The following is a 72,089-nucleotide window of genomic DNA, read 5'->3' as shown; positions in this document are numbered from 1 at the left end:
TTTCAACGTTCACTAGCATCGGTCAAATGTAGCCGATTCAACTTGCCAATACTTGCCGATACATATGCTACAAGGTAACCAAAGAGCCGATGCTTGCCAAACCAACTTACCGATAAAACGACTACACCCTTGTTCTTATTGTTTCTATCAATTCAAACTAAAGAATAAAGAAGACTGTATTAGATATGTGACAAGCAAATATTATTGTTTGTAAAATATTAATTCTCTTAAATATTAGCTTAAATATCCTTTAAACTATACAAATATGACAAGTGGATTTCACTTAATTTTTTTTTAAATCCTATCCCTTGGAATTTTATATATCATTAATAATGATCCTATAAATTAAAAAGATTTTTAAAATAATGAATTAAGGGGTTAAACTTCAATAAGTTGCTGTCAAATTTTCATCTGGCTGTCACGACTCACGACTAGTAGACGAGACAACCCATGTCACCTTCCCAAAATCCAGAAGCAATATAATTCTTAACTAAATTAAATAATAAATATTTGAGTAAATTACAATTTTTGTCCCAGTGGTTTGTACCGACTTTTGCGTTTCATCCCTAGGTTCTTGAAATTACGTATTCCATCCCTAGGTTTGGAATTCTGTTAACAACTTTGGTCCACGACCTAAACAGATGTTAAGAATTCATTAATTACACTTTTGGTACAAGGGTATATTTGTCATTTCATCCTTACTTCTTTTTTTTTAATTAAATAATAATACAAACATCATCTTCATCAACAAACACCTAACAACCACCATTATCAACTAACTTATTTCTGAATTATTTTTCCAGATCTTCTATCACTTAATTAAATCAAAATCAAAAACAAAATTTATAATCTTTTTCAACCAAATAGGCAAATATGTATACTATTTGTTTGAGACGCTAACATCCATTTCCCAAAAATGAAACAATCTAAAAATTCAAAACATTCAAACACATTAGACATACACATATACATGAACGGTATAATGGGTTGGTAATAATGGTTCACATGACACAAGAATTTAGGTACCATGGCATCTACCATCATCATCATCTATCATCATTCATCAAATTCTTCATCATCATCATCATCGTTCCACACACACAAATATTTATTTGGGCCAAATTATTTTTTTTCCTTCTGGAAATCTAATCCACACAAATATATCTAACACCAAATCAAATCCACCAAACATATGAATCTATTATTTCGCTATTCACTAAGAACTCTCTTCTTTGATAATGAAACATATATATATATATCTCAGATTTCGCTACTTCCGGCTAGATTCCCACGGTGGTGGATGTTGTGATTGACGGTGGCATGATGGCGGGTTGTGGCGGCTGTACTATGTGGCATGGTTGCAAATATCGGCCGATATATCGGTGATATATCGGATATCAGCCTTCAACTGATACGAATTATGGGTTATCGGCTGAACTTATCGTTTTGATCAAATGTCGGTCAATATCGGTCAAAAAAAGTTGACTTAAAAAAAAAACACGGGTTAAAACAAATAATAGGGTTTGTGACTTTAAAATTAAAAGGTATGAAAAATTTGCTTCGTAACATAGCAATTAATATTGAAAGGTATGTAAACTTATGTACATATATATATATATATTTTAGAATCCTTTACAAATTAGGGTATCCGACACATCCCCGATATATCCGATATATCGCATATCGGGGGTCAGCCGATACGATACCGAAAGCGATATTTACAACCTTGCTATGTGGTTGTCTCTTTTAGGGTTTTCAATTAGGATTTGGATCATATTTGAAGATCATGACCGTAAATTAGCAACATAGGCAAGGATTAATACATGGATTTGTAAAGAATAAAATGTAGGAGAAGATGGGAATCAAATATAAAATCCCGACCAAAAAGGTGTAAAAATTGCCGACTGCTTAAGTGTGTGATAGCCATAGGGATGAGAAAAAAAAAGAAACCTGTGACCCGACCCAGAACCGGCCTGAACCGACTCGCTCGATGGGCTAACGAGCCAGGTCACGGGGAAAGCTTTTGTTGCATTTTCGGGTCACGGGTCGTGCGGGTCGGGTCGGGCCGGGCCGGGTCAAGCCAAAAACCGAAAAAAGGTGAAGGAAACCCGTGACCCGCCCGAACCCGACCCAAACCATCATGGGCCAGGTCACAGTTCCGATTTTCATGTACTTGCGGGTCGTGGGCCGGGCCGAGTTTTCACGAGTCGGGCTGGGTTGGCCATTTGCACATCCCTAGTTGTATAGATATATGTTATGATATATTTCTTTGTGTGTTTATGTTTTTTTCTTTTTTTATAAGGATATATTTCATTTTGGTTTGTATATATTAAAGAGGTATTTTTGATTTGTTATTGATGGTGATAATGGTTGATAATAGAGACTAAGGATGATGGAATTTCAAGAACCGAAAAAAAAATACTAGAGATTGAAATAATTGAGATCTAGGAAGAAAAAGTAAGGATGAAATGACAAAGATATCCTCAGACCGAAAGAATGATTAAAGGATTTTTAACGTCCGTTTGGATCGTGGACCAAAGTTGTTAACAGAGTTCCAAACTTAGGGATGAAAAACGTAATTTCATGAACCTAAGGATGAAACATGAAATTTAGTACAAACCACAGAAACGAAAATTGTAATTTACTCTAAATATATAAATTAATGTTAAATGAAAAAGTAAAAAGTATACCAAATCCACTCGTTTCCTCCATGAAAATATATATCTCACCTGATTCTAACTCTTTAGTTGTATCCACAAAAAATCCCTTTTTCATTCTTCAAAATCATCCCTTCTTTTTCTACTTTCTTCAAATCAATCAATAGTATCCATAGATGCCCATTTATTCCAGTTTCAACCCAATAATAATAATTTTAAAGAATATAATTCCTTTCTAAATGGTTTCACTTCAAGAATCTCATAACTCAAACCCACCGGGTCGGTTCGAAATAACCCGACCCTATTATACACCACCTCCATCATCCGCCGCTTCATCACCATCTAGGTTCCAAAAACATCTTGGTCGGTCCATGAGAACTGTCCGGTCTAATTTCCACCATTCAGATTACACCACCGACAACAGCTGTTCCTCGATAATATCTGAAAACCTTACCGATTCTGTCATCGATGTCCATTTACAACAACTCGCTACGGCTAACAACATCAATGTTAACAAATCATCATCTTCCACTTGTTCATCGGATGATTTAATAGCACTTGGTCTTTCTCAAGTGTTTAGCGATTACTCTACTTATAGCAGCGATATTTCTGGAGAGTTGCAGCGGTTGGCGGGATTGCCTGAAGAAGAAGAAGAAGATTCAAATCAAGAACATAATACCCCTGAAACCAACACTGATTTGTTTCTGCAGCGGGAATGTTTTTCGACAGAAATAATTGAAAACATTTGTACGGAGGATTTACAGCCGACTGTAAAGATGTGTGTTGATAGTCTGAGTTCGAGCTCTGTGACAATGAAAAGATCCGCAGCTGCTAAACTAAGGATGCTAGCGAAGAACAGATCAGATAACAGGGCTTTGATCGGGGAGTCTGGAGCAGTGCCGGCTCTGATTCCGCTGCTTAGGTGTTCCGACCCATGGACGCAAGAACACGCCGTGACGGCTTTACTTAATTTATCTTTACTAGATGAAAATAAGCCATTGATAGCTGGTGCAGGTGCTGTCAAGTCCTTAATATATGTCTTGAAGACAGGGACGGAGGTTTCTAAACAAAATGCCGCGTGTGCGTTACTCAGTTTGGCTATGATTGATGAAAACAAGGTGTCGATTGGGGCGTGCGGGGCCATACCGCCTTTGGTTTCCTTACTGATTAACGGGTCTAACCGAGGGAAGAAAGACGCTTTAACTACGCTGTATAAGTTATGCTCTATGAAGGCGAATAAGAAAAGGGCAGTGAGTGCAGGGGTAGTGAAGCCGTTAGTGGACCTGGTGGTGGCTGCTGGAGAGGCGGAACAAGGGGCGGTTGGGATGGCGGAGAAAGCTATGGTGGTTTTGAGCAGTTTGGCGGGTGTTGAGGAAGGCAAGACTGCGATTGTGGAAGAAGGCGGTATTCCTGCACTTGTTGAAGTAATTGAAGATGGTGCTTCTGTTAAAGGGAAAGAGTTTGCGGTGGTGACTTTTTTGCAGCTGTGTGAAGGGGTTAATGGGGCTAGAAATCGAGGGTTGTTGGTTGGAGAAGGTGTGATTCCGCCGTTGGTGGCTCTTTCGCAGACCGGGACTGCCAGAGCTAAACACAAGGTAAAATCATTCCCTTTTTTGTTATATTTTCACTACTATTCTTTGCTTGTCATTATGGATTATTAGGTTTTCAATTTCAATTTAGTTGTTCACTTGTTCCTAGCACCACTAACCCCAATCACGAGTCCCTCGCAATGTTGTGGACATGTGCTCAAGGCGAAAACTAGCGATTAGTGGTTTCCCTTTCTAAGTGGTCTAAGAGTTTGCTAGGGGATTGTTTCGCTTGTGTAATTGTTTCTATTTTCATTGATATCGATTTCGGAGTTTTGGGATTGTGTTTTATTTCCATGAAAACACAGATAATAACTTTTTTGCCCAACAATTTTTTTTTTATTTTGCATAATTTCTCACAAAGCACAATTTCAAACACGAGCAACTCGTGTCCAAACACAATTGTTTGGGGTCTTCAAGTAATGATTGTTTTTCAATAATCCCTTCTAGTTGTCTAAACACTTTCAAAACATGTTTATTAAGCTTAATAAATCTATTACTACAAGTCAAGTCATTTACGAAGGAGGTTTTTTTGAATTGTCTTTAGGGGTGTTTGGCTAAGCTTATGGTTCATGGCTTATCTAATGGATACATCATATAACAATATGGCTTAAGCTTAATAGCTTATCCATTACTAAAAATCAATAAACTCTTTCTTGAAAGCTCATCTAAACAATTTCAAGAAGCGTATTAGGTTTTATGATACTAGCCGTACTCACGCAATGCAGCGGTAGTGGTTGCAACGGCGGTTTGGTGGTGTCGTCGATGGGTGGTGATGGCGGCAATTATTGGTGGTGGTGGTGGTGTCGAGTAGTGGCGGCCGGTGAAGTTAAAAGTGGTGATGGAAACATTTTAGATGATAGAATAATACCCAAAACCACTTGTTTTAGATCAAGTGGCCACCTGGGCCCTCTTTGGGGGTTCTGGGGAGGGGATGTTGGTTTGGGACCAGGGATCGAATCTCAATTTCCCATGGTTTCGGGCATTTACCTCTTCAGACACGTGCAAACCGTATTATCGCACACTTGGTCTCTAGGGTTGCCTTCGGGTTCCAACATCTAGCATACGACCCGCTTGGATGTCACTACTAGGATTCGAAGCACTAACCAACTAACACGCCGATCTAAAAATAAAAGAATAATACCCACGCAATGTCGCGGTGATGTGTTGGCGGCGGCGAGCGAGGGTGATGGCGGCAGCGGCGAGTGGTGGTGGCAATTGACGTAAGGGTAGGATAGTCATTTCACATTTTTTTGTTATTCTAACTTTTTAACAAGAGTTTATAAGTATAGATAATAATGCAAATAAAGTATTAATTCATTTAAAAAGCCATGACAAGCACCTTTTTATTAAGCTCAACAACTTTTTAGTAGATGAACCTTCTCAAACATCTCCTTAATATCTTATTCCAGAATATGAATGTGAATGATTTATTATAGTATTTAATTTAAATTTAATGTTAAAAAAATAAAGGTGAGGGGTATGGATTGTTGATAAAAAGAGAAAAAAGGTGTTGAAATAAATTGTGGAACAAGAGGTTCCTATGATCTTTGGAATTCTTTTAGAAAGTGACATTCATTCAAAAAAAGGATGAAAATCCTTTTTAGGTATTTATCATTTAACCATCTCGTGGTTCACTTTTAGGTATCTAGCATTCAAAAAAAGGATGAAAATCCACACGTCACTGTTGTTTAGTCGTATACCATCAAATATTTAAAAGTGTTGTACTAGATAATAATATGAACCATGTATTGTAGTGAACTAATAAAATGGTCTATATTTTTTAATTTCTGATGTGGAATCTTTAATGCTGGATGTACAAAGTATAGCTGTAATGTGCAAGGAACAGGGACTACCTACGTAAATGATTTATTCCTTTACAATACGTTTGTTATAATAAAGATCTTTGCTTCTAAATTATGATAACCAAAATCATTTGAAAGCATTGATCATGTCGTCAAAGTAGTTCAACTATATATTTCTTTGACTGAAATTATGTTTTTTTTTTTTGGTTTGGTAAGCTTCTGGAATGACCCTTGCTTTTTGTTTCTTGTTTTTTTCTGGATTATGCTTTTTCTTCCAAAGCTGAAAGCAACTGATGATATTTTAAACTTTATACTTGATGGATGTATTTTTTGAATTGTATACAACTATATCATTATTCTTATGAAAATGCGAGTAACATACTTTATTCAATATATTTTGTATTATACTTTAAACCCTGAAATGAAATTCTTTTATGTTATTATTAAAATAAGAAGAAATAATTTGAATATGTTGCAGGCTGAAAGACTTTTGGGTTACTTGAGAGAACCAAGACAAGAAGCTTCCAGTTCTAGCCCAAAGTAAAATGTTTTGACTTGCTATGAGATGCAAGTAGTATGTGTTTTGCTAGAGTTTGTTGACTGTATATAGGAACTTTTATTATTTTTTTAATTTTATAATGATTTTGTATAGAGTGGTTGACTGGTTGTTAATAAGTATGGGATTCTTATATAAAGAAAAACAACTTTGACCAGTTGTAAGTTAAGACTTAAGAGTAGTGAGAGAAGAAGAAGAAGCTGACTTTAGGTTTTGCTCTGTTTTTTTTGTTTGTGGTTAAACCATGGGCTTGTAGTTTTGTTTGCCTATTATGTTGTTGACTTGGGTTATCATCATTCATATATTTTGGTTGTTTCACCCAATTAGCACAAATATGCTTTTGTATTTGGAGGTCATTCCAAGATTCTTATATGTATATATAACACATATTTCGAATATCTGATTTTGCTGCTTTATGAATTGTTCAAATGTCTGTTGCCTGGTAATGATGATTCTTGGTGATGTTTTGGACACCTCTAATCTATACAAACCATACACATTTTTAGTGAAGTTTAGCTGGGTTGAATCTAGCTTCGAGAAAAAATTATAATGAAAGCAATGATGGGTGGGGGTCCATTCGATGAGCAATTCATTGTGTAAAGTTTGTAGCTTTCCTCCGGCTTCACTGTTTGATGGTCCTACAAAACAATTGCCATCTAATATTGAAAGCCACCAACCAACCCCACACAAAACTGTCTTCATATTTTGTATGTAACGTAATGTAATGATTCATGTATCCCTTGTAGCAAAGACCCAACCATAACAGGTTGGATCTGCAATTCCGGTGTAGGTTCAATGCTAGAATTTGTTAATTATCTTTTGGTTTGCACAATTAGCAAGCTAGCTGTCAAGTAGTTGGTATGTAACTATCTTGGGCTAGCTGTAACGATGCGATGTCCTACTCTATTTATTACTTGAACATTACTCTAGTGTATTATTAAGAAAGTGTTTGGTCAATGGGTTTGCAGTTGTGAGAATGGAAATGGTACCCATTTGGAATTAAAAGTATGACAATCTTATTTTTTGTTCTATCTTCTGCTATTTAGAATGTGTTTGGTTTGTAGCAAGGGTTGATTGGTTCATGATGTTGGGTTTTAAATATAGGTATCAAATTCGTAAAAGTGGATATCCTCAACACCTATCCAAAAAAAGTAAATGTTAGCGACACCAAATTTTGTTAGCTGCAAAAAACCATTGATTCTTTGATGAATTCGTGGTATAAAAAAAAAACCTGTGAGGAAACAATCGTTTATGCCTTAATTTTTTTATTAATGATCGAAAATTAAATACAAAAATGTAAGAGTTACTAAAAACACTTTCTCCGTTTGGACGATCATGGCGAATTTATTTTTCTTTTCTTCATCCTATTTTTTTCGTCCTTGAATTCTTTGTTAATGTGTCCCTCTCATTAGTTCTTCAATTCGTTTAGGGTTGTTGAACTGGTTGAAGTGCATGTTAGAAGAGTTTAGGTTGATTTTTTAGGATTTCCTATGTTGTCGCTTTTGATTGTTCTAAAACCCTAGCTTTCGCTTTTCTTTGAATTAGCAGGCTGCCTGATCACGACTAATTGTTTAGTTCAGTTAGATCATTGGCTACTTGTTAACCGATTAAGATTAAGAGTTGTTAGTTTAGGGTTTTTAGGGTTAGGGTTTCTGCTGCGTTATTTATTGTTTTCTGAATTGTGGTTGTAATTTGCTTGGATGGGGTAGTTGGTTAATGAAGAGAGCTGTTCCTGATATAGATATTAATAGTTTACGTGCAACACTTGATAGAACTCATATTGTGTCTTCTTTGTCTAAGTTTTCGGCTATGAGAAACCCTAAGATGAGTGGAGTTTCTGCTATTGGGCAGAATTCCGATAGGCCACCTCTTCCTGGTGGTATGCCACCGGCTCCTGGTGTTTTGAACGATTGTAATGAAGGTAAACGATTGAATGAGGGTAATAGGGAGCAATGTAGTAATCCTGGGGTGATGGAGCCGATTCCAAAAAACCCTAATTCTGATATGAAGGAGTTGATTCCTGCAGAATCTGATGTCACTGGTGTTAATAAGGCTGCATCCAGTGATTGGAATGACATATGCTTCGGCATTAAAGAAAGATAATGTTCAAACTGATGCTACTGGTATTGTTAAGAAGGTGAATTTCAGATGACTTCCTGATCTTCTTCGATTGATGGGGTGGATTTGAAGATTCCTCTTAATAATGTTATGGAGGTTAATAGCCAATTTTCAAATTCCCTTTATAGTTACTTTTTTCTTGCCAAAGAGTTCTGACAGATATCCTATACTAAGGAGTATCCCTATCTCTCGCCTAAAGGCATAGCATTATTCCGTGGTATGCCCAAAATCTTTATGGTAGGCACACCATTTTGACTTGTCTTTGTTGGCATCTGGTTTTGGATTCCTAGGAGGCCATCTGCTTTGTCCCCAAGGTTTTTCTGTGTTGCTACTATTCCTGCAACATCAACAAGAAAACAATATTGTGATAATTCTGGATATGGAGTATTTCCCTGTTTTTCCGCTACAAATGCTCTCTGTTGCACAGCCTTTGTGTAAGGCATATTTTTGCTTAGTCGAAACACAAGAGTTTCCGCTCTCCTATTTGGACGATCGTAGGTTGAGGGGGCTTCCATCCTGTTTCTTAACAGTTCGTCCTCCTCGAGCCTAATAAACCTCAAAACACGATTCCTTGCTTCATCTGAAGACCTGCAAGTTGTAATAACAAGATCTTGGTAGAACAGGGAATCTTTGCTTAAATCCCATCTTCAGAGCTTGAACTGCAGTGGTCATATCTAGTTTTGGAATTTCTAAGGATTCCTTCGTAAACCTGTTAAGATATTCTTTTAAAGACATGTTAGTTCTTTGAGTGACTTGATAAAGATCACTCGTTATTTTTTCAAAAACCCTACTACACGAAAACTGCAAATTAAATTGATTAACTAAATGCGCATAGGAAAATATGGATCCAGTTGGCAAATTAAGTAACCACTTTAGGGCTGCTCCGGATAATGTAGCCCCGAAACCTTTGCACAAGCATGCTTCTCTTAAGTCTGTGGGTATTGGAACTATCTCCATCTTCTCCAAATATTGAGCCACATGCTCCTGTGGATCTGTGGTTCCATCCTATACTTTCATATGAGGTGCTGAAAACTTCTTAGGAATTTCCACATTAGCTATTGCTGGTGCAAATATGGACATTCTGTAAGAAGATGAATCTGCTTCTGGGATTGGTTGATAGAATCCTGGAACTGTCGAAATTAGTTCCTTGATTTTCTGCACAAAATACCTAGCTACTGACTACTACACACTTGCGGGCAGTGAACCCATTCGTATGCAATATAGTTGACTTGGTAAACCGAGGTCGAACACAAGGACTTATTAAGTAAGTGTTAACAATAAAGCGATCCAAATTTGGGGGGGGGGGGTTATGGCCGAATTGCCACGTTGCAATAAGTTAGTTGAAAAGTCGATAATCCCCAGGATTAATCGAAAAGATAATTGTGGTTGAAATTTATTACTCAAGAGATTTAAAAGTCATCCGTCTTGACCTCGCACAACATGTTCGGATTGCACATTAATGAAGTTTAAATTCAAATTAAGTTGATAAAGATAATTGTGACAAAATAAAGACACAAACTGGTACCACCAACGTTTGTAAAATCATTTGAATCACCTAATTAATCAGTTTCTTTGTAAAAGCTAGTACCACCAACGCTTAAACCAATTTCCCTAACCAACTAGTTTGTTTGACTATCTAATTAACAATTAAGATAACGTGGTACCACCAACTGTTATACAACACGTTGACAAATTAACTCCTTTTATTAAATGACATTCACTATCATACCATGAACTAGTGATAACTGTTTATAGACAAACAATTAATTGAAAATCACATATATATTCGACTAGTACCACTAACAAGGAACACATATGCCACCAATGTCAAATAATAATAAATAAAGAATTAAATCATCAAGATCTCGACACAATGATAATTGAAATCAACTTTTGAATTATAAAATTGTGCAATCCTACATTTTGTATCACTACATCAAGACGGATGATAGAGAATTTAGCTAGTCATATTGAAATTAATAACACAAACAAGAATGGAAGAGATCATATTATACAAATCGATTGAAGAAAATTTGGTAGCAACAATGATTCTGATTCAAGACTGAAAAGATAAAAACCCTAACAGTTTGTTTGCCTTAAAAATGCTGAAACCAAGAATATTAATATGAAAAACCCTAGCTAAATTCGTCCTTAGTAATCTCTCTCCAAAAAACCTCTGTCCTCCTGCAGAATCGAAGCTCACTTTATATATGAAATCCGCGTGTAACGGCCGTTAGTGGGCTAACTGGCCGTTACGTTTGTACTTCCCTTAAAACGACCGTTACTTGGATAACGGGCGTTACATGCCTTCAGAATTCTCACGGCCGTTATGATTCTAACTGGGCGTTACAGGGATTTCAGAAACTTCCTTAGTAACGGCCGTTAGTTGAGTAACGAGAGTTACAAACTCCATAATTCGTTTTTTTCGTCTTTCACTCGATTTCGACCGAATCCTTCTCCCGTTTCTTCCATGAGTCATCAAAATCAACCAATTCACTCGTCTAATCAATTTCCAACTTGAAAACACTTAACAAACCCTCAAAGCATCAAAAATTGGATATAAAACTACAAATATAATGAATAATTGGTCCTAAAGTCACGTGGGAAATGGTCTAAAATATGACACATCACCCACTTAAAGGAATTTCGTCCCGAAATTCAGGTTTAGCATCATGTGTCAAGTTACGATTGCACACTAAGTTTACAAGCATCAAGTTGCACGTTAGGTTTCAAGTATGAAGTCACACATTAAGTATCAAGTAGCATGTTTCACATGAGTTTCCAGCATCACATCACATAGCAAGTGTCACGTATCAAGTTATGCCATAAGTTTTCAAGTTTACTTACTAGTTTGATGTATCGAGTTACGTAAATAAGTGTGGATACTTAAGCTTCATTTGATCTTCTCGTTCCCAAGTAAACTTTGGGCCTCTACGGGAGGTTCTACGAACTTTCACAATAGTATACTTATGTCTCTTGGGCTTTTTGATTTTTCGATCCATGATTTCAACGGGTTCTTCTTTGAAGCTTAAATCACTATCTACTTGTATCTCGTTTAGAGGGATGTATGTCGTTTCATCGGCTAAACACTTTTAAGGTTCGATACGTGGAATACATCGTGAACATTACTAAGCTCTTTAGGAAGTTTCAGACAGTAAGCAACAACGCCAACTTTCTCTGTAATCTCAAACGGTCCAATATATCTTGGAGCTAGTTTCCCTCTCTTTATGAATCTGACTACGCCCTTCCAAGGCGATACTTTAAGCATTACTCGATCACCAACCTGAAACTCTAAAGGTTTCCTTCAGGTGTTAGCATATTTCTTTTGTCTGTCTCTTGCCTTCATGAGGTTCTCCTTGATTTGTGCAATCCTTTCTGTAGCTTCCAAAATGATTTCGGGTCCTACTAACTGCATGTCTCCCACTTCGTCCCATGCAAGTGGAGATCGACACTTTCTTCCATACAAAGCCTCAAAAGGCGGGCATCCAATGCTCGAATGATAACTATTGTTATACGAGAACTCTACTAGTGGGAGGTGAGTTTCCCAACTACCTCCAAAATCAATAACGCATGCTCGCAGCATGTCCTCTAAAGTATGAATCCTTCTCTCACTCTGACCGTCTGTTTGAGGATGATAAGCTGTACTCATATCTATTCGCGTTCCCATGGCTTGTTGCATTGATTTCCAAAATCTTGACGTAAATCGATTATCCCGGTCGCAAATGATCAACACTGGAACATCGTGCTTAGCTACAATCTCCTTAAGGTACAGACGCGCATATTGTTCCATCTTATAATCTTCATGTATGGGTATAAAATGAGCTGACTTGGTCAGTTGATCTACTACCACCCATATTTCATCCTTACCACTACTTGTTCTTGGTAACTTTGTGACAAAGTCCATGGTAATGTTTTCCCACTTCCATTTGGGAAGCTCTGGTTGTGTTAGTAGCCCTCCTGGTTTCTTATGTTCTGCTTTGACCTTCAGACATGTTAGGCACTTGCTTATGTAAACTGTTACATCATTCTTCATTCCTGGCCACCAGAATAAGTCTCGAAGGTCTTGATACATCTTGTTTATTCCTGGATGAATAGAATATCTTGATTTGTATGCTTCGTCCATTATCAGGTTTCTTAATCCGCTAAACACTGGAATCCATAGTCTGTCAGCAAAATAAATTGCTCCATCATCTCTTCGCTTAAATTGTACTTCCATACCTCGTAACCCTTCTTTGTCAATGTTTTCTTTCTTGATAGCTTTTACTTGCGCTCCAATAACCCTACTCCTCAAACTGTTGTGGACCGCAATGCTCATGGCCCTAATTCGTCGCGACCTGACTCTTTCCTTTCGACTCAAGGTATGAGTTACTACGTTTGCCTTGCGTGGATGATAACAAATCTCGCAGTCATAATCGCTAAACAACTCTAGCCATCGTCTCTGGCGCATATTAAGATTTTTCCGGGTGAAGATATGTTGAAGGCTCTTATGATCTATGTATATCACACTCTTCGTCCCTTACAGGTAGTGTCTCCAACATTTTAGCGCGAAAACGACAGCCCCCAACTCCAAATCGTGACTCCTGTAATTCTTTTCATGAATCTTCAGTTGGCGGGAAGCATATGCAATAACCTTACCTCGCTGCATCAGTACACATCCTAAGCCTTGACCCGACGCGTCACAGTAGACGATAAAGTCATCGGATCCTTCTGGAAGAATTAAAACTAGTGCATTACTTAACTTCTCCTTTAGTATTCTGAAAGCTTTTTACTGTTTCTCAACCCAATCAAAACTCCCATCTTTGTGCGTCAACAATGTAAGCGGTTGTGCGATCTTTAAGAAGTTTTTGATGAAACGTCGATAGTAGCCTGCCAACCCTAGCAATTGTCTGATCTCTGTCGGTGTTTCTGGCCTTCTCCAGTTCTCCACCGCTTCTATCTTGCTGGGATCAACTTTTATTCCATTCTTGTCAACTACATGACCCAAAAACTTAACTTCTTCCAACCAAAATTCGCATTTTGAGAATTTTTTGTATAACTTCTTAGCTATTAGTAGTTCTAATGCTTTTCTCAGATGTACTTCATGCTCTTTCTTAGTTTTCGAGTAGATGAGGATATCGTCGATGAAGACAATGATGGACTTATCTAGGTATGGCTTACATACGCGGTTCATGAGGTCCATGAAAACAGCAGGTGCGTTCGTTAGTACAAACAGCATTACCAAAAATTCAAAGTGCCCATATCTCGTGCTAAATGCTGTTTTTGGCACGTCTTCTTCGCGGAATCTTAACTGATGATAGCCGAAGCAAAGATCGATCTTAGAGAAGTATTTTGCGCCTTGCAATTAATCAAACAATATACGCGCCAAAGGATATCTTTTTTTAATGGTTAACTTGTTCAGCTCGTGATAATCGATGCACATGCGAAAGGATCAATCCTTCTTCTCAACGATTAGTATTGGTGCGCCCCAAGGAGAAGAACTTGGCCGAATGAATCCCTTATCTTGTAACTCTTGTAACTGTGTCGCGAGTTCTTGCATTTCAGAAGGAGCTAAATGGTATGGTGCCTTTACTACCGGCGTGACATTAGGAATGAGATCGATTCGAAATGTCTACTAGTTTGACCACTTTAGTCGTCGTGCTCATAAGATTTCGTTTGTTTGACTCAGATTGTTCACCTTGGATTTCTAATTAGTCTCCCCCACTTAAGGGGATTCTAAGGATTTTGGGGATTCTAAGGATTTTTGTGCGACAAACAATAACTGCATCTACGAGGGATAACCAATCCATCCCCACGATTACATCAAAACTACCCATATCAAACGGGACTAAGTCTATATAAAATGAATGAGTATCAAGTGTTAACACACATTTAGGCACAATTTGATTCAATTTAGAGATTCCACCACTAGCTACTTCAATTTCATAATATGAACAAGTACGAATAGGTTTCACATTTAGAGAGCACACAAAGTACTGTAGAGATAAGTACTCGTGACCACGTTTGGATCATTAGCGGCTTCCACATCATTCAAAGCAAAGACTCGGCCCCTGGCCTGCTGGGCTTGGTTAACTCTTGGTGGATTAGGAGCTGCGATCTGGAGTGGATTCTGATTGACTGCGGCTGGGACGGGTCGTCTAACAAATCTTGGGCAAACATTTCGGTAGTGTTTAGTGCTGCCACACTCATAGCACGCTCCTCGATTGGCTGGAGGATTTCTGATGTTCAATGGTGCAACATTCAGTGGTGCCACTGGGATTCTGGATACTCTGCAATCCTTAGCCAAGTGCCCAAACTTCTGACAGTTTTGACAAAATCGACATGGCAGTGTTGCTGGATGATGATAGGTACAAGTAGCACATAGAGGAGATTGGCCGATATACGCCCTCTGTCCTGGCTCGACTGCAGCAAACACCTTGCCAGTCCTGATTCTCTTGTCAGCTCTGAAGTCTCTCTTCTTACTTGCTTCGCCAAAGTCTCTCTTCTTCTCTCCAGACTTAGTCAGTGTTCTAACACTAACCAAGTCATCAGTCATAGCACTTGTCCTTCGAATAGCTTCTTCAATCGTATAAGGAGGAATGCCAGTTATAGTGTTACGAATCTGAGGAATGAGGCCATAGATGTATCTCTCAATCAGCTTCAACTCATAAGTCACCAAGTGGGGTACCAATCTAGGTAACTCTTGGAACTTGCTTGTATACTCTGGATGTCCAAAGCCTACCATTGTATGGTGCCAAAAGTCTTGTTCAATTTTCTGCATCTCATTCAGTGGCAAAAGCGGTTCTTCATCATCTCCTTAACCTGATCCCATGGTATTTCCAAAGTAGCAATTCTCCCACGGGATCCTAGCAAAGTGTTCCACCAAGACAGTGCATCATCGGTGAAAGAACCTCTAGTATATCTTACCTTCTGATGTGATGGACATTCGCTTATGTCCATTACTGTTTCCATCTTCTCCAACCACTTCATAAATACACTTGCCCCTCCTTTTCCATTGAAATCTGGTGGACCATGTTAGAAATCCAAAAGTAGTGATACATTGTAATTTAAGCTATGGACTTACTTGTTGTTAAGTCATGTGTTGATGATTTCTAAGGTTGAGGGGCTAATTGTGAAAATTAGCATAGTTGGTTAGTTTAGACTATAAATAGCCCTCAATTCCTTAGAAATCATAACCTTGACATAACTTTTGAACAACACTCAACTCTTAACACCTGAATAACACACTCTTGATTCAAATTCTCTCTAAAAACACACACAAACACCAAGAACACACACACTAACCAAACGCCATTGTTGATGTGAATTCAAATGATAAAATCGTGTTGCTACATGTGGTATCAGAGCAAAACATCATTTTGATCACGATCCATAACTGAATTCAATCACAAATCATCACACATTCACATTTAATTCTATTTTCATCCTGTTTCTGTTCGTTTTTTTCTCACTGAAAATTCAATAATAACCTCTCAAATCACATAAAATCACAAATGTTTGTTCACCGATCGATTTCTCATAGTTAATAACATAATCCTCTCAAGTTTCATGTTCTAATTCGATCTGGATCAAAAGTTCAGATTTTGAGTTTTTGGCGCTAAAATTTGGGATTTGATTCTGTTGTGTTATAAGCTAAATTGTGTTAATCGAATCGTTGCTGAGGTGAAAACAAACTGTTTGCAAGTGGTTTCATGTTCCAATTCTCAGAAAATCAAAAGATATTGAAGTTTTAAAAATCGTCAATGGAGTTGTTCATGTTCAGAGGTTGAAGACGACCTTGTGAAACTAAAACGATCTCATTTAGATCGTTTCAGCTTTCTTTCCTTGATTACATTTCAGTGGTGTGGCTTGTAAAACGATTCAAATTTGATCGTTTTGACAAGTGTAGTTGTAGTGTAAAGAGTTGATTGTGGCTAACTGATCCTTTGGATTGGTTTTGGTCAATTCAATTTCTTGAAATTAATCAAGTTGTTGAGAAATCCTGAAAAGAAACCAAAACCATCTCTTTTAGATCGTTTCACTTTTCTTTGAAACCAGAACGATCTTGTGAAGAGTTGTGTTTGGGAATCATAATATTCTTGGGTAATTGATCTTCGTGATTGGTTTTGCTCAATTCATTTCATTCCAATTCATACCAAAACTCTGCCCAAATCATTTTAGAATACTTAGAATTTTTCCTCTTCTCAAGATAGTTTCAATTTTAAATCGTTTCACTCCAAGTTCAATTAGATCGATTCAAGTTAGATCGTTTCAATCCTGCACATTTAGATCGTTTTATTCTCACTTCTTCTAAATTGTTTCATTTCACTTTCTTAAAACAATTTCAATTCAGATCGTATCATTTCATTTCAATTCAGATCGTTTCATTTCATTCCAAATTAGATCGTTTCAATTTTTTCTTCAAAAATCAATTCAATTCTCAATTCAAATCAATTTCAAATGACTACTTGTGAAGCGTTGTCTCTGGGTACTAATACAAGACCACCAGTTCTTTATCGTGGTAATTATGGACTTTGGAAGAAAAGGTTCATGGATTATGTGGAACGTCAAACTAATGGTCACATGCTTAAGGACTCAATCATCAATGGAACGTCATCCTACTACCGGTGCTATTTTGACTCCTGATCTTTTGAATGCTGAACAAAGAGATCGTACTGCTGTTGACAACAGAGCTAGATCATGCTTATATCAAGCACTTCCTGATGAGATCTATGGCTCAGTTGATTCTTATGACACAGCAAAGGAGATTTGGGATGAAGTTGCTAGACAAATGGAAGGTTCTGATGTAACCTCAACAATTCGACTGACAAATGTCTTAACTGACTTTGACAATTTTCAGAAATCACCAAATGAATCTCTTGAGTCCGTCTACTACAGATTTTGCAATGTGATCAATGAACTGAGAAAGAACAAAGTCAAGAAAGATGAGATTGAGCTGAAGATCAAATTTATCAAAGCACTTGGTCCCGAATAGGAAGATTATGGGACTCAAATCAAACAACATCAAGATCTGACCAAATTCACCATTCATACTCTTTATGAATCTTTCAAGTTGAATGAGCCACGAGTTCTAAGCAAATATTTACTCAACAAAGTGCCAGAAGTTGTATCTACTGATCCTTTGGCATTGGTTGTTGAACGAAAGGTTTCTGAGGCTCTTAAAAGACAAATGACTGTTGTTTCTTCGTCTGATGAGGAGGGAGAAGATTACTTGGCTCCAAGAGATGGTGTTCCTGATGAATTCTACCAAGCTCTTGCCGCTGTGACTAAGCATTTCAAGAAAAAATATTTCAAAGCGAGGCCAACTAACAACAATCTTCGAACTTCATCAACAAGTGCATTTCCAAAGAAGAGACAATATCATCACAAGAGTTTTGAATAAGGTGAAACAACTGGTTCCAAGAAAAGAGACAAGAAAGCAGAAACTGAGAAACAAATCGTGGAGAAAGAAAAGCCATCTGACAAAAAGTGTTACAATTGTGGAATTCCTGGTCATTTTGCTGTGGATTGCAAGCTGCCTCGCAAGAAGAATTATGAATACTACAAGCAGAAGATGCTCCTGGCAAAGCAAGTTGAAGCCGGTCAAGCCTTGATTGCTGAAGATGACAAGTGGCTTTTACTGACTGATGATGAAGATGAAGATCTGTCTGCCAATGTATGTTTCATGGCAAGGTTGAGCAAAGACAAAGTGTTGGAGGCTGACAACACTGACGAGGAATATCCCGATGATGAGGTAAATCTCGACTCTACTTTTTCATCAATTAAGGATAAAGAGTCTTGTAGAATTGCCTTATCAAACTTGACGAATCATTACACTTCTTTAGCCAACAAAAACAAGAAATTGAGAAATAGCATTTTATTTTCAAAAAGGGAGTACACAAAACTTCTTGAAGAAAATTCTAAACTACTTTTTGAGTATGATGGTATGAAACAAGAATTTCAAAACTATAAAGAACAAATGTTGGTTAAAGAATGTGAAATGAATGTGTCTCCTGACTATAAGTTATTGGAAAAGTGTCATAATTTAGAAAAGACCATTCTTGATCTTGAAAAAGCCAATCAAGATCTTGAAGTTCAAAAGACCAATGAATGGCTTTGTGCAAATGCGAGACAAATGGATGTTGATATTCTGGATAAGAAGCTTCAAGAAGCTACACCAAAAACAATTGAACTTGAAAGAAAAGTTTCTGATTTAAATCATAACTGTTTTTTAAAAGGCATTGAGATTGAAAATCTTGAAAGACAAATTGAGGAACATAAAAAGAATATACTTTTCTATTAAGAAAAGTTGTACAAAGTTGAACAAAACCCTCTTTTGGATTTCACTGCCTATTTCAATAAGTCAAAGATTGATAAATCAGAACTTCTTCTTGGGTTGGGATTTGAGAATATCACTCCATTGCAAAAAGCCAAAGACAAGATCGAACCCTTGTATGATGAAAAGTTTTTGAGACTTGGTATGGTTCAACAATTCATTCGTCCATTGGATGACGAATTTGAGACGGATGAAGTTGAGAAAATTCAAAACAAATTTTTGGTTAATTATGATGCCATCAATACTTCTTACGAAACGAAAAAGTCATCAATTTTTGAATTAGAAGAGATTGCGTCTAATTTTCAAAACCAAGAATCTGTCGTTTCCCCACCTAAACCAACTAAATTGTATGTTCCATCCACATTTTTGGAAAAACAAATAGAAGGTTTACAACAAAAGGTGGAATCTCAACAAAAACTTATTACTAATCTACAGTCTCAAAGTCCGAATTCAAAGAATGAATGAGTTGTTGTTGATATCAAGAAAGTTTGTGTGAATGTTTCTACACAAACTGATTTCAGTCTTTTAGTAGACCATTCCACTCAGACTACTTGTGTTTCATCTACTGTTTCCTCCACCCAAACCTTGACTGATTCTTTTGAGTGTTCATGTCAAAATGCTGCTACTGTAATAGCTGATGATTATGTGCAATCTGATTTATCTTATGACGAACTTGCGCATAGTTTAGTTTTGATATGGTACTACTTTAGGTTTTTCACTTGTGAGTTTCCTGAAGAGTTAGTTGTTCACCCTAAGCTTTGTGCTAGTATAGGTGTTGATACTTCTACTCAATTTTCTAGTGAAACCAAAGATGTGTCAGTTCAAGTTGATTTCATTCATGAGATTACCAATAATGTGAAGTTGGAAAACAAAACTCCTGATTTTTCAAAATTCTCTCCGGTTTCACCATAAGATAAGTTCCCACGCAGGGGAAATGATTAGGCATAATGCCAACTAGCACATAGAAAAGCATGCAAAACTCTAAAGCCAAAGCCTGAAGCCTGCTACGAGTCCCATGCTACCATTTCTAGCCACGATTTGCTTGATTACCTGAAAGGAATACTTAAAAGAGTCAACACAAAGGTTGGTGAGTTCGTAGGTTTGAAATCATGATTGTTTACTTGAAACCTCATGTGAAATCGCAAATTGTTAACTTGAACAATCACTTGAAAATGTCTATCGTTTGAATGAGTAAGTTTTATGCCGTTAAATGTGAATACATGAATAATGTGGTATGATGTGGCTTTAGGCCTACTTACGATACGTAAGTATGAGTACGTGTATAAGCGCGCACTTATGGTACCTGGCTAGAATGTATCAATTGTGCACTTACAGTCATAAACATTACATGACTAATATGTATCAATCATGCACTTACAGTCATAAACATGACATGGCTAGTATGTATATCAATCGTGCACTTACAGTCGTAAACATGACTTGGCTAGTATATGTATCAATATCATAAAGTAGTCTAATAAACATAGAATATACAATGAAAGCAGTTACAACATACATGAAAACACATTTTGTATTCTTTCCACCCCAAAACATAAGTAAAAAGGGGCTACGAAAACACCTGACAGCTAGCAACAAGTTTAAGCTAAGCAAGATACCAAAAAACAAGTAATCGACAAGCAATCAATCTGTTTCAAGTTATCACAATTAAGTAATGTATTCATTATAATAAAGTGTGCTCGGAATGTGCCACCAAGTGTTAACTAAGTTGTCCAAAAGCGTATTAGTTTGAATTTGACCAAAATTTACGAGTTTGACCAAAGTTGACCAAGTTACGAGTTTGACTAAGTTGACCAAATCGACAAAAGTTGACCAAGGTTGACTAAACCGACAAAAGTTGACTAAATCGAGGTAGTAATCGGAATCCGAGGTCTCAATTGAAAGTTGGGGTCTTAAATTGAATTCGGGGTCTTATTTGAGATTTGGGGTCTTATTTTACTAAAAGATAAATTGAAATTGAGAGGCTAAATTGAAAGGCTAAAATAAGAGGCTAAATTGGAAATAAGAGGCTAAATTGAAAATAAGAGGCTAACTTGGAAATAAGAGGCTAAATTGAAATTGCGGGGTCGTAAATCTCAATTGCGTAAACCTCAATTGTGTAAAATCTCAAGTTCTTATTTCACTAAAAGACAAAATGAAATTGGAATAGTGAACGGGGTTGTAAATTGGGTGACAGGGTCGCAAATCGGAACTGTTCTTCCCCAATTTTGTTCTAGAAAACCCTATTTGTTTCTTTCGATCGAAAAGGTGTTTTTAACATCAATTGTACTTTTAGTCTCACAAATCTGAAAACAATACAAAAGTCGGAAACTCGAAAACGGACTTAAATCTTAAAGACCCATTTGAACAAAGTTTACAAAAATTATACAAAATTTGTTTATATCTCAAGATTTTGTTAACGAAATCACACGAAACTTTGACAAAAGATGTAGTATATGATTCCAAACGTTTTGGATGTAAAAAGTTCAATACTTGGTGGGTGTAGTGCGTGTATTAAAAGAAGAATCGAAAAATACCAAAAGAAGGGCATAAAAAGGGGTTTTGAAAAATACCTTAAATCTGTAAAATAGATGTTTGTGATGATGTTTAGGAGCGAAAAATAAAATGCTTGAGAAAAACCCTTTTTCTCTCTACCCTAATGGTGATCGTCCTTCCTCTTGCTATGGCAATCTTCTCAATCTGCCCAAGTTGATCTTGTTAATATGTCCCCCTCCTTGTTTTCCGAATCAAGTGATGTGCATGTTAGAGATTTGTCTAGGGTTTTTTGATTACTTGTCACTCGTTTCTTTTGTTTTCTGCCGTAACCCTAGGTTGGCTTTTTTGTTTTCTTGATCGGTTACATTGCTTGGATCGCGGCTGCCCTTGTGTAGTTTAGCTAGATCATTGAGCTTGTTAACAGATTAAGGGGCAGATTTACGATTTAGGGTTAATTTAGGGTTTTAGGGTTTCTTTGTTTTCAGTTGTTCTTCATTGAGATTACCTTTCTTTGTTGATTCTTGTTACTATTGCATGCATGTGTTTCCTTTGAGTATTGAGAGATCGAATGCTATGGGTAACCCATCGGGGGTTGCCTCTAAAGTAAGAAATATTGATGGGAAGCCTCGAGTTCCAGTTCGTTCAATTTTGAAAAACCCTAATAAGGGTTCCAAGGATGGTAAAGCTACTGCTGCTCCTAGCGTAAAAGCTAATGAATCTCAAAGGAGTGGCCAGCCAAGTAATACAAAAGTTACTGAAAATCCAACTTTTGAATGCAATCCTGGAACAATTCCTACTGATCAGACTCAAATTATAAATAATCAAAATGCTGAGAACCTGTCGGACATGGATGGGGGAGATACATCCATTCCAATGGTTGACGTTGGATGGGGGAGATACATCCATGCCAATGGATAAAGAACCTGACGAACATGCCTCAAATGCTGAGAATTCATCAATGGTTGACGTTGATGAATATGGGTACCCTCTTAATTATAGAAATGCACCAAGGGTTAATACCAGCGCTAAGGTGATTAATGGAGTTCATTGGAAAAATGTTAACGTGTCAAATGATACTGATGAAGGCGCCAAACCATCCTATGCAGCTAAGGTACAAGCTAATTCTGAAAATAGGAAAGTTAACTTTAGATTACTTGAGTCTAAAGAAGTCATTGATAATGTGGATGTTGTTATCTCTAGAGAATCAGTAAAACAGGTACAAAGTCATTTAGAGAATGTTTGATATGGTTATTTTCTGGGTGATCGTTTAGCTTTTCCAGTGGTTGAGTACTTTGCTAGGAAATCATGGGCGAAATATGGGATAAGTAAAATTATGATGAACTCTAGTGGGTTCTTTTTCTTCAAGTTCTTAACAAAGGAAGGCATGGAAAAACTACTATCAGAAGGGCCTTGGCTAGTAAGAAATACACCTATTTTCCTTAACAAATGGTAACCTAATGTAATTCTAAAGAAGGAAGATATAAAAAAGGTGTTAGTTTGGGTGAAATTATATGATGTTCCTTGAAGGTGTATAGACTAACAAATTAGTTAGTTGGATGAAGCAAAATGCTAGGTGAACCAACTAGTTGGATGAACCAGCACACCGGATGAACCAGCTAGTTGGATGAACCAGCTAGTGGGATGAACCAACTAGCTGGATGAACCAGCAAGTCGGACAAACCAACATGACTAACAACTAAGAAGAAACTCGTTATTATCCAATGAACATTAAAAAGTCCAAGACAGATGGAGGTCCAATAACCGGGTAATGAAGCAGCCCCAATGCAAGACACTCTATTACCCAAAATCGATACTATAAATAGGCGATCCCAGGTTCTCATTTATGGCATTCCAACTAACCTTTTTTTAGTATTAAATTCTCTCATACAAGAAACCCATACTTATTCTCACGCCCGAGCTTGGTTAAAGGAGGAACCTTTCTCCTCCTTTGACGAGGCTAACGGTGTGTTGTTTTGATCACAGGTGGCGCGGTTGGTCAAGCTGATTCAGACCCATTGCATTATCTCAAGAGAAGGTCTAAACTTCCTTCTTCAAGTGGCGGCATCCGTGGGACAAAATTGAATATAACTCCCACATCTACTCAGGCGGCAACAATCTCTAGTCCGCAACAAAAACGACCTAGAGCAGTAGTACAAGATGCAACGGTTGTGATCTCGACATCTGAAAAGATAAAAGCTATGGAAACACCAAATAATAGCATTTGTAATTCCACACAAGAGATCACACCAGAATACGTCATGAGAAATTATGATGTATTAAGTACCTTGATGAATGATTGTAGGTGACAAAGAAGACAAGGACAACCTATAAGGTTGGACTTCTCAAGTGAAGAATTCATGATAGGACGAAGCAGAACCAGTGAGCACGAAGCAGTGAGAGTCGAGCCACAACCCTTTGGCGTTAGGCAAACTTCTACTTTCGCAGCACCACCAACCAATAGCTATACAGATCCCGTTAGTATGCCTTTTATGCCTTTCCAAACCACGCCCAATAATAACTATGTGTACGTTCGTTAGAGGTCCGGAGGGATACCATTCAACTCAATTCCAACATACCTCAGTAGGGTATTATACTATGCATAGTATGGAAAGTGAGGAACTAGCCCGCCCCTATCGTCCCTTCGTTGCCTCAAAATTCACAAGGAGAATTGCTACATTCAAATTCCCACCGAAACTGAGAATGCCTCCCAATGTGAAAATGTACAATGGAACAACGGATCCGGACGATCACATTGGTTTGTTTGCTAGAGCAGCCGAGGTGGAGCAGTGGTCCATCGCGTATGGTGCCACATGTTTGTTCAAACACTAACAGGAGCAGCAAGAGTGTGGTACGACAACTTACCAGAAGGAAGCATCGACAGCTTTGAAGAAATTCGAATGAAATTCATGACTAACTTCATGCAGCAAAAGAGATACACCTGAGGCCCAACGGCGGTTCACAACATTGTGCAAAGGGAAAATGAAAGTTTAAGGGCGTTCATGGAAAGATACAACACCGAGAGCTTGCAAATTTTAGGGGCGGATGAGATAATGCGAGTTTCTGGTTTTATGCATGGGATCAAGTCAAAGCAGTTGGTGGAAAGATTAAAAGCAAACGTTCCAAAGACAGTCCAAGAAATGATGGAAGTAGCCAATGCCTTCATCCGTGGTAGCATCGGCTAGGTTGGATGTACCAGTACATAAGAAGCAACCATTTGGGCGAGGTGGCAACACGAGTTGGCGTCACAACCCCTGCAAAGTGTTTAATCCTCATGGAAGTGAAAGAAAAAGTAATGACAATAGGCCGGGAGAGCATAGACCAAGAACTCCATATGCTGCATCTAGTCCAAAGAAGTATGAAGTTTTCACAGCATTAATAAAGACCCCAACAGAGATTCTTGCAACAGAAAATGCTAGATTCTCGTTTGTTGCTCCGACTCCTATGATTGGAAATCCAGAAAAGAGAAACGCAGATAGGTTCTGTGAGTTTCATAGAGATAAAGGGCATTACACAAATGACTGCTACCAACTGAAGCAGCAAATTGAAGAGGCGGTAAAGTCGGGTTAATTGGCTCATCTGGTTAAAGATATAAGAAATGGTGCAACAGCTCGAAAAAACCAGCAAAGAGAAGATAGGGCTGGAAAAGGGAAAGGTAAGGAGGTACAAATGATAAGGTTAACAAGACAAGAATATGGAGATAGGGAAGAAGCAAGGGAGGCTTGGGCAAATCAGTCTATTACATTCCTGCTTGCAAGTTCAATCAACCCTACGGCGGATCCAATGGTGATTCAGGGAATGATTGGAGATCAAGTAGTACATCGGATGCACATTGATGGAGGAAGCTCGACGGAAGTAATATATGAACACTGCTTCATACAACTACCCCTACAGACTAGAGAGCGGATGACCAAACCAATTGTTCCTCTCATTGGTTTTGCTGGGGAAGTGGTTTGGCCTTTGGGGGAAGTGAAGTTGGTGGTGACCTTAGGAGAATACCCATTATCTAGAACAGTGATAATGGACTTTGCAATGGTTCATTCTTCTTCCAGATACAATCTCATTATCGGAAGGCCGGGAATGTATCAACTTGGAGCAATTGCTTCGACATTCCATGCCGAAATGAAATTCCCTACTAAAGCAGGCATCGCAACAGTCAAAGCAGAAAAATCAAAAGTGAAAGAGTGCCAACAAATTGCAGAATACACACAAAGGGAACTAATGAAGAAGAAGAATGAAGGTGACAAAGAAGTGATCATTAATCTAGAATACCCGGAGCAACCAGTGATGATAGGAGGAGAGTTATCTAACTTTGTCAAGAAAAAGCTGATAGCATTACTTTGTTCGAACCTTGATATATTCGCATGGACACCATCAGATATGGTGGGTATACCAAGGTGTATCATCGAACATCGCCTTAATATACACCCTAGCATAGAGCCCAAAAGACAAAAGAGAAGGGTAGTGGGTCTTGAAAGGACCAATGCAATGGATGCAGAGGTAAAGGCATTAGCTGAAGCAGGGACTCTTAGGGAAGTAAGATATCAAACATGGATAGAAAATCTGGTGATGGTTGATGGATCATGGCGTATGTGTGTGGACTTCAAAGATATTAATAAAGCGTGTCCAAAGGATTGTTATCCTCTCCCAGAAATAGACTTAAAGGTAGACTCGCTAGTGGGTTACAAGTGAAAAAGTTTTCTTGATGCATACAAAAGGATACCACCAGATTCAAATGGCGGTGGAAGACGAAGATAAGACAGCATTTTACACCAATGAAGGCATATACTGTTATAGAAAAATGCCTTTTGGTTTAAAGAATGTTGGAGCAACATACCAACGGTTGGTCGATAAGGTGTTTAAAAGCCAGATTGGAAGGAACCCCGAGGCCTATTTAGATGATCTAGTGGTGAAGAGCAAAGAAGAAACCGATGTGTTAAAAGATTTGGAAGAAACGTTTTAAAGGTTAAGAAGCGTAAATATGAAGTTGAATCCGAAGAAGTGCTCATTTGGTGTAATAAAAGGGAAGTTTTTAGGCTACGTAGTGATGGAGGAAGGGTTAAGAGTTGATCCAAATAAGGTGCAAGCAGTAAGGAAAATGGTATCTCCAAAATCATTGAAAGACATACAACGTCTCAACGGACGTTGGCGGCACTAAGTAGATACCTCTCTGTATCGGCTGAGTAATCATTGCCTTTTTTCAAGATGATGAAGCAAAGCTTAGGCAAAAGCAAATTTGAGTGGACACCCGAGGCTGAAGTAGCTTTTGTTGAAATAAAGAAAAGATTGACAAACCTTCCCATGATCACTGCACCGAAGGAGGGGGAAAGGTTAGTGTTATACCTATCGGCGTCCCCCGAAACAATAAGCTCCGTACTACTAACCGAGCAAGAAAAGAAGCAAATTCCGATCTATTTTGTTAGTAGAACATTGCAAGAAACAGAGATGAATTACTCCCCAATGGGAAAAATAGCATTGTCATTGGTACATGCAGCTAGGAGGTTACGCAGATACTTCCAAGCTCACCCAATTGTAGTCATGACTGACTTGCCTATAAATAAAGTTCTATATCGTCCTAAAGTCTCCAGAAGATTGACAAAATGGGCCATTGAGTTGGGGGAGCATGAAATCGAATACAAGCCCCGAAGTAGCATGAAGGCGCAGGCATTGGCTGACTTTTTAACAGAAGTTCCACCAACGACAGAATTGGTTCGCTAGCCCTTAGCATCGGAGAGGAAGGCAAATGATGTTGGGAAAAGAAAAAGGCAGACATTGGAGACGGAGATGCCAAAAGAGGTTAAAAAGAAAAAAGAGGGTGTGATGAAGAAAAGATGGAAACTTTACTCGGATGGAGCATCGAGTGTAGAAGGAGCTGGAGCAGGAATGATGTTGATTAGTCCGGAGGGGGATGAACTAACTTATGCATTGCGCTTTAACTTTACAGTCACAAACAATGAAGCGGAATATGAGGCATTGTTGGCAGGACTCCGTATAGCTGAACAAATCCATGTAGGGATGTGCACGGGTCTAGAACCGGCCCGACCCGGACCGAACCGGCTTGACCCGGAAACCGAAAGTGCAAGAAAAGTGGAACCAAGAACCGGCCCGTTGACCCCCCGGGCGGGTCGGGGCGGGTCCGGGTTTTACCAGGTCAGGCTCGGGTTTATAAGGGTGACCCGAAAATGAATTTCTATTTAGGTGAAGAAGATGATGGTTGATCTTCGTTATGCTTCGTGATTCATATATCTACCCTGTTTGTCCTTTTTTTTGTTGTAAACATGTTTGATTCATAAAAACCAAAATATGTGTTGAAGATAGATGGAGATATATGAAAGTTTTATGATACTATGATAGATTGATAGAATAGATAAAAGTAAGAAGAAGAAAAAGATAGAAGAGAAAGAGACAGAGGAAAGATACAAAAGTAGACAGAAGAGTAAAGAAGCACATTGTTTTAATTGGTGGTTTTCAAAATGAGATGAATATCTATATATTTCAAGTTTTCTAACCGTTTCAAGTTTTTATTTGATGGTTATCAAAGTGTTTTCAACCGTTGGATCACTTGCATATATCCATCCATTTGCTTTTTGATTAACATACATACGTGACCTATCATTCTTTCACATATCTCATACTCTTTTTTTGTATAAAATACATACTTGACTTCACAATTTATTTGTATCCTTTTATATTCAATAAATCCAAGTATCCTTTCCAAGTTTCCATTACCCTTTCCAAGTTTCCATTACCCTTTAAATTATTTATCATTTTTTTCTCTTACACAATAATCTAAGCAGCAACATCGACAACAACTACAAGTAACAAGTTCATTTAAGCATTTTCAACATCACTCCACCTGCAAGTAGATCCCACCAACGAATCAATGGATCTACTACATTTCTTCATGAAAAACATTCAAAGACCCCTCAAAATCTACTACATTTCGGGTTTAACGGGTCAAACCGGGAATTTTCGGGTTTTGACCCGGCCCGACCCGAACCCGAAAAAGCACTGAATTGCAGAACCGAGAACCAGCCCGTTTGGTCTTCAGGCGGGTTGGGTTGGGTCGGTTACGGGCGGGTCATAAATGGGTCACGGGTTTTCGGGCTAAACGTTCATCCCTAAATCCATGTATCAGAGATAAAGGTGTACGTCGATTTAAAGCTAGTGGCAAATCAAATCAATGGGGTTTACGAAGCAAAAGACGAAAGTATGCAGATGTACTTAGAGGAGGCCAGAGCATTGATACGGCGATTTGAAAAATTCTAAATTAAGCAAGTGCTTAGAAACAAAAACAAAAAGGCAGATGCTCTTAGTAAGCTTGCATCAGTCACATTTGCCCATTTACAGAAAGATATCTTGGTGGAAGTATTGGATCGAAGTTCTATACAAAGGAAAGAGACAAACACGATAGTGAAGGAGGATGGACCAACTTGGATGACGCCAATAGAAGAATACTTGCTTGAAGATAAATTGCCACAAGATAGAGACCAAGCAAAGAAGATACGGATGAAGGCAACAATGTTTGTCATGCAAGGTAACGTGTTATATCGAAAGAATTACTTGGGACCTTTGCTTCGTTGTGTTGGTCCAATCCAAGCGAACTATGTGATAAGAGAAGTACACATGGGCTCATGTGGGCTTCACGCTAGTCCACGATCCATAGTAACCAAAATAACGAACTTAGGTTATTATTGGCCAAGCATGTTTAGAGACGTGGAACATGAAGTACACAAGTGTGAGGCATGTCAGCTATATGCACCAATCCCTCGGAAGCCAAAACAAAACTTAATCCCGGTTACGTCACCATGGCCCTTCTATAAATGGGGGATGGATATTGTTGTTCCATTCCCAAAAGGGTCCGGAGGAGCTAAGTTTTTGATCGTTGGAGTGGACTATTTCACCAAGTGGGTGGAGCCTAAGCCAGTGGCAAGGATCACGGGGGCACAAGTCAAAAAGTTTGTATGGGAACAAATTGTATGTAGGTTGGGAAGGAATGGTGTTGATTGGGTGGACAAGTTATCCCACGTCTTATGGGCACATAAGACGATGGAAAAACAAGCAAGGGTATGACACCTTTCAGCCTGACATATGGAATAGAAGCGGTCATACCAGCAGAAATTGGAAAGCCGACATTCCGGATGGAGGAGATAGAAGAAGAAACAAACGAGCAAGAACTAAGGCTAAACCTAAACCTCACAGAGGAAAGAGGGAGATACCTGAAATTTGGGAGGCAAAGTACAAAAAAGAGATGGAAAAATACTAGAAAGAGAGAGTGAAGCCATGCAGTTTTAGAGTAGGAGATTACGTGCTTCGAAACAACGAAGCAAGCAAGGTGGAGAACCAAGGTAAGATGGGGCCTTCTTGGGAAGGACCATATGAAGTAACAAAGGCTCACCAAAATGGATCGTATGAGTTGGCCAGACTTGACGGAGAACCCATTCCAAGGGCATGGAATGGGATGCATCTCCGCAGGTATTATTTTTAAATTTATAAATTAAAGGGGTATCGATATATGCTATGGTGCTTCATCTGAATCTTTTGTAATTTACTTTAGCCGGGGCAATGCCTCATTCGATGCTCCCATCATGTTATTTTTAGTTAAAATAGCCATCGATATATGCTAGAGCACTTCATTGGAACCTTTTGTTATTTATTGTAGTCGGGGCAATGCCTCATTCGATGAGCTTATTATGTTCATTCAAACAAAGCAATGAAAATGAAAATCTTATTTTTCTCAATTTGAATGACACATTAGTCATGGTCAATGTGTTCATTTCAAGTTCAACTGTATATATAACTTGAGAAATGCTACGATAGGGTTAGACCGCCCCGATTCATGGTCTCATCCCATGGAACCAGGATGTTCCTAAGGGGATGGCGCAGGGTTGAGTGACCTCACGAATGAACTCCACATTTAGAGGAAATGTCCTCAAATCGTGAGCAAAATATATTCTAAGGAATAACAAAATCAGGGGACGCCCTGCATTTTTAAAACATCTATAAATTTTTTTTGCATGTCTTTATTTATTTCAAGCATGCTTAGGATAAAGCAAGAATGTGTGATAAGCAAACAAAGCACATAGGTGGATGTTTCATCTATGAAAATAATCAGAAGCAATAAATATATATAATATCATGTGAATTGAAAAGAACTAAGTACAAATACATTCATAGCAACATCGTTGTTAGTTAAGGTACATCATCTAAAAGCGGTAACACAAAGAGAGTACCATCCAAACGCTTAAACTAGTACAAAATAAACACACAACGAATACTTAAGAAGAGAACATATTATAATCATACTGGTCAGAAAGTCCAAGTTTAAGTGCATCCAAATCTAACCCAGCAAGGGTTGACATCTTCTTTACACAAGGCAGCTTCAAAGAATTAAAGTGGGTTAGAGCATCTTGACACTTCATGGTTGCATCATCGTCATAACCTGGTGCTTCTTGAATACGGACCTGAAGTGATGACTGAAGGTAGCCTGCTTTTAACCCATCTTGATAACCTGAGGCACTGCTAGTCAATTGTACACGTCGCAACCCATTCACAAATTCAGGGGCCTTACGCATACGGTCCTCCACCAAACGAAGCCCATGATTAAAAACCCAATGCTTACATTTTTCAGCTGAATCACGGTCCCTCTCCAATGTCTCACATTTTTCTTGTAGGCCAACAATCGAAGCATTCGATTTTTCACGTTCAAATTCCAATTCTTTATCTTTGTTAACTTATTTCGGACCTCGTTGCTTCAAGAGCCTTTTTGAGCTCATCAACAATAGCACCAGAGGAACCATTATCCAAGGAGGATGAAGCAAGTTTAGAGTTATCCTTCTTTAGTCTCTTTATTTTCTTTCGTTTCTTCTCTAGTTTGTCTTCTTTTTTCTTTAGTTTCTTTTCCAAATCTTGTTTCTCCAATCGAAGTGGCTTCAATTGCTTATCAATTACAGACTTCAACTCAGCTTAAAGCTCCTCCACACGATTATCACGAGAGGTTGAAAGCTTTCTTTCAAATTCTTCCAGCTTTTGTTGCTGATACAGCATTCTTGAACGAAACTGACGGGCACAGAGTTGTCTTCGTTTACAAGAATTGATAGATGATTCCCAACGATTCCTCATCGTGGGAACAACAGCATTTAGTTGTGCCAAAAGAATGTTTACTTCATCTTGAAGCTCCACATTATTTGTACGGAGCATACGGTTTACCTCAGCCGGTGTAGCAATACGATCCACTACATCTCTACACAAATCAGGGTCCATATAAAGTGATTGAGTTTGAGCACACCACTTGGGATCATATCTTTCATGATGAGTAGAAATATCCACTTCAAGTAACTCTTCTGACCCAGTACTCTCCTCACTCACAAAGGTTCTCTCCACACCCTTGTTTAGATCACCAAAACTTTCATCATCATCATCAAGTACTACATTGTCATTATCATCCATAGCATGATCCCAATTATCCCCATCGACATCAAGCTGATGTGAACCGTTCTCATGGATACTAGTTTCCTGATCAGTCACACTATTGTGAATATCATTTTGTAACCCATCAATATCATCCTCGACACCAATAGAATTACCATCTGAGTAATCGGTAGCACCTAAAGTAGGCTTAGAAGAGTGTTTCGGTAGAATGAGCCACAATAGCTGCTGGTTTAACAACAGTAGGACGATGAGATACTTTCACTGCCCCGTCTTCGCTAGAAGACTCATCATCAGAAATAATAACATCCCTAAGAAGAGGACGAGCCTTTTTAGGGGAAGATGCGACTATTTTTTTCTTTTTTGCGAGGGGAGAGGAACCAGCATGAAGCTTTTTAGAAGGAACAGGTCGTTTCTTAGTTGTTTTGATTTTTCTTTGAACCAAGGTAGCAGGAGGAAGAAAGGAGACAAGCTCAGAAGATGAAGGAACGAGGACATTTGGAACCCGATGCAGAAAAGGTTTCTCGTCTGGACTAATTGTTCTCTCACCAAAAGTAACACCATGGGCGTAGCAAGAGACACATACGCTACAAGAGTAATAACTGCACAAAAAAAAAGTATATATGTATCAAATGTAACACCACAAGGTAAAATATCAACACAAAAGGTAAGTAGATTATTTAGGCCCATTACTTAAAATATGTATTTGAAATTTATGTAGTTTTTCATCAAAATTTTGGGATGGTTGTTGAATCAGAATCTCATAAATTAGATGGTCTGATGATGGTCTTAGCTTATTAGCTTCCAAACTGGATGTACCAAAGATGATAGATAGCTACACTGCTACGATGTATTCTGAATCATGGGGGCGTAGTAGCTATGCGCGTGCTCTTATTAAATTAGGTGCTGAAAAAGAGCTGAAAAGTCAGCTACGAGTTGCGATCCGCATTTTGGAGGGAGAGAGTTTTACAACAGGGTCTATTAAGGTGGAATATGAATGGAGCCCCCCTAGGTGCTCAAGTTGTTGTGTTTTTGGTCACAAACACGAAACCTGCCCTAAACAGGTCCGTAATGCAATGAAATCAATAGGTAAAATTGATGATGATGGTTTCACTGAGGTGAATCGGAAAAAGAAAGCGAACAATAAACCGGTATTTCAGATGAACAAACCAAAGCCGAACTTCGAGTATAGACGGGTGGTTAAATCAAAAGATCAGTCAAATGTTGCTAGTTAATCTTCTACAACAACAACTAATTCAAATGTTAAACTAAGTAATTCCTTTAGTGTTTTGGTAGATGAAGATCGAATGAAAGGTGGTGGAATTGATCCATTAACTGGTTATGGTACTGAACCAAGTGAACCATTGCTACAGGAAGTCAATAAGAGCGAACAAGCAACAAAGTTAAAGAAAAAGAAAGTAGCGGATACTCAAAAATCTACTGATATGGATGAAAATTCTGATTCAGAAGTGGATGAATGTATTAATATAACGGACAATGAGACTGCAACTTTCATGACATCGGGTACAGTTCCAAAGGATACTTCTACAGGGGCAAGCACTCCTGCTGCCAAGGTATCCAATGGGTAGCATAGCCTCTTGGAATATAAGGGGGTTGAACCGCCCTCTGAAACAAAAAGAGGTTCAACAAGTTGTGTGGGAAAATCAGCTTAATGTTTGTGAAATTCTTGAGTCACATATGGATGTTTCTCAACTTTTTAATGTTTGTAAGAAGATTTGTAGATCATGGGACTTGATTTCTAACGGAGGTGCCTGTAGTAAAGGTACTCGTATCATCCTTGGCTGGAATTCCGATATAGTAGATATTATGCTACTATCTCAAACGGACCAAGTGGTGCATGCTCAGGTAATATACAAAGTCGATCAAAAAGCCTTTTTCTGTTCTTTTGTGTATGCTGATAATTACTATAAAAATAGAAGGGAGCTTTGGCAGAATGTATTGTGAAGTCCCTTACTTGATGGTTTAACCCACAAGTGTAGAATACAACAAGTCAAGTAAGCACTAAATTGGACTAGTATTATAATGAATATAAATGCGACAAGTCAAGTAAGAACTAGATTAGACTAGTATTACAATAAATATAAATGCAAGAATATATATAAAGTAATACGTAACTTAAGCAATATAAAGATAAGCAAGTAAAGTAAATGGTGAGACACAATGTAATTTTTAAAGCGTATTTTATTATTGATGTTAAATAAAATACAAGGTTGTTGCGGAACTAAGATATTACAAAGTAAGTATCTAAACAACCTTATGAATTACAAGTAATCTAATATTTGCTAAATAAACTCTTTTGATCGAAATACTTAAAGTTGTGAAGTATAACTGTTTAGATCGAGAGTATTTGAGCAAAGGCACCAAATTGCAAAAGTGTGATTTGGACAAGGGAAAAGACTTGGTATTTATAGGCAAAAAGAATATATATAATATTCTTTTTGCCGTACAAATATGGTTGCATGCATTTAAGGAAACTACTTTAGTTCCTTAAATGCATCGGTTAAAGTACAAGAATAAAGTCATTTGATAGTTACTTGTCTTCTAATTAACCAACCACCTTTACACGCATGTAAGGCTTTTAACAAAGGACAAAAGGGTTGTCCGGGTAAAAGCGTGTAAAGGCATAAAGTCAATTCCTCGTAATTAGTGTTCAGATTTATAACGTCTAAAACACTGTCAAGGGCTCCAGTCAAGAGATCTGGTAAGTCTTCCAGTGAGCTCCACTATTTGTCAGACTTCTTTCTTCAGACTTCAGTCTTTGACTTCAGTGAGAATGAACAAATCTGGTGGAATCCAGATTCTTGTACAAGTAAGTTGTTCACTGGTCTTCACATAATTTCTAGACAAATCTTAAGAGGGCTCCAGGATCTTTGTTTGGAGTGAGTCCAGTAAATCTGGACCTAACAAATTCCCCCTATTTGTTTAGAAATTATGCAAGGATTTTCAAGCTTTTATCTATACAAGTTTGTGCTTGAAAAATCCTTGAAAATTTGACTAAGTCTAATTTTGAATTACTGAAGAGCCACTTTATAGATCATCAGTGTTCCCAGTTTGTACATTTTAATTTCTAGACTTAATCTGGATAAGTACTTGTGAAATTTAAAGATTGCAACTTATATTTACAGACATCAACTGGTGAAAAAGTTTCAATTTTATCAACGAAATAAAATACAAGTACAATATCAAGATTCATGCCCTTCTCTTTTCAGCATGCCCAGATGGCTCTTCTGTGGCCTTCCTCTTTGCAACTGGAGATGGTGGTGTAGATAACGCAGTTCTCAGACCCAACTCCATCTCCATAACTTCCTTCCTGGTCCACTCCTTAGTAATTCTTCTCATGAAGTACTTGGCTTATTTGGAAACATATTTACCTTTGAACGAGAGATCAATTTCTCTTAATTCTGACCATCCAAAAGCCTTTACTGAAGTGTTTGGTCTCTCATCAGTAAAGTTCCCTTCTCTGAAGAGCTTGATGTGGGAACTTGGAGAAGTTTTTGTGATTTTCTGCCAGACGGATCTCTGCACTCAATATGGGTCTGGCATCAGCTCTAAAATTTGACAAATATTCATACCTTACTTTTGTCTGAATTTTGACAAATATTCATACCTTTCTTGAGTCTGAGCGTTCATTACCATTTCATCAACTTCCTTGGACAACTTCTTCTGCTCAACAACTTGTTGAAATTTATTCTTTATTGATTCTCTCTAAAGTGTTCAAGGGAATGAAGGTGCTAAGATCTGCATCTCTGGCAACTTTTGTCTTTCTAGCTGGTGCCTTGGGCAAACCTTTGATTTTCTTTCTATATTCATTATCCAGAGCAGTAGCATTTCTCCTTACTTGATTCTGGAGTTCTTTCAATTCTTCTTTTCTCTGGGCAATGAGATCCAGTATGCTTACACCATAATTTTCAGAATCATAAACTTGTTCATCTTGAGCATACATGGATCGAATATAGACATCATCCAAGGCATCCAGACATTTCTTAAGCCTGGGATCATCCTTCATCTTTTTATAAACTTCAATTTGAACGCCCAACCTGCCAGCATTATAAGAATCCAGAGTCCCATGCCTGGCCATATCTAACTGGTAAGCAATTAAGTCATCCTTCATATTTTTCTTTAAAATTTCAATCATGATGCACTCTTGCTCCAGTCTTTTTACCTTGGCCTCATCAGCAGATACATATTCTTCTTCTGCTTCAGCTTCTTCAGTTACTTCACCAGACACCTCATGCTTTCTTCTGATCTTTTTCATTGTGGTTGGGATGTCTGGGAATTCTTCAAACATTGGCTCACTGGCATCAGTACCAGCAGCCTCTTCTTCAACCTGAACACTGGCGTCAGTACCAGTGACATCTGTTCCAACCACCTTCTTCCAGACTTCGATTTTTCTCTGAAGATCACTAGATTTTTCTTTGGAACTTTCCCCCTTGGAAGCATCTCCAGACTGAAGATGATTCCACACCTGGTCCAGTTTATGTCTGTCAGCAGAATTAAAGGTTCTACCAGACACTGGAGAAATGTTGTTCACAGTCCGCCTTAAGGTTGTCGATCATCTTAAACACCCCAGGCACCAACCCGTCTTGTAAGGTTCTTAAAATAGACCCAGAAATTTCTTCAGTGATTTCCTTCAGCATATCACCTTTGAATCTTTGTACAACAGCATTACTGATACTGCTGACCACTGAATTGTGGTCAAGGGTTGGCTTCTTCTCCAGTTCATCAACCTTCGCAACTAACTTCTAGACCTCATCTGTCAGATCTGCCAAAGGTTTGACAACTTCAACATTTAAGGCAGTCTGAACAGATGCCAACAAATTCTCCTTCATTTCCTGGAATGCCACTTTGATATTTTCCGAATTATGATTTATGGCCAGTACCAGTTCTTCCAGCTTCTCAAACACTAACTTCTCATTACCAGCAAATATGTTCATTTCTGACTTAAGATTATTGAAAATTAAAGTTTTAAAGTCAGAAATAACTTGAGAAGAAGACTGGAGTGATCTCTCCAGGTCCGCCACCTTATCAAAAAGGCCTTGGACCTCGGTTGAAGAAGAAGAGGAGAGACCACTAGAAGGATTGGTGATTCTGGTGATGGTAGATACTAGAGACACCCTTGTGATATTTTCGGTTCTTTGGGTGACTACCAATGGTTCAGAAGTTTGAAGGGGTTGAAATTCTGATACAGAGGATGAAAGTAAAGTTGTTGTTGTTTGTTCTGGTGGTGGTGGTGGTGGTGTATTTTCTGGTGGTGGGGGAGGCATTTCAGTAAAAATTGACTGGGAGACCGAAGCAACAGTACGATCCACTTCCTCTTCTCCCAAAAAGCTCATATTCACATCAAAGTCATTGTTTTCAGACAGTGGACAATCAACCATATCTTAATCTGGGCCGGTTCCACCTGCCTGGTCCTTCACTTGTACATTTTCTACCAATCTATTCAAATCAATCTGAGCATCCAGCTCCAGATTCTCTTCATTTTCAGCATTCACATCCTCTTCCTCTACTATCAAAATACCATCCTCATTCATAATGTCACCTGCCGAAGAAGTTGAGACTGGAATAACTAAAGGTGTGGCTCCAGTCATCCCAGCCTGTGCTAGAGATGTGTCAGAATTATTGGTTTGTTCAAGGTGGTGCACGTACACGGACTCTAATGAAAGTTGGGTGGACTCTCTGTTTTCTTCACCACTTCTACCTACCAGAATTTCAGAAGTGGTTGCTTGCAGGGTTCCCAAATTTACATCTCCAGAATCCTGTTGGGAGGATTTTGGATGGCTAGTCTGGCCACTATGAGGATTGACCAATTCTCCTCCTCTCCTAAGACGACGGTTATTATTTCTTGGTCTTCTGGGGGATTCGGTGGAATTTCAACAATATTCACAATATTTTGCTGAGGGTCAGGGCTACCTAGGAAATGGGTTGCACCCTTTCAACAATGAGCACCTCAGTGGGTCCCTCATTATTTGAAGGCCCGCCTGAAGCCTCTCCTGAGCCAGCTTGGTTTGCTGCGTCAGTTTCATCATCTTCCTGGACTCTGAACTGATAAATCATCACTGATGGAATGTCAACCTCAGTAGGAGATGAGGTTAACTGGTTAAGGTCTCGTAAATATTCACACATTGAAAAATGATTTGAATTTATAATATACTCATATTTCATAGACCTTCTGAAAATAATAGACAAAAATCGAATGAAGGGAATGAAGGCTTTCCTGCTCTTGACCTTCAATCTATCTACCAAGTCATCAAAGAAAATCTGGGCAAAATCTACCCTATACCCATGCCATAAACAATAGGCAATCTGGAGCTGCGTTTGATTTATCTGATCCAAGCCTCTAGAACTGCCACCCAAACACTCAACAAGAAGAGTGAAGAAATATCTCCACGAATCAGTCAGCCTGCTCATATATACAGTGCCCTTTCTGAGCAGCTGGCCATTCTCATCCACGATCTCAGTGTGCCCTATCAACCTGCACATTTCCCTGGTGTTGATGCCAGAAGGGATTTCAATAGGCATCTCATTCTCATCAAAATAGTCCATCCTCAGGGCATCTCTGAGGGAATCAACAGTAATGGTGAATTTCTTGGTGCCTTGTTTTAGTGTGACTGATGGATTTATCGTTTTCCACATACACGGCAATGTACCAAAACTCACATGATAGTCATGGTACATCTTGCCCGGATTCAAGGTTAGGGCACCGTAAAGAGGACATCTTGCCCGGATTCAAGGTTAGGGCACCGTAAAGAGGACTACTGAGGAAGAAGGTGTTCACCTGTCCGATGATTGAGGTTGCAGAGTGATTGGTTGTGAGTTTTGCCATCCAATTATTCATATTTATTCTGATGGCATCGGCGGTGAGAAAAATATGTTTTGCCTTTTTCACGGCAGCTACCGGATCATAATTGGCAGCTAGAAGATTTTTTGGTGAAGGTTTGGGAGCCATTGAAATATATGAAGATGAAACTGAAAGATTTAGGGTTTATGAAGTTTTAAGAATTTAAGAGGAGAGATGATGATGATTGGAGAGTAAATGAAGAAAGAATTAAATGAAGGAATTTGAAAGATTTGAGAGTAATTAATTTTTCGAAGTGAAAGTAAATGAAGGTGAAAAGGGGTAGTTATATAGGAGAGAGAAAAAGTTGAATTAAAAACGGTTTATTCAAAAAAATTTAAAATAATTTTGATCGGTTTTGACATCCGCATTTAATGTTTCCCATCACCCATAAATGAATGACGGTTGACAGCCCACAAAACTACCAATATTCACTTTTTATTTTCCCAAGGTAACAAAACCCACTCAAATATTTGAAAAAATGTGCCACGTAGGATAAAAAGATAAATATCCATTGAAAAGGTTTGCATACGTGACAAGCACACGCAACACATGCTATTTTTGATAATCATGACTCAACTTTTAATGTATCTGGAGGATGACTGGTCACTCCAGTAGCACTAGTGGATTAGTCCAGTGAAGCATGCATTAAATGATACACTGGAGGGTCACTCCAATAATGTATCTTGGAGACCTTAAGCACGCACTTCAAAAATAAAAAGACAAGTGAGAGGGACACATTTACAAAGCAATTTTCATTACTTCAAACACGCACTTCAATTATCTAAATACTAATGAGAGGGACATATTTACAAGGTTTCCAGTGGTATTTTCCACAAAATTTCTCCAGAGAGAATAAATTAATAAATAAATTCCCCCTGAAAATAAGACATTTTAAGGACAAAAATTCTGGTCGAGTCTTCCCCCTGGAATGTTGATCCATAAATCTATTTATGCAAATATAGTACACAAAGGCGTTCGATAGCAATGCGGGTATAGATTTATAAATCTGGAATCAAAGAACCCTGCCAATGTCACAAAGGCGTTCATAACAAGGTTCCTGATTAATGGTTCAACATTCCCAACTCACTGACAAGATATTGAGAAGTTTTCTCATCCAAAGGTTTTGTAAATATGTCAGCGAGTTGTTTGTTAGTGAGGATGACGTGGATTTCAACATCATTTTTCATAACATGATCATGAATGAAATGATACCTGATATCAATGTGTTTCGTCTTGGAGTGCATAACTGGATTGTTTGAGATAGCAATGGCACTGGTATTATCACAGGAAATAGGAGTCTTTGAATACCCATTAGATCTAAATCTGAATAACCCATTAGATCTAAGCCTGAGCCTTTGGGATACCAAAGAACCAAACTGGGAGCACCCTTAAGGTACTTCAGAATGCGCTTTACAGCCGCCAGATGAGATTCTTTTGGGTTAGACTGATATCTGGCACAAAGACATGTTGCAAACATTATATCTGGTCTACTAGCAGTTAAATACATCAGTGAACCAATCATACCTCTATATAGAGTGGGGTTCACTGGTTTTCCATTTGGATTAGAATCTATTGTTAAAGGTGCAGAAATTGGAGTTGATTTTGAAGGTGAATAATTCATATCGAATTTTCTTAAAATATCTCTAACATATTTTTCTTGATTAATATAAATACCATCACTGGTTTGTTTAATCTGGAGCCCAAGAAAAAATGTTAATTCACCCATCAAACTCATTTCAAATTTTGCAGACATAATTTTCGAAAAAATCTTGCACAAAGATTCATCAGTAGAACCAAAAATAATATCATCAACATAAACTTGTACCAACAGAAGATTACATCTTTCACGAAGAATAAATAAGGTATTGTCAATTGCACCTCTTTTGAAACCATTATCAGTTAAGTGTTTAGTCAGAGTGTCATACCAGGCTCGTGGGGCTTGTCTAAGACCATATAATGCCTTGTCCAAACGATATACCCAGTGGGGATGCTTTTCATCAATGAAGCCTGGTGGTTGCTTGACATACACTTCTTCTTCTTTTTCTAATTCTCCATTCAAAAATGCACTCTTTACGTCCATCTGGTAGACCTTGAACTTGTGATGAGCAGCAAAGGCTAAAAATATTCTGATGGCTTCTAGCCTTGCTACTGGTGCAAATGATTCTTCAAAGTCAAGATCTGTCTGGACGTACCCTTGTGCCACTAATCTGGCCTTATTTCTAATAACGTGTCCATCTTCATCAACCTTATTCCTGAAGACCCATCTAGTTCCAATTGGTTCTTTCTTGCAAACTGGAGATGCAACCAGATACCAAACTTTGTTTCATTCGAACTGGTGAAGCTCTTCTTGCATAGCTATCACCCAGCTTGGATCTTCCATTGCCTCGTCAATCTGCTTCGGTTCAATCAGTGAGAAGAAGCTGACATATAAACATTGTTCACTGGGGGCACTTCTGGTCTGAACCCCTCTACTAGAGTCACCAATAATCTGGTTGATTGGGTGAGCTTTATTCCACTTAGAGTATTGACCAGGATTGTTACAAACAACAATATGAGTTCAAGAATTCAATTGATTTTCTGGAATTGGATTTTGCCAGACAACTTCAATGTCTTCACCAGAATATGTAAGATCACGATTTGCATCATGAAATTCTTCATTTAAAGGCATTTCTTGAATTACTGGCTCAAAATCAATTGGAGCTGATACTGGAGGTGTAGTACGAACATCTGATCCAATAACAAGTTCAAAGGGTAGTTTAAAACTTATTGAAGGATAAAATGAAGTAATACTGGGAGGTTTCTCAATTTGCACTGGTTCCAAGTCAGGATGACTCGAAACATCTTCAGATGAATCTTTGATAGGATCAGATTCACCAAAGATAATTGGATTTTCTGGGGAAGAATTAAAGGTTGGCTTTTTATTGATTGCTTCATTAGACTCATCAAATGTGACATGAATTGACTCCTGGACCCTTTCCAGTCTCTTGTTGTAGACTCTGAAGGCTTTGCGAATGGCTGAATATCCTAAGAAATAACCTTCATCAGCTTTGGCATCAAATATGCCTAGCTGACTGGAGTCGTTCAAGATGTATACTAGACATCCAAAAACGTGAAAATAACCAATATTTGGTTTTCTATTTCTTAATATTTCATAGGATGTCTTCTTGTGTCGCTTCACGTACACTGAACGATTTTGGGTGTGGCAAGCAGTTGCAATTGCTTCAGCCTAGTACATTTTAAGAAGACCAGATTCAACAAGCATAATCCTGGCAGTTTCTATCAGCGTTCTGTTCTTTCTTTCTACAACTGCATTCTGCTCTGGAGTGCATGCTGATGAGAAATTCTGGGAGACGCTAGTGTCAGTACAAAATTGTTCCAGAGTTGCATTCTAGAATTCTGTTCCATTATCACTTCTTAACTGACACACTTTTCGCTTATATTTGAGTTCAATTTGCTTGATAAGAGCGATGACTTCAGCAACAGTTTCATTCTTTGTGTTGAGAAATATTACCCAACAATATCTGGAGTATTCATCAACAACTACCAGGGTATATTTCTTACCAGCACGAGTCTGAACATTCACTCCAAAAAGGTCCATATGAATCATATGAAGAGGTTCAGATATGCTAAAATTCTGCATTGTCTTGAAACTGATGCGTTTCTGCTTACCCATCTCACATCTTGGACATGGCCTTTCCTTTTTGAAAGAAACTGTAGGTATCCCATCTGCAAGTTGTTTTCTGGACAACTTATTAATATTTTTGAAATTTAAATGGGATAACCTTTTATGCCATAACCAGTTTGTGTCTTCATCAGCCTTGGTATAGAAACACTGCTCTGAAGGAGAGCTTTCCACATCCATCACATACACATTCCCTTTTCTGAGGGCAATCAATACTACCTTCCAATCCTTATTAAATACAATACCCTGGGAGATGTTAAACAACACCTGATAGCCATCATCACACAGTTGGCTCACACTTATTAGGTTATATTTGAAACCATTAACATAAGCCACCCGTCTGAATTTGACTTGACCATTGTTCAGGCACCATATCCCTCAATCTTTCCAGAACCATTATTTCCAAAAGTAATAGAGGGTCCGTCTAAAACCACGAACTCCTCCAGCAGGGTCTTACATCTGGTCATTGTCCTGCCAGCAGCGCTGTCAAGATACCAAATATATTTTTTTGATCGCCCTGGACATCCACCAGAATTATTAGTTAGGTTTGCGAACCTATCGACTGATGGGTTCTCATGATCCACAAGGATGGATCCCAGCAAGTATCTGGTTAATTTCACTTTCTTCAATAGTGGGTTTCTCAGTAAACACCACTGGAACTGACAGTTTTGAAACCTTTTTCTTTTTCTCAATTGGTGTACTCGATTTTTCTTTCTTGGAAAAAGGTTTGGCATTTTGTTTTGGCCCAGATGAAGTACCCTCAAAATTGTGTAATCTTGCATTGCAACTTTGAACTTGACGAGCCAGTAGTTGAAACTGGCTCTCCAATCTTAACAAAATGGTTTCTTCAGATGACACCTGAGCCTTTCCAGATGACTGGACTTTTGGCTTAGGTTGAACAACATCCTTCTTCTTTAGAAGCCGGGGTTCCTTGGAAGATGATTGAGGCAAAGGTTTATTCTGCTTGACCTTTTTGACTGGAGCATTCATCTGGTGTGCTCCAGTCTTGACCTCAGATAATTGAATAGGAGGAATAATACATCTTTTGGGTGTTGTTGGTTCATCATAAATAGTGCTTGGTTTTAACACTTCTGGTAGTCGGTCAACAACAGGTATTAATGTTGCAGCAGTCACATCACCCCCCAGATATGCTCCTTTTTGGGAGGGGTACTGGTTTCATGCAGCATCATACGGTTTTCTGGTCTCAAGCCATGACTGAATGACATGTTTTTCTTTTGTTAAAACATTTTCAAGCTCTTCCATTTCCTGGACCAGTTGTTCATTGACCAAAACTTGTGCTTTGAAAGCCAATTCAATGTCTTGAAGTTCTTTTAACTTTGATTGTAAATTTGCCATTTCAGAAAAATTTGTTTCAAATATATTTGACAATTTTGATCGAACAGTTTCCACAAAAATTAAATCAGAGTTTAGAGCTTCAGCAATGTCCAATTTTAATTCAGGATCAGTTTCCTTGTCATAATCAATTACCTTTTTAATAACAATGTCCACCCATCTTCCAGATGTGACATCTTCCTTTACCAGATGCTCTTGATCAGCCAGAGCCATATAACAGCAATCTCTTTCCTCTTCATCATCATCTGATGAGTCATCAAAGGGAACCCATTCTTCTTCAGCAACCATGCATTGATTATTATCTTTTTCTGCAAACATGAGAGCAATTTGAGCTTTAAGCTTTTAGTATTTTGATCTGTAGCTATCATCAGGCTTGTTATAAGAAGTTGATGGACCAGATTGAGATACAAACTGATTGGACTTGCACTCTTTCATGAAATGACCTTTTCTGCCATACTTAAAGCATGTCAGATTAGTCTTGTCAATGGAAAAATTGGGTGCATTATGTCTAGTGGGTCTATTAGCTCTTGCTTTGAAACGGTTAAACGTTTTAGCAATCATAGCCATCAGATCGTCACTATCAGTTTCATCACAATTTGGAGAAACATTGTTCATGGCTCTAGAATCCATTAATTCAGACATCATCTTCTTCATAGAAAATACATTCTCAGAAGACATTAATGCCGCACAGGGTGGTTCAGTATGACTAACCACAGGGGAACTACTGGAAGCATGATTAATTGCATCTTTTTCTGCCTCAATTCTCTGGGCTTGATTCTCTTCAGTGAATCTGAAAGCTCCATACAATGTTGACAGAGTATGGGAATGCAAGGTTTTACCTTGTCTCAAGACTACAATCATATGAGACCATTTTGATGAAAGAATATCACAAATTTTTTCAAGAAGTATGTCCTTGTCTTTATTTACTCCCAACCCTCTTAACTGGTTTATGATGCTCATAAATCTGGTGTAAGTACCAGTTAATGATTCATTGGGTAGAGCAAAAAATGACTCGTACTTCTTATTTAAAGCCACTTTCCTGGTAACAATAGTATCATCACCACCTTCATACTGGTTCACTAGTTCATCCCACATGCTTTTAACACTGGGATAAAGCACTAGTGTAGGAACAAGAGCTTCTGGAACAGCCCCGAGGATCATGACTTTTAAGGTAGTGTCCATATTAACAAGTCTCCTTTCCTCTTAAAACCAATGTTCCTCTCTCTTTTCCCTGCCAGATCTTGTTCCAGTTGGATCAAGAAGTGCATTGAGAGGACTTCTAGGAATATAGGGTCCTTCATTTAAAATTTTTAGCATATTTCTCTCAATACCAGTTACATGTAAAATCATCCTGGCTTTCCATGTTCCAAATTCATCACCATTCCCACTGAATTTGGGAGTGTGAGTGTTTGAATAGTGCACATGCACGTGTGGAGAAGCAGGAGTAGGAGGTGGTGGTGGGGGATTATTGTTAACAGGGTTAGTAGTTTGTTCATTTTCAATAATGGGGGCAGGTCCTGTATTTAAAGAGTTTCCTTGTGTATTCTCTGAGTTGGCCATCAAGAAAATACGGATCTAGGCAAGTATATTAGCCTTCCGCTCTGATACCAATTGTGAAGTCCCTTACTTGATGGTTTAACCCACAAGTGTAGAATACAACAAGTCAAATAAGCACTAAATTGAACTAGTATTATAATGAATATAAATTCGACAAGTCAAGAACTAGATTAGACTAGTATTACAATAAATATAAATGCAAGAATACATATAAAGTAATACGTAACTTAAGCAATATAAAGATAAGCAAGTAAAGTAAATGGTGAGACACAATGTAATTTTTCAAGTGTATTTTATTTATTGATGTTAAATAAAATACAATGTTGTTGCGAAATTAAGATATTACAAAGTAAGTATCTAAACAACCTTATGAATTACAAGTAATCTAATATTTGCTAAATAAACTCTTTTGATCGAAATACTTAAAGTTGTGAAGTATAACTATTTAGATCGAGAGTATTTGAGCAAAGGCACCAAATTGCAAAAGTGTGATTTGGAAAAGGGAAAAGACTTGGTATTTATAGGCAAAAAGAATAAATATAATATTCTTTTTGCCGTACAAATATGGTTGCATGCATTTAAGGAAACTACTTTAATTCCTTAAATGCATCGGTTAAAGTACAAGAATAAAGTCATTTGATAGTGACTTATCTTCTAATTAACCAACCACCTTTACAAGCATGTAAGGCTTTTAACAAAGGACAAAAGGGTTGTCCGGGTAAAAGCGTGTAAAGGCATAAAGTCAATTCCTCGTAATCAGTGTTCAGACTTATAAGGTCTAGAACACTGTCAAGGGCTCCAGTTAAGAGATCTGGTAAGTCTTCCAGTGAGCTCCGCTATTTGTCAGACTTCTTTCATCAGACTTCAGTCTTTGACTTCAGTGAGAATGTTCTTCACTAGAATGATCTTTGACTGGAGAGAAGTCCAGTGAACAAATTTGGTGGAATCCAGATTCCTGTACAAGTAAGTTGTTCACTGGTCTTAACATAATTTCTGGACAAATCTTCAGAGGGCTCCAGGATCTTCGTCTGGAGCGAGTCCAGTAAATCTGGACCTAACATTTATGTTATCATAAGAATTTTGTTAAGGATCGACTTTGGTGTATTCTTGGAGACTTCAACTCTGCCTTAGAGCTTTTTGGGTACCTCCAATTTCAGTATTGGGATGAGGGATTTCAAGGAATGCATTAACAGTTTGGAAATGTTTGATATTAATAGTTCGGGCCTGCACTATACTTGGAATCAAAAACCGAAAAAGGGAGTTGGCATTCTTAAAAAGCTTGATCGTGTTATGGGAATAACTCAATTTACTGATTGTTTCCCATCTACATGTGCTGTTTTTCAACCTTATCGAGTTTCTGATCATTCTCCTTGTATTTTAAAGTTACCTAATATTGATCAAGGAAGGAAACCCCCGTTTAAATTTGCAAATTTTTTGACTACTAAGGCTGAATTTCAGGGGATTGTTGAAAAAGCTTGGGATACTGATATTGATGGGTTTAATCAGTTTAGAGTAGTAAAGAAATTAAAACTACTAAAGACTCCTTTTTGCAATCTTTTATTTAAGCAAGGGAACTTGCATAAGAGGGTGGAGGGGTTGTGAGCTGAACTTGATGACATTCAGAAATCTATTGATCTGGAGCCGGCTAGTGCAAGTTTGCGTGATATGGAAAGTGTCTGCCTTAAAAGATTCCAAGAAGCTGTCTTAGATGAAGAATCCTTTCTTAAGCAAAAATCTAAGGTAGATTGGTTGGCGACAGGTGATGCTAATACATCTCTTTTTTTTTCATAATTATCTTAAATGCAGGAACCACAAAAGTCGCATTGATGTGATCAAAGATGTTTAGGGTGTTTTACATGAAGGTGGCAACGTCTCTAAGGCTTTAGTTCAACACTATGAGACATTCTTAGGTAAAGAAAGAGATGTATCATTACAACCTGCACTTGATTTATTTATTAATGTGTTAGATAGACAAACAGCTCTCAATATGATACGTGATGTGTCTGATGAAGAAATCAAGGAAGCAATGTTTTCTATAAGTGATATCAAAGCCCCAGGGCCTGATGGATTTACCTCTGCTTTCTTCAAGAAATCATGGTCTATTGTAGGGAAGGAGGTTGCTTTGGCAATCCATGACTTCTTCAAGAAAGGGAAGCTGCTCAAGGAGCTTAACCATGTTATTCTTGCTCTCATTCCCAAAGTTACAACTCCTTCTTGTATTACTGATTTTCGAACAATATCATGTTGTAATGTGTTGCTTAAATGCATTACCAAGATTATTGCCAATGGAATTAAGGAGAGTTTGGAGGAGGTAGTTAGTGTTAATCAGTCTGCTTTTGTTCTGGGTAGGAAGATCTCTGATAATATTCTTCTCACCTAAGAAATTATGCATAACTATCATAGAAAGCAGGGACCTCCAGGATGTGCTTTTAAGGTGGATATTCAGAAGCCATATGATATAGTTGATTGGGGTTTTTTACGGGCTGTTATGTATGGTTTTGGCTTCCATCCGGTTATAATTAAGTGGGTGATGGTATGTGTCTCCTCCGCAATTTTTTCATTAAGTATTAATGGCCGTCTACATGGTTTTTTTTAGGGAAAGAGGGGACTTCGCCAAGGTGATCCTATCTCTCCTTATCTCTTTACGCTGGTCATGGAGGTGTTAACTCTTATCCTTCAACACTCTGTTCGGTTGGACTCTTCTTTTAGATTCCATAACAGGTGTGTCAAGTAGAAAGTTATCAATTTATGTTTTGCAGATGATCTGTTTCTTTTTGCTAGGGGAGATATCAAATCGGCTAAATTGATCTTGGATGCCCTTGACTCCTTTAAAAAGATGACAGGTTTAATTCCGAGCACTCAGAAAAGCACTATTTTCTTCTGTAATGTGCCCGATTTGGTCAAAAAATTCTATTTTGAATATCATGCCTTTTGAAGAAGCTAAACTCCCTATTCAATACTTAGGCATCCCTCTCATTTCTTCCAGACTTTTGTATAAAGATTGTAAAATATTGATTGAAATAATGGAGAAAAGAATTATGGATTGGAGGAATAAGTTCCTATCGTTTGCAGGAAGAGTGCAATTAATTATGTCTATTATGTTTTCCATGTATATATATTGGTCGTTTGTGTTCATCCTCTCTTCTAGAATCATGGCTGACTTGGAAAAGACTATGCGTGGGTTTCTTTGGTGCCAAGGTCCTATGCAAAAGGGTAAGGCTAAGGTTTCTTGGAAAGCATTATGTGTGCCAAAATATGAAGGAGGATTAGGATTGAGATAAGTATCTGAAATGAATAAAGCTTTAATGATCTCGCATGTTTGGAGTATTGTTTCTCATAGAAGATCACTTTGGGTTGATTGGATTTATGATCATAAACTAAGAGGAAGAAGCTTTTGGGATATACCTAGTCGATCAAGAGATGGTTGGAACTGGAGAAAAATTCTATCCTTAAGGCCCTTTATCCGTAACTTTATATGAAAAAATATAGGGAATGGACAAGATACATCAACTTGGTATGACACTTGGAGTGATATAGGACCCTTATCAAATGTAATTCAGCCGCGGGATGTAAAAAGGGCTGGATTTTCACTTCAAGCTAAAGTGGCCGATATTAATAGGAATGGGGAATGGATTTGGCTAGCCGATTGGCTCGATTCTTTTCCCATTCTATCTAACATTTCGACTATAGTTTTGCAGGAACATAAAAAAGATACACTGGTCTGGAAGATTGCACATGAAGATAAGCCTTTTTCTTCTTCCATGGTTTGGGACACAATTAAGAGTCGAGAACAACCTGTTGATTGGGTGAAGGCTATATGGTTTCCTCAATGTATACCACGACATGCCTTCAATTTATGGCTGATTATGCATAGGAAGTTACTCACTCAAGACTGAATCCTACACTGGCCACCATCTAGAAGGAAGAATATGAATATGATGTGTTGCTTGCTTTGCAAGGCTGATTTTGATTCGCACTCACATCTGTTTTTCGATTGCTCATACTCTTCACAGGTTTAGGATGCTGTTAAAAGTGATGCTAACATGTTGTCTACCTCAGGTTCTTGGAATAATATCACATTGCACATGCTAAATCACACTCTATAATTCATGTTATTGGTAGACTAGTTGTTGTAGCCACTGCTTACTTTATTTGGCAGGAGAGAAACAATAGGATGTTTGCTAATCATGCTCACCCACCTGATATCTTATCAAATCTTATCAAAGATATTGTTCTTTCAAGATTATGGAGATTGAAGTTTAAAAAGACAGCTCGAGTTGTCACCACAGTTGATGATTGGAAGGTTGGGGGTGACTACCTGCTTCAGAATGGCGAATTAACCTAGTATACCTTTAGTATTATTTTCTATGTCAAAATGTCATTGTATTTAGAATAAGCTTGTTTCGCTTGTGTAAGCTATTTTTTCCTTGCATTTCTTGTTCACATATATAGGGCATGTCCTATGTATGAACTAGTATGATAATTTAGTGGTACTACTTGTTTTGTAATGGTTTTTGGGTGATATAAATGTTAACGGGGACAACCCCCATTTACCCTAATGATATTTAGGACGTAAAAACACTGTTATTGAAGGTAAACCTAAACAAAATAAGGTTTGATTTCCATAAAACTTGTTGTTTTGGGGTAGTAAAGGAGAGGTAGTAAAGATGGGGTAGTAAGGGAAAATGGGGTAGTAAAGATGTGTGTGTTTTTGCTAGGTGGCTAAGGTGGTGAGAATGAGAATGTTGGGAGAAAGATAGTATTTATATGTAAGGTAAAATAGCAGGGCTTCATGTTATGCCACCTTACTAAGCAAAATTTACGATGATGACAGAGAATACGAGGCTACAACCGGAATACGAGTCCACGATTGAATTACGAGGTCGTTTATGAAATACGAGGTCGATTATCAAATACGATACCGATAAGTAATTACGAGGTCGCATTTTCAAGCTTAAAATTTTACTTTGACTCAAAAATTTTGGTGGTCAACTCACGGGTGTTACAGTGTTAAGCAAGAAAAATGGGAAAGGAAACGAGCAAATCGTGAGAGAGAAACTACTAGAGCAAAAAATATACAATTCTAACAAATCTTATTGTACTTGTCTCACGCAAAAGAACCGCAAAACACACACTCGTGTTGCTTAGCTTAGGAACTGTAATGCATATCGGGTTTTCGTGTCCGTAGAGCCGCCTCACTATAGTAATCTTGAGGGATTCCACACCTCAACATATCCATAGTCAATCTCGTTTCGACGGTTCGACAAACAAGGGAGACCTTACAACTAGTATCAGAGCCAACGGTTTCAACACCATGGTTCGAGATTGATTTTGTTTTGGATATCAATCTTTTTTGCGTGTTCATTGGTGCAGATTGATTTCGGGTACATTTGAAAGAAAGGTTCAAACTTGACATCAAAAAACTATAAATCTCAATCCTAAAACTGTTTCCTCAAAATTTCAAAGATCAAAGAACAATATCAGGTTCGGGATCTAGGAAAAAGTGAGAATAGTACGTTTTGCTTGTTCATGTTTTGCGTGTTTCAGTACTGTTCAAGATGTGTGTGATTTTCAAGCAGTTTGCGAGTTCTAGTGGCTTGCGTGTTCTGTTTGAGTGTTTTGAAGTTTGAGACGTTTCGGTTTTTAGTGTTCTTGTTTGTGTGTTCCTAAGTCTTGCGTATTTCATTTGAGTGTTCCCAGATTTGATTGTTTCAGTGAGTGTATGTTTATAAGCTGAACCAAATCTCACAATGACAACAAATTATCTTAACCAATTGATACTAATGCACCATGAGACCGGTAAGGGTAATTCACCACCCAAACTGATGATCATAGACCAACTCTTTTCTTGGAAAGGTCGATTTGAATCCTTTATGCAATTCACGGATATTAAAATGTGGACTTGTATGACAAAAGGATATAGTTCCCCAACATATGAGGACAGTGGTGTTAGCAGAGTATATGCTTTTCAAGATATGACTGAATCCAATAAAAAAAATTATGAGGCAAAAAAAAAGGCTCTATCTTGTTTTAAAATGTCATTACCACAGGCAATCTTACATATATTTAACGGACTCAATACATCTAAAGAACTTTGGTTAGCACTAGAGAATCAATGTGAAGGGGATGAAACACTTAAAAAGAATCGTAAAGACCTTCTAAAACATCAGTATAATGTATTCAACGGGTTAAGAAGTGAAAAAGATCAACTAATTACTAGATATTTTCACTTTTTAGCAGAGTTGTAAGCATTTGAGATTACCTATTCTCAGGACGAAAAAGTCGAGAAATTTTAGAGCTCTTTGTTTTTGGGTAAAGCGGAATTTAAACCCCGATTAGCTTTTATATATCACCTAAAAAACAGTTTTAACAAGTAGTATGACATAGTATCATACTAATTCATATATACGACAACCCCGTATATATGTTTAACTAGCTAAACAACCAACAACTAATCTATACATATTAGAAAGTACTAAAACGAACATAAGCCTCTAATATGCATATCAAGCAGCTCAACGACGAGTTATGCATGATTTCCTCTTTGCATAAGTAATCTCAACAGCTTCCAAGTGTCCATCATTTTGTCAACTCGTACATTGTGCTTAAATTTGAGGGATAAGTGTTTTAAACGCACTGTACCAAGGATAACTTCAATCAACTGTTGGCTCGATCTCTTATCTCTTGACTTGAATAATCTTGAATTTCTCTCTTGCCAAATATAGTAACATGTTGCAACAAAACTTAATGTTGGAACAATGATATCCACCGATTTCTTCTTTGCCTTTGGAGCAAAATCATGGACAATAGCACTCCAATCTCTCTTGCTAATAGGGATATTATCATGAGAGCATACACCCATCCACACCTGCGATGCAAATGAATATTGAAAAAATAAATGATCAGGAGAGTCAGCCTACTAACATAGCGAACACAACAAAGAACCAGCAACAACACCGGGGGTATCCTTGGGGCGCATCAGGTCTTGAGTCTTCAGCTTTTGTTTCACTAGAAGCCATAAATGAAATGCATGTTTTGGGATGCAATGAGTAAACCACACCACATGGAACCAAGGAACTAAAGATTCCCTTGGTCGAATTAAATCCAAGAACATTTGTAATTGAGAAATCACAAAAACTACCATCATTCCTCGCAAAGTGCTTCTGACACATTCTAAATCAAATTTGGAGCAGGAAGCTCTGGTAGCTTGCTATTCCGACAAGACGGCCAATTCCAAACACTATGTGTAACCAGATCTGGGACTAAAGCACCTAACTCTTAACCTGCATTTGCAATAACTATTGGAGTTAGAAAATTACACAATGGGCTCGCTTCGCACCAGTTATCAAACCAAGCTTAAGCTTTTTTGCCATCACTCAGCTTGAACCAGAAAATATGTCTTAAAAAAGGACGAATTTGTAGCATCTTCCTCCAGCTCCAAGCTACTGCCCCGATATTGTATGTCCCAGAAATTTTTGTTTCTCAGTTCATACATATGAATCCATATAACCCACAGTGACTCCTTATGTGTTAAGAGATTCCAGATATACACTGACATGAGTGCCACATTGAAACTTTGTAATTGACGGTTAAATAAATTCAAGTCATCTACAAAACAAAGGTTAATAGTATCCACAATGACTTACGAACCTCCCGTTTCAACATAAGTGTGAAGACCTCCATAACTAGTGTAAAAAGATAAGGAGACAAAGGTTTTCCTTGTCGTAGTCCCCTTTTACCAGAAAAGAAACCATGGAGAGATCCATTTATGCTCAGCGAATAAGAAGAGATAGCAGCACAAGTAATTATCCAATGCACCATTTGTGGATGAAAACCAAATTCATTGAGAATTTTCTTAAAAAAATACCAATCAACAGTGTCATAGCTTTCTGGATATGCACCTTAAAAGCAAATCTAGCAATACCCCTATCTAGATGATAAGTATGCATTAATTCCTGTGTCATAAGAATATTATCTGAAATTCATCTTCCAGGAACAAAAGCTGATTGGTTATGGCTAACCAAATCCGAAAGACACCCTTTAATTCGGTTTGCAATGACTTTTTTAATGCATTTAAATAATACATTGCATAACGATATGGGTCTATAATCAGTGATACGAGTAGGAGAAGCAATCTTGGATAATAAAGAGATTATAGTGTGATTTACTTCTTTCGAGACATAAAAAAAATCTCGAACCAGCTGAATGACACTATAACCAACAATGTCCCAAGAATGCTTGAAAAAAGTTGTCGAATATCCATCAGGACTAGGTGCTTTGTCATCCTCCATATGGAAGATAGCTTGCTTTATTTCATCATTTGTGACCGTTCCACCATACTACTAGCTTGTGTAACATCCCAAACTTTTTAAGTTGAGCATTTACCAAGTCATTAGTGTTGGTTTGCCTTCTATTAGATTTATCTGTTTAAATGGTAATGTGTTAATGACTATGGTCATTATATAGGATTAATGTGCCTATGTGTTAATGATTAGTTTCATTAAATATGTTCAAGTGAAGAATTTAATATATGAAACGTGGGATTAATGTGTTATTGTGCAATATGGTTAAAGTGATGAAAATAATGTTAAATGGTGATTAATAAAGTCACAAAGTGTTCCCGATAGGATTTAAGAGTCATTAAGTGTTCCCATAAGCGTTAAATGAGTAATTTGGTTATGAAACGAATTATAAGGAAGTGCAAGGGCTTAGATGATAAGTTTGAAAGTTGTTCCAGTATATATAGGACCAAAATTTCGTCCATGATGCCAAATGATCAGATCCTAAACCCTAAGAAAGTTTAGGCACAAAAGCCTAGCCTCTCTTTTGATCCTACGCGATTTGGAAGCAAGTCGGTGATGATTTCTTCTAGTTTTTGATCCCTCAATCATCCCTAGAGTAATCCAACGATCAACGGATGGTTTCATGGTGCTAATTAAGTCTTCAAAGATACCTTGAAGTGATCTACAAAGTTTCAGGTCATGAGGGTTTGAGATGAGTTCGAAATGAAAAGATCAAAAAATCCCGTTCTTACATACCTCAGCCCAGAAAAGATCCGATCCCTGGAGATTGAATCATCTTGATTTTTTGACAGTAGCTTTCTGACATATAGGCGAAGATTTTCAACCGTTGAATTTAACCATGAATGTATAGAAGTCGAGTTATAGGGCTAGAACAGTGGGCTGAAATTTTGTTGACTTTGGGTTTAGGTCATCTTTAATCATTCTTTTAATTATCTTTCTGATTCTTAGTTAAAGGTAATATATCTTTCTATTTCATCTTTATTTCCAGATCTTGTATTGATATTAAGTTGTAGATTATGGTCTTGAGGTTTGACCACGAATAGATTACGTTTTGAAATCAAAATTGATTGTTTTCGGGCGTATAATCGATTCTATATTATGTGTAAGTGATTTGTGGATCAACCGATGACATCAAGTCATCAATTGAGTCATAGTTTGGGTGTATCCAAGTTCTATAGGATGTGGAGGTTTGTTATGCTTCTTTGATAGTCAAAACATTGAGTCATAGTTTGGGTGTATCCAAGTTCTAAAGGGTTCTTTAAGACTAAAATTTCAGTCATCTTGCAAAAGTCATAGAAACTTCATGTTAATTAACTAGGACACAAAACCTATATTTTTAAAATGATCTATGTGTACTCTAAATTCGATATGAACTAAGTTTCTTCTGGTTTTGTCCAGAAATAGGTAAAATATGCTGATTTCTAGAACTAGCCGGATTTAAAACGATTGATGCAGGTCTGTTTTGTAAAAATCATAACTTATTCACTACAGCTCCTCATGAGTCAAACCTTACATTTTTGAAAAGGTCTTTGTGTTCTCTGCAAATGTCCAGAAGTGAGTTTTGTTGTATTTGTTCTTCTTGGTTGCTAAAAGTCATTGGCAAGTGAAAGGCGCGGATGCGCAAAATGTCCAGGTTCACTGAACTGCAGAAACCAAGTGAACTAGAGAACCCGAGTGAGCTGAATGGAACAGAGCTAATAATGCCACTGAACAAGCCATGTTGATTCTGCCAGCAATGACACATTTCAGGCAAGGCTTTACTGAACATGTCCAGTCACCTAGAGAGATCTGATAGTATACCTAGAGATTCTAGTGATTCTGATGAGCTAAGAGGTAGACAAAGATGGCATAAGGGTGATGATACTAAAGATATTACAATAGATCTACCAGATTTGTTTGGCTCCTCAAACCCTGAAGAATTATTTGAATGGGTTCAGGTTATGATAACGATTTAAGTAACTTAACATAATTTTGTGCATTTTTATTATCAGGATGTCTTTTAGCATACCCCTCATAATAGTCTCTTCTATATGCACTCAAAAACTGTGGTGAAGCTACTTGTTCAACTATATTACCCTTCCCTTTAGTATTAGGAATATCATCAACATCCTTTGACTTGACTTGACTGTCATTCTTAGGATTCTTGACCTTCCTATTTGGACATTCAATAGCTATATGACCTCTCTCACGACAAGTATAACACTTCTTTGCTTGTTGTTTTCTAGATTGACCATATTCTATTTCAGGGATTGGTATACCATACTCCTTCATTTCATCTATGGTATCAAGCGTTTGTATTACTTCTTCCATAGTTCTTGCTGGTTTAAAAGGAGCATAATGTCTATCCTTATATGGAATCTGTTCAGCTAACCATTCTTCTTTATTTTCTACACACCAAACTTTATCAATTATTGACTTAGGTTCAATCCTAGTTATAGATACCTCTCTATCATAGAAAACGGTATCACAGTCTTTCAAAGTGTAGTATACTACCTTATCAGGAATAAAATCTAATTCAGTTTGTTGGTGATCTCGTTGTCGAAGTAAATCAGAATCTTTAGTTGCATTACTTTCCCTCTTAAGAATAGCATTTTCAGTAGTTAAACTAGTCGAATTTTCATTCATTTTTATCACCTCAAATTTTAAGTCTGACACCATTTTACAAACGTCAACAATAGAAAGTAAAGAACAAGATACCTTCTGATCTGCAGCCTTGCAATCTGCCATGTATGCAACAAAGTCCTTAGTTGTCATACCTTCAGGTATCACGAAGTTCTTCTTTTGATCTTCAATGCTCTTCTTAGAAATGTCATCAACAAGTATAGATGACTATTCCTTTTATTTTGGTGCTTTCATAGCTGTCATGGGTTCACTCTCAGATCTCACAGTCTTAGCAACATTACGTACATTCTGCTTAACTATCTGAGATGCACTTTCTTCACTTGAGTATACAGCATAATCAATTGTTGCAGCTACCTAATTCTGAACAACAACTGCCTTTGACTCCAAAAATGGTGACGAAACTGGCTGTTGTGGAGTAGCAGGAAATGTAATCATTGCTTGAGTTTTCTAATTACTTGGAGTAATACTGCCTTGATTGTAATTTTGACGACCAGCAACGGTATTATCAATCCTCTTAGGTAGTTGACACTCTCTTGCAAAATGGCCAAATCCATTGCAATTGAAACATTTCACCTTGGATTTGTCAAAGCCCTTAGTGCCATTTCCTATAGGTCTCCCAGTTCTCTGAGTGAATCTTCTGACCTTAATAGTGAGCATAGCTAGCTGCCATTGTAGATCCATTTCTTCCAAATCATCAGGATCTATCTGATTGTAATCCTCATCAATCACTGCTGGATCAGTAATCTTTCCTCTGATAAATGCTTCATGAGCATTAGAAAAGGCTGAGAAAACACTCATTCTACCGTCTGCATAACTCATACTCATTGGCATAGAGTAAAAAGATTGTACATTGCTCTTGACATTCGTATTTGCATTGTCATAAGCAACATATCCAGCAAGACCTTCAGCATCTACTATTGGTGTAGCTTCAGCACCACTTAGAAATGCATTGTTCCACGAGCTAGAACTTGCTAAATGAACACACTTAGCATGATACAATGATGGATCTTGAGTGAAATCCGAGTGTGTATCTTTAATTCTTCTCTTCATATCTCTGTTCTTAAGCTTGGAAACCACCTTTTCAAAGTCCCATTACTATATTCTTGATCATCTTTAAGTTTATGAACATACTCGGTCCATGACTTAGGTAGTGAGTCCAAAAACTTATCAACTAGCTCAGTATCAGGATAAACAACCTCAAAATACGATAACTCAGTAGCCAAATGACTGAATCGAGTGATGATCTCATCAAGAGATTCTCCTTTCAGTCCGTTGAAGGCTTCATATTGACGCTTCAGAAGCTTGATACGGTTTTTCTTCAAAGTTGCATCACCCTCACAATATCTTTCGAGAGCATCCCATAAGTCCTTTGAAGTAATATACTTTTTGAACAAATGTATACTATCTTGAGGTAAGGCCATAGTAAGAGTGGACAAGGCCTTTCCCTCAATGGCGTATCTCTTTCTTTCTTCAATCGGCATATCAGCATAAGTATACCTACCGATCATACTGTTCTTTTCATATGAAGGCCAATCAAAACCTTGATGTATCACGATTCACATGTCCATATCAGTGAGACGAATGTAGTCTTCAAATCGTCTCTTCCACATCCAATAGTTTTCCATACAAAATAACTTTGGAGGTCTGTTTCCACGACCAACCTCATGATCGTGCATGATCATCTGGCTGATGAGTAGGGCATTTGGTGAATTTGCGGCAGCTAGTATGGTAGTCATTTTGAATCTTTTGAAATCAAATCAAACGAAATAACACAAAAGGATGCGTGGCACGAAGTCACACGAGGATCGCACAAAGTACACGTGACACGAAGTACATTTGTCACGATCTATAGCACGAAGAGCAGTTCGTGCAGACGTGGCATGAAGTGAACACGAAGTCATTAGATGACATAAGCAGAACACGAAGTACACCTCGTGCTGACGTAAGCACGAAGTGACACGAAGAAGATCACGAAAAAGGTAAATAAAACGAATTTCGAATCGAATTTGCAATCAATAGCAAATCAAACGATCTTACACCTTCTGGTAATCAACCTTAGGGCTCTGATACCACTTGTAAGGTACCCTATTGTTGCGTGGATCATAATAAGATGTGATTCGTTCTGTCAAGAGTGCGGAATCCTCTTGAAATAACTAGATTACTATTGCCTTTTGCTGATTAATGAGTAGTTAATCAACCTAAGGAGATGCACAAAGCTTGTGGTTCTGTAGGAGGTCACACGAGCAACTAGTCACCAAGATTCGTAAATTGTGAATAATTTATTCCAAAAACGTTACCTAATTTCATAGATTAGGTTTGTATTTATACTAGATGTGTATTGGTTCGTGTGGGCTTCGGTCTTAATCAAGTAATTAAGCCCGATTAGCAATAAAGCAACTGACCTCGTGCTGACATCAGCACGAGGGAAATCCTATGTGTTGATGACATCAGCACGAGGATCGTCCCTTTGGTCCTTTGCTTGACTTTGTTTGGCTCGTACACAACATCCAACCATCGTTTAAGTATTCTATGACACTTATAAACCTTGGTTATATGTTCTTATACCTGCAAAACAATATATAACACACAAACACAAAACAAAACATAAACAGATATAATATTGAAGTTCAAACGTAATCATTAAATATCAACACAAGTTCTTATTTAAATGATTACAATCATAGTTCCTAAAACATAAACGATAATCAAATCTATGTTGCGATTGTCACAACGAATCTGCATCTACAATGTTTAACTTGAAATTGAATCAAGAGGATGTGCTACTTTGGAAAGATGTGGATGGTAATGAGCACCACTTTTCTACAAAGGTTGCATGGAATTCTATTAGAACAAGGCAAGATGAAGTGGACTGGCATAAAGCTGTTTGGTTTTTGCAAGCTATACCTCGACATGCTTTTATTGTATGGCTAATTACCCGACAAAAATTGAAGACTCAAGATAAGATGATGCAATGGAACTCAATCGGCAATGCTAATTTAAACCTCATGTGTTGCTCGTTATGTAAAAGAGACCCTGATTCCCATGGTCACCTATTTTTTGAGTGTTGTTTCTCTTCGCAGGTATGGTTCAAAATTTACTTGCTGAGATCCCTGCTATTTCAAATTCATGGGAGGACATAATGCAATGGCTTGTCACGAAAGCAAAATCAAGGTCGCTAAAGAATGTACTTGGAAGACTGCTGGTGGCTGCTACTGCGTACTTTGTTTGGCAAGAAATGAACAATCGTTTATTCACAAACCAGACGAGACATCCTGATCAGATTGTGGAGACTATAAAGTCTACTGTTCAACTCAAATTAGCTACCCTCAAAGTGAAAGATTCTGCTACAGTAGGTCGCTTGCTCCAAGCTTGGAATGTACCACGTGACATGGTGGTTTCAATCAGATAAAGACGAAGCTAGATGATGCAAACATGCACATTAGTTACTTTTACTAGTGTATATTATTATGTATTTAGTTTCAATTATTGTTTGCTAGTTGTTAGCTTGATACATATATATGGCTTGTCATATATATGAACTGGGTGGCAATCAGCCACTCCACTTGTATGTTATTGTTTTTTTATGGTATAAAATTCACAGGGATATACCCATTAACCAAGAAAAAAAAAAGATAGCGGTATTCTGTCAGACTTTGTTAAGATTTCTGATGTTCAGGTGAACTTTTCCGGATCTGAAAAAGGCTTTGCCACAGGCCATGGTAAAGTGAACATCACAAATCTCTGTCTTGACAAGGTGTTCCACGTTGAGCATCTTAGTCAAAACACTATGAGTGTCAGTCAAATGAATGATGTGTGTCAAAGATGGGACAAGGATCATGAAAATGTTCCTCATTTGATTCCAGAGTCTTCCAGGGTTGACAATGACTCAACAAGCGGAAGAGTTTTTCTAGGAGAAAATGAGACATTACATTTGAGACACTCAAAGTCTACTCCATTGAAACCTGTGAAAACAATGAAAGAAGTTTTGGAAAGATTTTCTTGCATAGAAGAGATGACTGAGTATGGAATTCCCATTACTGAAGAAAATCTCAAGAAATTTAAAAGGAAGCAAAACAACAAGAAAATTTCCTGCTTTATATGTCGTGAAAAAGGTCACTCTGCAAGTAAATGCCCAAGCAAGGGGTCAAACATTAATGCATCTACAAGAAATGATGATCAATCTTCAGACAACTTATCCAGGTTAAATTAGAGAAATTTGAGAATCAGTTCTCAAAAGATGGAGGAAAAATATATGGTGAATGAACAATACAAGAGATCAACTGAAAATCTTGTTGGTTCTTCTCAAAAACTCCCTATGCATGCCTTATCTACTCAAAAATTGAAGGTTGTTGTCAAGAAATCAGTTCCTCCAAATTATGTCTCTTCAAGTAACAGATCTGAGAAGACCAAAAGCAGATATCCTTCAAACTCATATGGAGTTAAATCATCTGCTAAGCCTACAGAATATCATAGCACATATTATGATCGATTTGCTGGAAGAAGTAGAAATGATTCAAGATCAACTCCTCGGAGCTATCATGTTGGGGAATCATCTAAGGCCTCCCACAAGAAAGGTCATGAAGATGATTCAAATCACATAAATTAGGTTTTGGGAAAAGGAGACTGGGGAGAATTTGCATATTATGATGATTCAGGGAGAATCGGGACAAAGAAGGTCTGGGTTCTTGATGAAGAAAACTAATTCCCTTCATTCATGCGGGGAACACAATCAAGGAAGATCATATATTATTGGTTATCGGTGACTGAGTTCTAGGCACATTTTCATTAGATAACATAATAGGTTATCGTACTTCTTTATCAGTTTTCATCTTTGTAAATCATAGTGCAAGTCTCAAGAATGTTGATTTATAATTTGTTTATAAAGGAACAACTTTGAGAAAAATGAGTGTATATAAAGTTTTACTTTATTTTATGCTTGTTAATAAACCATTTGTGATGACATGATTATTAAGCTAATGATTGGTGTTATCCAATGATGAATATGCAATGATGAGTTACATATAATGTTTACACTAAGGCCTTTCATCGATCACGTTTGAGTTTCTAGTCCAGTTAAGTGGAATGAGAAACCCTTAGTTTTTATCTCTCAAGAACAAGCTTATTCAAAAAATGCAACACAAAAATAGAATAATGGTTTAAGGGGGAGTCGTTACTACAAGAAAAATGACTATTCAATATGGCATTTAAGTTTACTCATTTGCTATATCCGATCTCTTCTGTAGTAATTGTTCCTTCTAGAGCCTTCTCGACATGGAAAATCAGAAAATGCAAAACAAAAATATAATAATGGTTTAATGTGGAAGTCGTTACTGCAAGAGAAATGACTATTCAATATGGCATTTATGTTTACTCATTTGCTATATCCGATCTCTTCAGTAGTAATTGCTTCTTCTAGAACCTATTGCATCTATCTGACTAAGCATGTTTATTCTAAGGTTGATTAGAGTACCTTTACTCCTAAAGACTACTGTGATTGACTTTTAAGTTTCATGCTCAGTAGGGTATAGTGCATATGCCGGACTAAGCATAACTATTCTAAGATTGATTAGAGTAATTTTGATTCTAAAATTACTGTGATTGATTTTCTAAGTCTTATGCTCCATAAGGCATATTGCAAGGACAGTATTAAGCATGACTATTACAAGATTGGTTAGAGTGACTTTGATCCAAAAGTCCCTGTGATTGATTTTGTAACTTTATGCTCCGTAAGGTTCTTGTTCTCAATAAAAGGGTTCTATCGCACGAGAAACAATAATTAGGGTTTTTTGGGTTCTTGAAGGACTTGATTGTGTTCTTGGTGAACACAAGGAAAAATGTGTATTGTGACAAGGAAGAAGTGTAAAGTAAAAGACATGAATTTGAGTGTGTTTGGTATACCTCAAATTAGGTCTTGTTTAGAAATTGCACGGAAAGTTAAGTTTTGATACTTAAGGTTTTGGTCAAAATGGGTCAAACAGAATCATTTAATTGATGTATTTGACAGATATTTTGATTTGCAATTTATCATAAATAATTGAATTGAAAAATGCTTATTGTATGAAATAACTTGACAAGTGTTTAAATTCTAATCTTAAGTGTGAGAATCTATTGTATGTTATCAAGTTAAATCTGTTTAAGTATTTTCGGAATTCAATTATTTAGTTTTGAGGTGAATGCATTAGTTGAATAGATCTCATGAGTTCGCTGATGTGGTTGCAGTTTTATTTATCTTATTTGGATGTGTGTCAGCCGACAAGATAAAAGATCTCCAAAGTGCATGAAAATTGAGTCTATCCAGTCCGGAATGGAGAAACCTCAAGCTTAAAATGGAAGCAGAGTACACTTACACATCAACAACTCAGCTGAATTCAAACGGAAAGGAAAATAATGACGGAGAGATTGTTATAGGGTGTTCAATCTTGTATCATTTATTTTTATGGTATTTGAAATCATGTTACAGCATTGTGTGTGTCCAATGGCTGTCATTGTCAACACTTAAAGATGGTGCATTAAATTTCATTAATTATTGACATAGTGGATCATAATTTAATGTTTTTACATTGCAAGATGATTAAGTAGCGACAATTATGAAGAATTTATTTATTGAGAAAAATATGATAATTTTGATATGAAAAAGTGGTTTATATCCGTTTTATCATGTTCTCTAATGAATTCTTTCGTTAATCATATCGGGTTCGATAAAATTCTTTGTGAATTTTAAATATGTTAATCAAGTTTGTGAAAGTTGACTTTATGTAAGTCAAGGTTCCTTGAATCGAAGAAAAATAGGTTGTATTTATATGCAAAGTATGGCAAGTGGACTCATATGTGTGTCTTTAGCAAAATGGGCTAATAATACGTATTGTAGTCAAGTGGGATGATGCCAAGTGGACTCATATGCATGTTTTGAGCAAAATGGGCTAATAATGCATATTGTAGTCAAGTAGGATTATACCAAGTGGACTCATATGCATTTGAGCAAAATGGGCTAATAATGCATATTGTAGTCAAGTGGGATTAACTTTGCATATTTTACATTGGATTGATTTGTGTGTTTGTGCCAAATGGGCTTCAATATGCGCGTTTCATCTAATTGGACCTATATGCGTGTTTGGCGAAGTGGGGGCCGGATATGCGTGTTTCAGTGGCACTAGGGTTTGCGCGTTCTTGTGGATATAAAACGGGGAAAAGCAAAACAATATCCCAGAAGACCAGGAGACTTGAGCGATTCTTTACAGCTTGGGATCTTCCTTTTTCATTAGTGAATTAATTTCTTAATTTGTTATGTTCTAGTCATTGTATGTTGATAGTGTCTAGATAGGGTATGTGGCTATTGGCTGTTGTTTTTACATGGTATAATTGTCGTCCTACCGTTCAGATAGGAAGCCAGAACTTTATTGTTTTTTTTTTTTTTGATGATTTTATAAAATCTGAACCAGGGGTGACAGCCTTTTACCGAAAAAACACGAAATGGATAAGGAAATGGAACGTTAAAACTTGTAAATCGGACATATAGGAATCTATTGGTACCAATTTCATGAGTTTTGATGTTCAAAACACTGGATCGTGTTTGAAGAAGATGAACAACCATATGTGTGTTCTTCATCTGCGTGTTCTTGTGAACCCAGATCTTCAAATTCAAACACATTCAGAATTTGTGTGTTTGTGATGACGCCATTACAAAAGAAACACGCATTTGACCAGTCAACACCCTTTTGCGAGTTCTTGTGCCAAATTCACCCATTTGTGTGTTTTGTCAACATTTGCGTGTTTTAGGGCATATGCGTGTTTCATGACATAGAAAAATTTTAAATTAAAATTTTTTTTTAGTAAAATATGAAACGCCACTCGCATTGACTAGTCAAATCCGACACCATAGGTGTGTGTATAAGGAAATTGTCGATTCTAGAACTTATAAAATTTTCAAATCGGGAAAAATTTTAATTGGTCAAATTAGAAAGGACATGTGCCTTATGTTGTCGTTTATTGAAACTTAAACATGTTTTGAAAGATTTTGAGAAAAATGGTCTCACTTATTGTGAAACACTATAAAAGTTTTAATACGACGTGTTGTTTTGATAACTATATAATATTTTAGTGGAATATGTAAACAAATGGTTTTAATTTCACAGAGAATAAAATAGTTTTATCATTCAATGTATATGTCATTGTTTAAAGTGGATAACACTTTCAGAGCCGATGAAACTAAGAGTTTTAAGGGCTTAGAAAGTGATTAAGGGCTTTATATTTTGACACTGTTTGTCAATTATTAAAGTTGATAACTTTTCCAAAGCCGATGAAACTAATGAGTTTTAAGCGCTTAGAAACTGATTAAGAACTTTAAGATTTGATGATAGCTGTCAATAATTAAAATTGATAACACTTTCGGAGCCGATGAAACTAAGAGTTTCAAGGGATTAGAAAATGTTTAAGAATTTTAATTTTGACGTTAATTGTCGATAGTTAAAGGCGGATAACATTCTCAGAGCCCATAGAACTAAGAGTTCTAAGGGCTTAGAAAGTGTTTAAAAACCTTAAAGATTGACATTATAGGTCGATTGTTAAAGTTGATAACATTTCTAGAGTCAATGAAACATGGTGTTTCAAGGGCTTAGAAAATGATTAAGAGCTTTAGAATTTGACTTCATTTGTTGCTGCTAACTGTTTGTTTGGTTGTTGTTTGTATCTTGGTGCAGATGGCTGAGAGACACTTTCACAGAAATCATAATTACTTGATTGATTTGGATGTGAACCAAGCGAATGCTGGGAGATTTACAAGGATTCTTGAGTTTCTACAGCAATCAAGAGTCAGACATATTCTCACAGCTGACCCAGTTATCTATCTGACTTTCTTAAGTTAATTCTGGGCATTTGCAAGATTATTACCCTGTGCTGTCCCAAGTATTGAAGCGAGGGTGAATAATCAGACCTTCCAGTTCACTGCCTCTGACTTGATTGGTATTCATAACTTGGGAACTGAAGACTAAGAGGGAGGAGTGAATGGTCCAACCACATATCCCCAAGCACTTAGATTGGGAGCTTTCAGAAGAATGGGGTATGTTGGTCCCGCCAATCAGAACACATTCAAGAAGAATTGTTTGATGGGTAGGTGGAAATTCTTTTCACATGTGATTCTTGTTGCCTTGAGCAATAAGAAGTCGGGTTATGACTCTTTGAATGTCGAAACCCAGTCACAGGTGATTTCGTTGGTGCCGAACAATCCTTATAGCTTTTCTCATTATATTTTTAACGAGATGTGCAGATAAATAAGGGCGAGGGATGATGAGAGATTCTTGATGTATCCTAGGTTTGTGATGCTGATCATTAATGCTCGACTACCCAATCTTGTTCCGGAGGGTCCCACTGATTCGGTGACAATAATGCCTAATCGCATCTTTAGCGATAGTTATAGGCATCGTGGAAACTTGGCTCCACAAGCTCTACCGAGGGACAGAGACCTCTTTGGTGCACTTGTCAATCCCGCTTATGTTGCTCCAGAACATAATGGATTTGCCCATGAGGACTCTGATGTTGAAGGTGATTTTGCTGCAGCTCCACAGCCGATGCCTCAACAACCTCCCGTTGTACCAGTGATACAACAACAACAACAACATCAACAACCAGAACAACCACCTCAAGCTACAGTAGAGGCTCCTCAAGCGTTGTTGATCCAGGAAGAGGCTGCCCAAGCAATTCCTGTGATCGTTGCTGAACAAATTCCTGTACAAAACCAAGAAATCAACATGGATGTTGATGTTCAGAGTTTGGGTGCAAAGCAGGTCCAAGATATGGTTTTGGATAACCAAGAGGACATTGCCGAAGACATTGGAGGAGATGTCAACCTTGGAGAAGGAGGAAGCAAGGATGAGGATGAAGATGATGATGGGGATGATGGTCAGCATAACACTGGTGGTAGAGTACCCATTGTTCAAGGTGTTGGTTGTACGTTTGCACCAGTAGATCTCCTCATGGCCAAAGCTGATTTCCGGCCAGTTGTAGATGAAGAAGATCCTTCTGGGTCAGGGCGAAGTCTCAGCAGAAAGAGACAACGTCAGGACTTTGAAGTGGAAGAGACAAGACGAAGATTGAATGAAGCAACAACAAGCATCCAAGAGCCTGTGTAAAGCTTGGCAGAAGATAGAGGTAGGGATTGGTTGGTGCAACTTCCTCTAGTTCAGCAGCGCCATCAACTCCTGCAGCTCAGGTTACTCCTGCTGTCATCAAACCAGCTGTAGTATCACTGGTTAGTGCTGAAGATGACCAGTCACCTCCCAAGATTGTCAAATTTTTGGGAATCAAGATTGGAAATAGACCAGTTTTGATGACTGCAAGACCTCACAGCACTACAATCACACCAATCATGTCTTCGTCAACGACTTCACCATCTACAACAAGACCATCAGTGACTTCTTCACAGCAAGGAGTTTCTCAGTCTAACAAGGATCGTGTTGCCAAGTTAGCTGTTGATCTTCAGCAGATGAGAGTTCTAGTTGCAGGCTTGTCTGGCATGCTAAAAGGAAAAGAAGAGTTACACCAAAGAGATGCTGGCCTCAAAAGACAAAATCTCCTAGAGCTTGAAAATAGTCAGCTTGATCTACAAGAAATCCAAGCAGGTTCAATTAATTTTATCAATGGAATTGTTGATTCTGTTGGGGTACACCACAAACTGCTCAAAGGTCAAGCTGCTCATTTTAAAAAATTGGGGAATAGGTCAGCTGAGCTGCATTAGAAGATTATAAATCTTGAATCTTAGGGGGAGAAGTCTGGATGCAAAGAGGATGATCTCAAACATCGTCGAAGAGATGATGAGGATGAAGATCCAAGCGGATCCAGACAACAGGAGGAAATTCAGAGATTTATGGGCTCAAATGTCAATGCAGCTCAGGGGGAGCAAAGTCAACAGGGGCAATCGATTGTTGCTCCTTAATCTAATCAACCGGCTGTAGAAGAAGTGGCTGGTTTTCAGTAACAATCGACTGGAGGAGTAGGAGTCGGTACTCAGGTCAGACCAGCTACTAAGGAAGAAGTTGGGAGTGAGCTACTGGACGACATTGCTGCATACTTCAATTTTGACGAATACGGGAGCATGTTTGAAGATTCGATAGACCCTTCAGCTAAAGGCAAGTGTGCATATGTCAATGCATTACTTGACCTACTTGATCCAAAGGAAAGGGGATCAGACGAGTTGTCTCTACAAACAACCATCACAAAAGGCAGGGTTGAGGTAGACAATCAATCAGGGTTAGACTCAAAACAAGAGTCTTGAACTACTGAGTTGATTGAAAGGATGAGCAGGAGTCCAGCTTGTGTAGCTTCTGAAGTTGATGACAGGGTTTTTGGCCACCACTTAGGATGACAAACAAAGACTTGAAGGTCATATCTAGATGCTGATGTCAAGGGGGAGACTGTTAGTGCATGATTCTCAGTGACATGAGCATTCTAGATATGTGAAGTATATTTATTTATAAGTTCAAGTCTTGTAATTACCGTTTGTCCATAATATTACCTTGGCATATTTTGTTAAGCCAATTGGGATCCAATTATGTTTATATGTTTGTTTATTATTTGTATTTTGCAGGTTTTAGACATAACATGTAAAGAGTCATTAAGTTAATATTGTTTCTGCATATTAACAGCAGTGGAGATATTAACTTAATGTACTTCCAGAGGGAAGTTAAGATAATTGTGTTTCTGCGTATTTACATCAGTATAAACATTATCTTATATATATATATACTTCCAATAGGTGATATAGACGACATTGTTTCTGCGTATTCACAACAGTTGAAATGTTGTCGAAGGCTAATGCTAGTTCTGCGTATATTTACAGCAGTTAAAGCATTAGTTGAGTTAATGTCGGTTCTGCGTCTTGATAGCAATAAAGACATTAACTCAGAGTACAATGTTGGTTCTGCGTCTTGACAGAAGTAAAGACATTTACTCAATATATCCTAAGTGTTATTTGAGGGTTCTTAGGAACAAGCAAAAGATTTGCTTGTTCATGTAAGAACACTTAAATGGTCATTTGAGAGTTTCTCTGAAACAAGCAAAAGTATGCTTGTTCTCAAGAACTCTCAAATGGTTTGAGAGTTTCTGTGGAAACAAGCAAAAGTATGCTTGACCACAAAAACACTCAAACAGTTTTGTGTGTTCAGGGAAACACGCAAAACAGGCCAAAACTCTAATGGGCCTTGACCATAAGAAACACGCATATGTTATTGGGCCTGCGCGTTTCAGAACACGCAAACTGCCATTTGCCTATAAATAGTGGGTGTGTGTCATGCGTGTTCCAATAAGAGTGTAGAGAGAGAAATGAGCAAATCCTAGTGAGAGAAACTAAGAAACACGCATGGTTTGTCTTGTGGGTAATACTCATCTCGTGCAAGAGCTGCAAAAACACACTCGACCCCCAAACGGCTCGTAGATTTAGATTACCACATGTTTGGTAAAGTGAATCCGGAGAGCCGTTCCTGGAGTGTTTACTATCTCGCAAAAAGATATATATATATATATAGTGATATATATATCATCTAAAGGTTGATATATAAACTGTGGGTTATCTCGAGGAATTTCCGCACCTCGACATATCCTCAAGTCAATCTCGATTAGATAAGAGTACAAGACCCGAGGGACTTACATCCTTTATGAATGGTTAGTAATGCCTTTTGGATTATCTAATGCTCCTAGCAATTTTATGAGGTTGATGAATGAAGTCCTCAAGCCATTTATTGGTCAGTTTGTTGTTGTTTACTTTGATGATATTCTTGTATATTCTAAAACTGAAGCTGAACATGTTAATCATTTAAGAAGTGTGTTTGAACTACTGAGAAAACACCAATTGTATGGTAAACTGGAGAAATGTGATTTTATGGTAGAAAGTGTATTATTTCTTGGCTATGTGGTGTCAAAAGAAGGAGGGATTTTTGTGGATCCTTCAAAGGTAGAAGCCATCGCATCATGGCCAGTTCCAACTACAATCATTGAGGTAAGAAGTTTTAATGGACTGACATCTTTTTATATAAGGTTTATCAAGATTTTCTCTATAGTTATGGCTCCAATCACTTATTGTTTGAAGAAAGGTGTATTTGCCTGGCCTAATTCAACCCAGTTGGCCTTCGAATCACTGAAGGAAAAGCTCAGTTCAGCCCAGTACTATCTTTGCTAGATTTTGATATATTGTTTGAGTTAGAATGTGACGCCAGTGGAGAAGGTATTGGTGCAGTTTTAGTACAAGCATGGCATCCAGTGGCTTATTTCAGTGAGAAATTTAATGGTTCTAAACTAAAGTATAACACTTATGACAAATAATTCTATGCAATCATTCGTGCTATCCCTCACTGGTCTCATTATCCGAAGCCTAAACAGTTTTCTTCTTTTCTGATCATGAAGCGTTGAAGTTTATTAATGGTCAACACAAGCTTAATGCCAGACATGCGGAATGGGTGGAATTTTTGCAGTCATTTTCTTTTGTTTCTAAACATAAAGCTGGTGTACCTAATGTTGTTGCTGATGCACTTTCTAGAAGATATTCATTGTTATTAATTCTGGAAGCAAGAGTCCTTGGATTTTCTTTCATTAAAGAGTTGTATGCTACTGATCCAGACTTTGCTAATCGACTCGCTGAAACTAATCAAAAATGACCATTTGTTGTTCAAGATGGTTTCTTATTGGTATTTCAGCCAATAAGAAACCATTTATTGTTTGTAGTTGTTAGTGATCTAGTCGTGTCTTAAACGTCTAGTTTCTTGTTAACATGGGTCACTGGTATTTGCACTAAAGGTGCATGATTTCTAAAAAGTCGTATTGGTATTTCAGCCAATACACCTGAACTTCATTGATTTTGGTATATATTACAGCTAACCTTTATACCGAAAAAAAAAGATGGTTTCTTATTTAAGAATGGGATGTTGTGTATTCCAAAGGGTTCCATTAGAGATTTACTAATAAGGGAAACACATGGAGTAGGTTTAGCTGGCCATTTTGGCCTTAACAAAACTGAAGACATCCTCAGTGAAAATTTTACTGGCCAGGTTTACTGGAGGATGTTCAGAATATTATCAGTCGCTGTCTAACATATCACCAGGCGAAAGCAACTTTTCACAATGGATTGTATACTCCTCTCCCAGTTCCAAGTCAGCTATGGGAAGATCTTAGCATGGATTTCATTGTTGCACTGCCTAGAACTCAAAGGGGGGAAGATGCAATAATGGTGGTTGCTGATCATTTTTCAAAAACGGCTCATTTTATTCCTTGCACCACCACAAATGATGCTTCAGCAATTGCAAATTTATTTTTCAAGGAGATTGTTCGTTTGCATGGGATTCCAAAGACAATTGTGTCAGATAGAGATTTCAACATTCTAAGTTATTTATGGAAGACCTTATGGAGATTGATGGGTACCAGATTGATGTTCAGTACGTCTCATCATCTTCAAACTGATGGACAAATTGAAGTTACCAATCGTACAATTGGGATGCTTTTAAAAACATTAGTGAAGAAGACATTGAAGGATTGGGATCTAAATCTTGCTCATGCTGAGTTTGTCTTCAACAGAGCTCCTAACTATTCCTCCAGTAAATCACCCTTTGAAATATACTATGGTGTCAATCTTTTTAACTCCAATTGATTTGATTCCATTTTCGATTGAACAAAAGGCAAGTATTGACGCTGAGGCCAGAGCAAAAGAAATCAAGAAAATTCACCAGCAAGTAATGGCCAGAATTGAGAAGACTAATGCAGATTACAAGGCAAGAGCCAACAAGCATCGAAAACAACCCAGTTTTGCACCAACCGATATGATTTGGGTGCATCTTAGAAAAGAAAGATTTCCAGCAACAAGGAAGAACAAGTTGGTGCCCAGTGCTGAAGGACCATTCAAGATTCTGGAGAGATATGGTGATAATGCTTATAAAGTTGAGCTATCTGGAGAAATGGCAGTTTCAAGTACTTTTAATGTTGGAAATCTGATTCATGATCTGGAAAGATTTCCAGCAAGAAGGAAGAACAAGTTGGTGCCCAGTGCTGAAGCACCATTCAAGATTCTGGAGAGATATGGTGATAATGCTTATAAAGTTGAGCTATCTGGAGAAATGGCAGTTTCGAGTACTTTTAATGTTGGAAATCTGATTCATGATCTGGAAAGATTTCTAGCAAGAAGGAAGAACAAGTTGATGCCAAGGGCTGAAGGACCATTCAAGATTCTGGAGAGATATGGTGATAATGCTTATAAAGTTGAGCTACTTGGAGAAATGGCCGTTTCAAGTACTTTTAATGTTGAAGATCTGATGCCTAATCTGGAGGATGAGAACCTCGAGAACTTGAGGACAAGTCCCTTTTTAGAGTAGGAGAATGATGCGGAAATGTCTAAGTGCACTGAACTGGAGAAACTAAGTGAACTGGAGAACCTGAGTGAGTTGAAGGGAACTGAGCTAATAATGTCATCTGAACAAGTGCCAGTAGTGGCACATTTCAGGCAAGTCTTTACTAAACATGTCCAGTCACCAGTAGTAACGCTTCTCCAGTGGCAAGAGTCTCTAGTGACAACCACTAGAATCTGCCCGTGAAGTTTACCACTGAAGCATTCCAGTGACCAGCTCCAGTCTAGTGTCCAGATGGATGCTCTAGATTTAAGTCTCCAGTGGAAGTTCCAGATTTTAGTTTCCAGTTTTCCAAATAAAGTTTGTTCCAGTCACTTGTTTGTGGGCCTAATAAAGAAGGAATGACAGTTGTTGATAGAATAAGGAAGGAATGTGTGACAACGT

General features: G+C 37.7%; 2 protein-coding genes across 2 annotated transcripts; both read left to right on the top strand.

The window, feature by feature from the left end:
- The first annotated feature begins 2,722 nt into the window (after positions 1-2,722).
- Positions 2,723-6,922, top strand: LOC122595606 (U-box domain-containing protein 4). The gene is made up of 2 exons (XM_043768003.1): positions 2,723-4,252; positions 6,527-6,922. Exons 1-2 carry the CDS (start codon positions 2,897-2,899, stop codon positions 6,590-6,592), a joined length of 1,422 nt encoding a protein of 473 aa, XP_043623938.1. The 5' UTR covers positions 2,723-2,896; the 3' UTR covers positions 6,593-6,922.
- A 39,645-nt stretch (positions 6,923-46,567) lies between these two features.
- On the top strand, positions 46,568-47,783 carry LOC122597015. The gene is made up of 3 exons (XM_043769656.1): positions 46,568-46,915; positions 47,027-47,162; positions 47,266-47,783. The coding sequence occupies exons 1-3, from the start codon at positions 46,568-46,570 to the stop codon at positions 47,781-47,783; spliced, it is 1,002 nt and encodes a 333-aa protein (XP_043625591.1).
- The last annotated feature ends 24,306 nt before the right edge of the window (positions 47,784-72,089 follow it).

Source organism: Erigeron canadensis, chromosome 4, assembly GCF_010389155.1.
Source record: "Erigeron canadensis isolate Cc75 chromosome 4, C_canadensis_v1, whole genome shotgun sequence".
Lineage (NCBI taxonomy): Eukaryota > Viridiplantae > Streptophyta > Magnoliopsida > Asterales > Asteraceae > Erigeron > Erigeron canadensis.
Note: the sequence above shows the minus strand (reverse complement) of the source record. Positions and strands in the feature narration are given on the sequence as shown.

Bases quoted from the DNA above. Each gene is read 5' to 3' on its own strand.
- LOC122595606 (XM_043768003.1), top strand. From the start codon at position 2,897: ATGGTTTCACTTCAAGAATCTCATAACTCAAACCCACCGGGTCGGTTC. The intron at 4,253-6,526 runs GTAAAATCATTC...AATATGTTGCAG, and splicing joins CTGCCAGAGCTAAACACAAG to GCTGAAAGACTTTTGGGTTA.
- LOC122597015 (XM_043769656.1), top strand. From the start codon at position 46,568: ATGAGGGATTTCAAGGAATGCATTAACAGTTTGGAAATGTTTGATATT. The intron at 46,916-47,026 runs GTAGTAAAGAAA...GATGACATTCAG, and splicing joins ATGGGTTTAATCAGTTTAGA to AAATCTATTGATCTGGAGCC. The intron at 47,163-47,265 runs GTGATGCTAATA...TTTTACATGAAG, and splicing joins GGTAGATTGGTTGGCGACAG to GTGGCAACGTCTCTAAGGCT.